Genomic DNA, 72,089 nt, shown 5'->3' on the forward strand with positions numbered 1-72,089 from the left:
CCCATTTGATGGGTTTCAGGGGGTGCACCGTCTTTAACAGTGTATTCGGCCAGGCCTTGTAAGAAAGGCTGGGCCGAACCCATGTGGCTGATGTGTAGATCAATGCTTGGGTCCCATGCCATACAAGGAAGCCCAACTGGGCAGCAGTTAAGAGGGTTAAGTGAGCACATAAGCTTAATGGGCCTAAAGCCCAATTCGAACTAGGTTGTTTATTGAATTAATAAAGGGGCGAATTCTGAAGTGGATCAGCTAATAGGATTGGGCTTAGACCCTATCCACTTAGAGAGTCCAAGATCTAAATAAGATTTAGATCTGAAACCTCCTAATCAGATTAGGAGATGGCTGATCTGATCTCCAGATAAGATATGGATTATCCCTTATCACTTAAAGGGACTTCTAACCCAAATATGATTTGGATTAGCAACTCCTAATCTGATTAGGAGCTGATCCCTTTAAGATTATAAAAGAAGAAGGGGGCGGCAGCCTAAAAGATATATACACACAGATCATCAGATTTTCTTCAGTGCTGAAATCACAAGAAGAGAGAATTCTGCACCCTGCGAATACTCTCTTGCCGCCTCCCTGCTCTTGCCGCCCTATTTGCCAATTGAATCTCCAGTTGTGGGAGAAGTCAAGATTGGATCTTGACATCAGTTCTTTGAGAAAGGATTGAAAGGAAGCTGTGCTCACGTACTATCTTGCTGTTTCTTGCAAAGGACAGAGTTCTTGGAGAAGAACACTGCTGATTTGGCTCCATCCTGCACTGCGCCATCTTCAGTGGGAGCAGTCTTTGGATCCTTCCTTGGGCGTGAACACCTTCGTTGGGGGATATTATTTCTCCGTGGTAGGTATAATCCTCCCCTACTCCTTTTGGTTCAGATCTGGTTCAGTTTAAGGTTCAAGAATGATCCTTGAAAATATGATTTTCTAAATAGGGAATACGATTCCCAGTTGAAGGGAGAGAAAAATTTTTGAAATTCGCCCCTTATTCCGCAATCTTTGGGCGTCCATAGGATGGATCTCTCATCCCTTCATTTGAGGCCCGGATGTGGTGACTGGTAATAAGTTCGCCTATGCTCGGGTAGAACACAGGATGAGTTCTTTTTAATGAAAAGAATAGAGGAGAAGATGTCAAGGTCGAGAGGAAGGTTGTAGTAATGGAAAAGGGAGATGGTTCCTACTACATTACTGATGGAGTTCGGGTGCAACTGGTCTATGGTTATGCTGAACAACTTGATGACTTCCACTATCATGGGGTGAAGTGGAAGTCGAAGACCAGCTACGTGTTGTTCCTCGAAGATCACGATCTCGTTGTGGCCGAGCTCCCAAGGGAAATTACCTAAGGGGATAGTGTACACAAGATTATTGGGAAATTTGTACCGGGCTACTAAGGATAGGAGCCTGTCTGCCGTCATCGTCAATGGGCCAAAGTTATCTAGCACCGGACCTTGATGTGAGGTGGAAGCCAGGTCACTAGAGGCCTCTCGCTGCCCCCGAGGTGAGTCCACCTCGGGAGGACCGCAGACATCATTCTGACCCGAAGTAACCTCCTTGGCAGGACGAAGACCTACGACCTAAGCCGAAGTACCTACACCAGCTCCAACGGATTCACCACTCCCGTCTAAAAGACTATCGAAGCTAAAGCTAGACATAATCAAAGACGCGGAATCGAAAAAGAGAGCTAGGGGAGACTCACCAAAATATATACCGAACAGAAGAAAGGAAGACGAACTCAAGAAGACACCGAACTAAAGGACTCGAGTGCGATTTCAGAATGCGAATTATCAGACTTGTGGCGAAGAAAATGAGTTCCTTGCCCTTTATTTATAGCCGCTGTGTCCGGGAATCGACGGTCGAGATCGTCATGATCCAACAGCTCCTAGTGTTGGAAAGTTTTGTATGCCCTTAGCTTCAATCAGAATGATGTACTTTATGAGTTTATTGTAAATGAATAAAAGTGCATATTTGATTCATGTTCCCTTGGTATGTTTCTATGTAATACCCTTAAACTGAACACTTAATGAGACTCGTGTTAATTTAGAATGTTCACTGCCGGTGGACCGGTCTGGGCAGACCTATCCTGACAAGGCTGACACTGTGGTGCCACCAAGTCGGTTGGGGTGGCCTGTCTCAGCTGCCAGGGTGAGACCCTAGGCACATACAGTGTAGGATTAATTGAATCTCTGAACTGGACCAGATTTCTAGTATTGCCCTAGACCTTGGAGATTGATGGGCAAAACTGGAAAGTTACACCCGACCCCTAGACTCGATTATGATACTGCACTAGGTGTCAGATTGGGTTGTCTTTGATGTACCAATCGATGAGATCCTTAGCGGGGGTCAAAACTTGGGTATGTTGGGACAGTCCGAGAATTCATCTGAGTGGGTGATCATAGTGACAGGATCAGCCCCTTTGTCGGACAAAGGTAATAATCGGGGATGCACTCTCACTGATGGAAACCAAGACTGCCGGCAGCCGATTTCAACCGTTGAGATTTGTTTTGCAAAGTATATTTTATATGAGATATAAAAGTATATATTATGGTTTCTCAAATGTTTGCAAGAAGGTATTAATTTCCGGGATCCATATAAGTAGAGAGTTTCACACTGTTCCTTGCAGCTGAGGGAGAGGTCCTCTCTTGTCGAGCAGTGTATGATCATTATGGGCTGAGAGGTTAAATGTAAGACCATTGAGGATAATACCTGATGGGCTAATCTTGCATCTGCCCACAGTCCCTGGGTATTACAGGGTGGCTTGGCCCAGGGACCACTTAGGGTAAGTGTTGGGCCCATAGAGCCCATTTGATGGGTTTCAGGGGGTGCACTGTCCTTTACAGGGTGGCTGATTTGTAGATCAATACAAGGAAGCCCAACTAGACAGCAGTTAGGAATGTTAAGTGAGTACATAAGCTTAATGGGCCTAAATCCCACTTCCAACTGGGCTATTTATTTAGTTAATAATGGGGCAAATTCTGAGATGGATTAGTAGATAGGATAGGATCTTGACCCTATCCACTCAGAGAGTCCAGATCTGAATGTGATTCAGATCTAGAAACCTCCTAATGAGATTAGGGGAAAGTTAATCTGATCTGCAGATAAGATAAGGGTTTATCCTTATCACCTGAAGAGAAGGCTGATCAAAATACGATTTGGATAAGCAGCTCCTAATGGGATTAGGAGCTGATCTTTTAGGTTAACAAAAGAAGAAGGGGGCAGCAGCCTTTAGAAGACACACATCAGATTTTCTTCAGTGCTGAAATCACAAGAAGAGAGAATTCTGCACCCTGCGAATACTCTCTTGCCGCCTCCCTGCTCTTGCCGCCCTATTTGCCAATTCAATCTCCAGTTGTGGGAGAAGTCAAGATTGGATCTTGACATCAGTTCTTTGAGAAAGGATTGAAAGGAAGCTGTGCTCACGTACTATCTTGCTGTTTCTTGCAAAGGACAGAGTTCTTGGAGAAGAACACTGCTGATTTGGCTCCATCCTGCACTGCGCCATCTTCAGTGGGAGCAGTCTTTGGATCCTTCCTTGGGCGTGAACACCTTCGTTGGGAGATATTACTTCTCCGTATCAGGTATAATCCTTCCCACTCCTTTTTGGTTCAGATCTGGTTCAGTTTATGGTTCAAGATTGATCCTTGGAAATATGATTTTCTAAATAGGGAATACGATTCCCAGTTGAAGGGAGAGAAAAATTTTTGAAATTCGCCCCTTATTCCGCAATCTTTGGGCGTCCATAGGATGGATCTCTCATCCCTTCATTTGAGGCCCGGATGTGGTGACTGGTAATAAGTTCGCCTATGCTCGGGTAGAACACAGGATGAGTTCTTTTTAATGAAAAGAATAGAGGAAAAGATGTCAAGGTCGAGAGGAAGGTTGTAGTAATGGAAAAGGGAGATGGTTCCTACTACATTACTGATGGAGTTCGGGTGCAACTGGTCTATGGTTATGCTGAACAACTTGATGACTTCCACTATCATGGGGTGAAGTGGAAGTCGAAGACCAGCTACGTGTTGTTCCTCGAAGATCACGATCTCGTTGTGGCCGAGCTCCCAAGGGAAATTACCTAAGGGGATAGTGTACACAAGATTATTGGGAAATTTGTACCGGGCTACTAAGGATAGGAGCCTGTCTGCCGTCATCGTCAATGGGCCAAAGTTATCTAGCACCGGACCTTGATGTGAGGTGGAAGCCAGGTCACTAGAGGCCTCTCGCTGCCCCCGAGGTGAGTCCACCTCGGGAGGACCGCAGACATCATTCTGACCCGAAGTAACCTCCTTGGCAGGACGAAGACCTACGACCTAAGCCGAAGTACCTACACCAGCTCCAACGGATTCACCACTCCCGTCTAAAAGACTATCGAAGCTAAAGCTAGACATAATCAAAGACGCGGAATCGAAAAAGAGAGCTAGGGGAGACTCACCAAAATATATACCGAACAGAAGAAAGGAAGACGAACTCAAGAAGACACCGAACTAAAGGACTCGAGTGCGATTTCAGAATGCGAATTATCAGACTTGTGGCGAAGAAAATGAGTTCCTTGCCCTTTATTTATAGCCGCTGTGTCCGGGAATCGACGGTCGAGATCGTCATGATCCAACAGCTCCTAGTGTTGGAAAGTTTTGTATGCCCTTAGCTTCAATCAGAATGATGTACTTTATGAGTTTATTGTAAATGAATAAAAGTGCATATTTGATTCATGTTCCCTTGGTATGTTTCTATGTAATACCCTTAAACTGAACACTTAATGAGACTCGTGTTAATTTAGAATGTTCACTGCCGGTGGACCGGTCTGGGCAGACCTATCCTGACAAGGCTGACACTGTGGTGCCACCAAGTCGGTTGGGGTGGCCTGTCTCAGCTGCCAGGGTGAGACCCTAGGCACATACAGTGTAGGATTAATTGAATCTCTGAACTGGACCAGATTTCTAGTATTGCCCTAGACCTTGGAGATTGATGGGCAAAACTGGAAAGTTACACCCGACCCCTAGACTCGATTATGATACTGCACTAGGTGTCAGATTGGGTTGTCTTTGATGTACCAATCGATGAGATCCTTAGCGGGGGTCAAAACTTGGGTATGTTGGGACAGTCCGAGAATTCATCTGAGTGGGTGATCATAGTGACAGGATCAGCCCCTTTGTCGGACAAAGGTAATAATCGGGGATGCACTCTCACTGATGGAAACCAAGACTGCCGGCAGCCGATTTCAACCGTTGAGATTTGTTTTGCAAAGTATATTTTATATGAGATATAAAAGTATATATTATGGTTTCTCAAATGTTTGCAAGAAGGTATTAATTTCCGGGATCCATATAAGTAGAGAGTTTCACACTGTTCCTTGCAGCTGAGGGAGAGGTCCTCTCTTGTCGAGCAGTGTATGATCATTATGGGCTGAGAGGTTAAATGTAAGACCATTGAGGATAATACCTGATGGGCTAATCTTGCATCTGCCCACAGTCCCTGGGTATTACAGGGTGGCTTGGCCCAGGGACCACTTAGGGTAAGTGTTGGGCCCATAGAGCCCATTTGATGGGTTTCAGGGGGTGCACTGTCCTTTACAGGGTGGCTGATTTGTAGATCAATACAAGGAAGCCCAACTAGACAGCAGTTAGGAATGTTAAGTGAGTACATAAGCTTAATGGGCCTAAATCCCACTTCCAACTGGGCTATTTATTTAGTTAATAATGGGGCAAATTCTGAGATGGATTAGTAGATAGGATAGGATCTTGACCCTATCCACTCAGAGAGTCCAGATCTGAATGTGATTCAGATCTAGAAACCTCCTAATGAGATTAGGGGAAAGTTAATCTGATCTGCAGATAAGATAAGGGTTTATCCTTATCACCTGAAGAGAAGGCTGATCAAAATACGATTTGGATAAGCAGCTCCTAATGGGATTAGGAGCTGATCTTTTAGGTTAACAAAAGAAGAAGGGGGCAGCAGCCTTTAGAAGACACACATCAGATTTTCTTCAGTGCTGAAATCACAAGAAGAGAGAATTCTGCACCCTGCGAATACTCTCTTGCCGCCTCCCTGCTCTTGCCGCCCTATTTGCCAATTCAATCTCCAGTTGTGGGAGAAGTCAAGATTGGATCTTGACATCAGTTCTTTGAGAAAGGATTGAAAGGAAGCTGTGCTCACGTACTATCTTGCTGTTTCTTGCAAAGGACAGAGTTCTTGGAGAAGAACACTGCTGATTTGGCTCCATCCTGCACTGCGCCATCTTCAGTGGGAGCAGTCTTTGGATCCTTCCTTGGGCGTGAACACCTTCGTTGGGGGATATTATTTCTCCGTGGTAGGTATAATCCTCCCCTACTCCTTTTGGTTCAGATCTGGTTCAGTTTAAGGTTCAAGAATGATCCTTGAAAATATGATTTTCTAAATAGGGAATACGATTCCCAGTTGAAGGGAGAGAAAAATTTTTGAAATTCGCCCCTTATTCCGCAATCTTTGGGCGTCCATAGGATGGATCTCTCATCCCTTCATTTGAGGCCCGGATGTGGTGACTGGTAATAAGTTCGCCTATGCTCGGGTAGAACACAGGATGAGTTCTTTTTAATGAAAAGAATAGAGGAAAAGATGTCAAGGTCGAGAGGAAGGTTGTAGTAATGGAAAAGGGAGATGGTTCCTACTACATTACTGATGGAGTTCGGGTGCAACTGGTCTATGGTTATGCTGAACAACTTGATGACTTCCACTATCATGGGGTGAAGTGGAAGTCGAAGACCAGCTACGTGTTGTTCCTCGAAGATCACGATCTCGTTGTGGCCGAGCTCCCAAGGGAAATTACCTAAGGGGATAGTGTACACAAGATTATTGGGAAATTTGTACCGGGCTACTAAGGATAGGAGCCTGTCTGCCGTCATCGTCAATGGGCCAAAGTTATCTAGCACCGGACCTTGATGTGAGGTGGAAGCCAGGTCACTAGAGGCCTCTCGCTGCCCCCGAGGTGAGTCCACCTCGGGAGGACCGCAGACATCATTCTGACCCGAAGTAACCTCCTTGGCAGGACGAAGACCTACGACCTAAGCCGAAGTACCTACACCAGCTCCAACGGATTCACCACTCCCGTCTAAAAGACTATCGAAGCTAAAGCTAGACATAATCAAAGACGCGGAATCGAAAAAGAGAGCTAGGGGAGACTCACCAAAATATATACCGAACAGAAGAAAGGAAGACGAACTCAAGAAGACACCGAACTAAAGGACTCGAGTGCGATTTCAGAATGCGAATTATCAGACTTGTGGCGAAGAAAATGAGTTCCTTGCCCTTTATTTATAGCCGCTGTGTCCGGGAATCGACGGTCGAGATCGTCATGATCCAACAGCTCCTAGTGTTGGAAAGTTTTGTATGCCCTTAGCTTCAATCAGAATGATGTACTTTATGAGTTTATTGTAAATGAATAAAAGTGCATATTTGATTCATGTTCCCTTGGTATGTTTCTATGTAATACCCTTAAACTGAACACTTAATGAGACTCGTGTTAATTTAGAATGTTCACTGCCGGTGGACCGGTCTGGGCAGACCTATCCTGACAAGGCTGACACTGTGGTGCCACCAAGTCGGTTGGGGTGGCCTGTCTCAGCTGCCAGGGTGAGACCCTAGGCACATACAGTGTAGGATTAATTGAATCTCTGAACTGGACCAGATTTCTAGTATTGCCCTAGACCTTGGAGATTGATGGGCAAAACTGGAAAGTTACACCCGACCCCTAGACTCGATTATGATACTGCACTAGGTGTCAGATTGGGTTGTCTTTGATGTACCAATCGATGAGATCCTTAGCGGGGGTCAAAACTTGGGTATGTTGGGACAGTCCGAGAATTCATCTGAGTGGGTGATCATAGTGACAGGATCAGCCCCTTTGTCGGACAAAGGTAATAATCGGGGATGCACTCTCACTGATGGAAACCAAGACTGCCGGCAGCCGATTTCAACCGTTGAGATTTGTTTTGCAAAGTATATTTTATATGAGATATAAAAGTATATATTATGGTTTCTCAAATGTTTGCAAGAAGGTATTAATTTCCGGGATCCATATAAGTAGAGAGTTTCACACTGTTCCTTGCAGCTGAGGGAGAGGTCCTCTCTTGTCGAGCAGTGTATGATCATTATGGGCTGAGAGGTTAAATGTAAGACCATTGAGGATAATACCTGATGGGCTAATCTTGCATCTGCCCACAGTCCCTGGGTATTACAGGGTGGCTTGGCCCAGGGACCACTTAGGGTAAGTGTTGGGCCCATAGAGCCCATTTGATGGGTTTCAGGGGGTGCACTGTCCTTTACAGGGTGGCTGATTTGTAGATCAATACAAGGAAGCCCAACTAGACAGCAGTTAGGAATGTTAAGTGAGTACATAAGCTTAATGGGCCTAAATCCCACTTCCAACTGGGCTATTTATTTAGTTAATAATGGGGCAAATTCTGAGATGGATTAGTAGATAGGATAGGATCTTGACCCTATCCACTCAGAGAGTCCAGATCTGAATGTGATTCAGATCTAGAAACCTCCTAATGAGATTAGGGGAAAGTTAATCTGATCTGCAGATAAGATAAGGGTTTATCCTTATCACCTGAAGAGAAGGCTGATCAAAATACGATTTGGATAAGTAGCTCCTAATGGGATTAGGAGCTGATCTTTTAGGTTAACAAAAGAAGAAGGGGGCAGCAGCCTTTAGAAGACACACATCAGATTTTCTTCAGTGCTGAAATCACAAGAAGAGAGAATTCTGCACCCTGCGAATACTCTCTTGCCGCCTCCCTGCTCTTGCCGCCCTATTTGCCAATTCAATCTCCAGTTGTGGGAGAAGTCAAGATTGGATCTTGACATCAGTTCTTTGAGAAAGGATTGAAAGGAAGCTGTGCTCACGTACTATCTTGCTGTTTCTTGCAAAGGACAGAGTTCTTGGAGAAGAACACTGCTGATTTGGCTCCATCCTGCACTGCGCCATCTTCAGTGGGAGCAGTCTTTGGATCCTTCCTTGGGCGTGAACACCTTCGTTGGGGGATATTATTTCTCCGTGGTAGGTATAATCCTCCCCTACTCCTTTTGGTTCAGATCTGGTTCAGTTTAAGGTTCAAGAATGATCCTTGAAAATATGATTTTCTAAAATAGGGAATGCGATTCCCAGTTGAAGGGAGAGAAAAATTTTTGAAATTTGCCCCCTTATTCCGCAATCTTTGGGCATCCGTATGGTGGATCTCTCATCCCTTCACTGGTATCAGAGCCCAGGTTCAAATCTTGAACTAGTTTTTTTCAGATCTGAACCTGCGCAAATGGGCAGAAGGTGTTCTACCCGATTTGCGCAGATATGGGTTTTGGGAAATTTGTTCCCAAAATTTATGGGCGAATAATCTGAAATTAATTTTTTATAAATCTGATTATTACTTAGAACTGTTTTTTATGATTTTCTTTATTTATGGGTTGTTTGTACAAGAGGAGATCGAATTCTTGGTTTGCCCAGGAAACCTGCAAGATTTTCAGTTTCTTGATTTATTCACTACATTTGGTCTGTAAATAATTTTTTTTTATTTCCTAGACTCAATGTATTAGATATTTGATCTGATGTAATCATTAATAGAAATAGGATTTCTATTTATTTTATTTTGGATCGAAGATGGCGGCGCAGAAAAGGAGATTTCACAGAGAAGGAGATTTCGCAGATGGGAGAACTACAATATGCGAGTTGCAGTTTATAAAACTGCAAACTGTGATCTAACCTCGATTTTGCAGGATGAATTGTGCGAACAGCAAGGATTGACTGATTCTTGATTTTCTTTTATCAGTATTTGATTTCAGATTATTTTCTTGAATTAAAGATTTAATTAAAGATCAAACCCTAGACCCATTCGAACCAAGATTGGTTCAAATTGCTTGGACCGAATCTAGGGCTTAATCAAGGTTGAAAGTCAGCCCTAATTTTCCAACAAATGGTCCTAAGGATTGATGTTTAATTAAATGGTTAATTCGGCCCAACCTGTAAAGGCCCAGTTTTAAAAGGTTAAAACTGCTAAAAGCCCACTTAACATTTACAGCTATATGGGTTGAACCATTAGGCCCATGTTCCAAGATAATATTAATGGTTAATATTATGGATTTAAAATGGGCATCAAATGGGCCTTACAGATGGTCAATTGATTGGATCAATTTATCCCTGCATGTGATGTATGGGTGTGTGATGTGCTACGTACATGGGCCATAAGTACTTGGCCCATGCTCAATCGACAGTGGCTCTTGCGCACACCATGGCTGAATGCACATCATTGCCATGGTGTCCCTTTTGGTCATTGGATGACCTCCCTCAGTGGTGGGCCCCACACCTCATCGAAAGATCATGTGCGGAACCCTAGCCGATTTAGGCCCACCGAAATCTGGCTTTATGAATGTCAGTGGGAGCCACTTTGGTTTGACCTAAAATTAGAACTAGGGCGTAATTAACTGTTCCCTCCAGCTAATATGAGTGCATGTGATAGGGAGATTCATATGATGAACTCTCTAAAGGCCTTCCATCATTAGCATGAGGATGAGTCCTTCAGTAATGAGGAAATGCACTAGAAAATGGGCTATCCATTTGCTGTTGGGCTAGTCTAAGTGTTTCACAAGATGATAGGGGCGTCATAGACTATTGTGGGAGGGGCTTCACTAGAAAATGGGAACTCTCACACGGTACTTTGGCGTTTACAAATATGATGGGTAAGCACTCACTGGACAGAAAGGTTTACCTAAAAATGGCTCTGAACCTTGTCTGACAGAGGTCAAAGGGAATACTCATATGATGAGTGGATATGATCCTTCACAGAAAGGTGGTGGGGTTTTGCAACTGAAATAGTTGGTTCCATGCACCCTATGTGATTTCCCACATTTCCAGAGACGACTCATAGTCTCTGTCACTAAGAAAGGAGGAAAATCTCAGGGATGCATAAATGGAAATGGAACGTAGATTAAAATCCATATCTATGAATTGAACATGAATCAAATTAGGTTGTGGATTGATGTTTGCTCTTTTATCAGAAAATGGCAAACGGATCATTTGCAAAATTGCTTGATGACAACAAGTTGAAGGGCCCAAACTATGCCGACTGGTACAGAAACCTTATGCTGGTCCTAGCTTCTGAAAAGCTAGACAAAGTGGCAAAGAATCCTGCCCCGGAGCGTCCGGGTGATAGGGCTTCTGAGGACCGAAGGAGAGACTATCAGGAATGGGAGGAGAAAAACTCCCTTGCCCGGTGTTACATCATTGCCTCCTTGGACAACCCAATATAGAGGCAGTTCGATCAGATCGAATTTGCAAAGGACATATTGGACAGTCTCAGGACAATGTATGAAGAGTAGAATCGTTCTATTCGACAAAAGGTCTTGAAACAGTTCATGACCGCACAAATGTCCAAGGGCCAACAAGTTAACGACCATTGTCTTCGGATGATGGGATACATCAATGAACTGGAGGCTCTTGGATCCAAGCTGGACCTTGCAACCCAAATAGATGCTATCCTTAATTCTTTGCCACCTTCCTTCAATCCGTTCATCATGAACTATAACATGAACAAGCTGAATGTTAGCTTGCAAGAGCTCAGCAATATGTTGCAAAGAGCCGAAGAACTGATTAGAAAGGATGAGCCTGTAGCTATGCTTGTTGAAGCTGGCAAGACAGGCAAGAGAAAGAGGAAGACAAAGAAGCCTTAGAAGAAAGCCACTAAGGGCAAGAAGCAGAAGAAAGACAAATCATCGGATGCCTGTCACTTCTGCAAGAAGACCAGCCACTGGAAAAGGAATTTTCCTGACTACTTGGAATCCAAGAAAGGTAATTTCAAAACATGTGTTATAGAAACCAATTTATTGGTAGCTTCTGCGTCCTGGTGTATTGACTCTGGGGCTTCAACTCATGCGCGTAACTCACTGCAGGGGTTCAAGGTAAGCAGAAAGCTGAGTGAAGGAGAAGTCACACTCTACTTGGGGACTAATGCAACTGTTGCAGCCGTGGCCATAGGAACCGTGGAGTTATGTTTTAGAGAAGAAACAATTGTACTGAAAGATTGTCTTTATGTACAAAATTTAAGGAGAAATTTGATTTTTGTTTCAAAATTGTGTGTAGATGGTTATTCTGTCTTCTTTAGTTACACGATTACTATTAAAAGAAACAACAGATTCATCGCATATGGGGAACTAGAGAACAGTCTCTATGTTCTACATCATTCTCTAGAAACTAACATAACCGAAACTACATCGGCTGAAATCCTTAAGAAGAGAGCCCGTGAGACAGTCAATCCCACGTGTCTGTGGCATTACCAATTTGGCCACATCGGTGTTGACCGAATCACAAGGTTGGTCGTTTGGATTTTCTAACTGTAGAAGATCTTCCCACTAGTGAGCCTTGCCTATAAGGTAAGATGACGAAACGGCCATTTAATGGTAAGCTTGAAAGATGTACAGGCACACTTAACCTAATACATACTGATATATGTGGTCCCCTGAGTGTTAGAACACGGAACCAACATGTGTATTTCATGACCTTCATAGATGATTTTTCACGATATGGTTACGTGTACCTAATGAGACACAAGTCTGAATTCTTTGAAAAGTTCAAAGAGTTTATACAAGAGGTCGAGAAACAGTTAGGGAGAGAAATTAAAGCCCTTCGATCAGATCGAGGTGGCGAGTTTCTCTCTAAAGACATCAGGGACTAATTAAAGGACAATGGGATAGTATCACAGTTAGCTCCTCCTGCTACACCACAACTTGACGGCGTTTCAGAGAGGAGGAATAGGACCTTATTGGATATGGTCTAGTCACTTCTCATACACTCAGAGTTACCCACATCCTTTTGGGGTTACACATTAGACTGCGATCTACGTGCCAAATCGAGTTCCAACCAAATCGGTTCCGAATACTCCATATGAACTTTGGGCTAGAAAGAAACCAAGTGTTAGACACTTGAAGATTTGGGGTTGTCTAGCACACGTTAGAAGAATGAGTGCAGACAAGTTGGAATCCAAGACCAGCCGTTGCCTATTTGTAGGCTACCCAAAAGGTTCTGTAGGTTTCCTATTCTATGACTCAAGTGAGCAGAAAGTGTTCTGCAGTCGAAATGCACAATTCTTGGAAACTGATTATATCCTGGACACCCATCGTCAGGAAGTTGTTCTTGATGAGGAGAGTTCAGGAGCAGTGGGAGATGTCCCACAAGTTCCAAGTAGTGACCAACCTAGAATATCCACTCGGGTATCCAGGCCACCAGTCCGTTATGGTTATGACCAGGATAGTTACCTGGTGGAAACCTTGACTTGTGAGGAGGATCCCGTGACTTACGCGGAAGCTATGTTGGACATAGATTCCCAGAAGTGGGTGGAGGCCATGAAAGCAGAGATGGACTCAATGGAGACCAATGAAGTCTGGACTCTAGTAGATCCGCCCTCTGGGGTAAAAGCAATAGGTTGCAAATGAATTTACAAGAGGAAGAAGGGCCCCGATGGTTAGGTTGAGACCTTCAAAGCTCATCTGGTGGTGAAAGGGTACACTCAGAAAGAGGGCATCGATTATGAGGAAACTGATGTGTGGCTCATTGTGACACTAGCAAGTGCACTAGTCATTCAAGTAATAAAGTAGTGAGTGAAATATTGTTCCCACGAGGATTTAGGAAACAAGTATCAATACTAAATTAAGCATTCTTATCTGATTAACAAATAAATCAAAACTTTAATGAAAGCTAAAAATCCTAAATTAAAATATATCTAAATCATTGGTCCAATTGCCTTCAAATTAGGTTAGAAGAGTAAGCAGTAAATGTCAATCTCAGAATTCAGCAATCTATCAATTTGGATCATTCGAATAAATCATGATTGAGCCTTGGTTTGGTCAGACCCCAAGCTCATGAACAGCCTCTTTCGAGTGCATGTTCAATCTGTGCATGAGTGATGATCCCCATATCTCTATCAAGGATCTAATCCTCATGCATGCATTTCTACAAACACATACAAGGTATCAATTCAAAACTGAATTGATCACCAACTGAATTATGCAAGTTATCTCTAATCTTGCATCCAATTCAGTTCTTGAATAGTAGATCTGAATTCCTAGAGTCTCTCTCAAGCACTCTAGGAATTCCAAGCTTTAGATCCATTCGGCCAATCTGAAAATTGCAGATCTGAATTATATTTCAAGCAATTCAGATCTTGCAATCTTAGATCTGAGTTTTGAAGGTTAGTTGGCCGAATTAATCTACAATAACACCCTTATTCAAGAAACTTAAAATACAATTCATGACCATTCAAATGAATCAAAAACAATTAGATTGCTGAACTGAAATTTTACAAGCTGAAATACATCAAGGAAGAATGGAAGACGGAGAAAGAAGAAAGAAAATATAACAAAGAAATAGAATTCAAATTAAAGGAGAATGAAACTACAATTGAGTTATTACAAAGGATCTTTGAATCACAAACCCCCAATTTCGAACTCACCTTCTCTTCTAGCTTGCTTGTCTTGAACTTCCTTCAGCCCTTCTTCTTCTTCTTCTTTGCGCCTAGCCTTTTCTCTTCTCTTCTCTCAAGGTGGCCGAACCTCTAAGAGTGGGAGAGCCTTCCTCTCAAGCAATTGAACACCTCTCCCCCCTCCTAGAGGCCTCCTTATATAGTTTTTCAAGCGGGCTCTTGCCCCTTCTTGAAGCCTCTAGAATGGGGTGTATTACACCCCTTTCTTGAACTTTCTAGAGCTCTCTTGAAAGCCTCCTAAGGGCTGCTACTTGGGCTACACTTAGGCTCTCTCTTAGCACATGATAGCTATACATTGAGCTGCTCTTTTGGGCTGAGAATGGGCCTTCCTTGCTGGGCCGAATTCTACTCTTAGCTAGGCTTTCTTTTCTTGGGTTTTCTCAAGGAATCCACTTGCTCTTCTTGGGCCGAAGTGCCCTCTCTTGCTTCCACAACCGGGCTGGGCTGAATTTGGCCTTTTTGAACATTCTTTTCTTGCCTTTTCCTTCATTTTCTTGGATTAATTACCCCTGAAACTTATTCTTAGCATTAAGCTAAATTAAGGCAAAAATTAATAAAACCGGCATAAAAATCGATGCTAAAGTCCTCAAAAATTATAGATAAATTGTAGGTTCATCAAATACCCCCACACTTAAGCTTTTGCTTGTCCTCAAGCAAAGACATCAGCCATAAACTGAACATTCCCCCCTTCTGTTCTCACCATTTACCTGGTGAACTTTTTAAGAGAAATGCATTGAGTAGTCGGGGAACTTTTGTAAGTGCTCAACTCTTATTCTTGTAAATTACCATTTAAGATATGTATAAGATCCAAGGAAAGGAGAATATGAATTTCATCATAGTCTAGCCTTCACTCCTAATTCATATATAAATCAGCTCCTTAATTGTCAAGGTTAATAATCAAATTTCACTAAGTTTCACATCTATAACTAAATCTTAATGAGAGTTCAACTTTAGAGTGCCCCTTTGAACCTCAGCTATCACCACAATTTCTTAATTCTAGGGGTGAGTGCATCTTATGCTCCATCTCACCCTTTTCTTCTATTTTTTTTTTCGGTGTGAGTGCATTTTATGCTCCATCTCACACACTTTTCTCTCTCTTTTTCTCTTCTTTTTTTTTTTTTTTTTTTTTTTGCTGTGAGTGCATCCTATGCTCCATCTCACTCTAGTCACTTGCTTGAGGTAGGTAAATAGGACTCATGTTTTGAGCTGCTAGTTTTACTATTCAGCTCAAAATAGCGGAGTCAATTTGGTCTTTTGTCCTTCTTTGCAATTATTGAACCTCAAGAATCAGCACTTCAGATGTGCACTAGCTTTCTTGACCATTAACAATGAAATCAAGGGCTTCCATACACATGAAGGTAGTTAGGGCTAGTCATGCTGAAAGGCATATTCAGCGCCCCTTCTCTCATGCATATATCAAACTGGGTTATTCACAAGAATAAAAACTTAACAAGTACATCAGTCTCCCTCAACTTATTGAATTCCTTCTTAAAAATCATCAAATAAATAGTAATGAACTTGAGGAGTTCCAGTCTTTTTTGGTTATGTCATTGCCTGCATATGTGTGTTGGGGTGAATGAGGTGCATGGTTTCAGCCCCCATACCCTAGCCTCAGGCTCACTCCCCCACACTTAAGATGAACATTGTCCTCAATGTCCGTAGTGTTAGGGAATCACACTTGCTAGAGCAAACTGAAGAAAAGAAAAGGATGAACTGAGTCCTTAAAGAATTGGAATTTTGAGAAAAAGATCTTTATTTTACTAACTAATATTCTAAAAAGATAAATGACAAAAAGATGGCTTAACCTGTTCATGAGCAAGCATAAAAGATTATTGGTTATCAAAATAAACAGTGGATGGAAGGGGTACAGTACCGCCCATTAAATATGGTTTCAGGCACTGACCATTTACTTTAAACGTGCCCTGAACCGGGTGGGTGAGTTCTATAGCCCGATGGGGAAAAACCTGTGAAATGGTAAAGGGTCCAGACCACCTGGATCTCAGCTTACCTGGAAACAAGCGGAGATGGGAATTATATAACAATACATGTTGGCCTACATAAAAGTCCCGTCTCAGCAAGTTCTTATCATGCTAGTTTTTGATTCTTTCTTTATAAACTTTGGCATTCTCATAGGCGGCAAGTCTGAATTCATCCAATTCATTCAATTGCAACCGCCTTTTAGCCCCTATGGCCTGAATGTCAGAATTTAAGAATTTAAGAGCCCAATAGGCCTTGTGTTCTAATTCAACTGGTAAATGGCATGCTTTACCAAAGACCAATCTGTAGGGGGACATGCCAATGGGTGTCTTAAATGCAGTTCTGTATGCCCATAATGCATCATCTAATTTAATGGACCAATCTTTTCCGGCAGATGCTACGGTCTTTTCTAGAATTCTTTTGAGTTCCCTGTTAGCCAACTCCACTTAGCCACTAGTTTGAGGGTGATAAGGGGTAGCTAATTTATGTGTAATTCCATATTTCTGCATTAACCTCTCAAATTGGCTATTGCAGAAGTGAGTTCCCCTATCACTGATTATAGCTCGCGGAGTGCCAAATCGGGAGAGTAGCTTCTTTAGGAAGTGTACCACCCTTCTTGAGTCATTTGTGGGTAAAGCCATGGCTTCTACCCATTTGGATACATAGTCAACTGCAACAAGGATGTACTTATTCCCAAAAGAATTCAGGAAAGGTCCCTTGAAATCTATACCCCAAACATGAAAGATTTCACATATCAAAATATTGGAAAGGGGCATTTCATTCCGTCGGGAAATGTTTCCCAATCTTTGGCATTTGTCACATGTGGACACATACCTATGGGCATCTTTGAAAAGTGTGGGCCAATAAAAACCTGATTGCAAAACCTTGGCTGCAGTGCGACTAGCTCCAAAATGACCTCCTGCTTCTTTATCATTTCAAAATTGGAGTACCGACTCCATCTCCTCCACGAGGACACATCTCCTTATGATCTGATCTGCACACAATTTATACAAAAAGGGTTCCTCCCACAGATAGTATTTTACATCAGAAAGGAATTTCTTTTTCTGTTGATATGAAAGGTTAGGAGGAAGGACTTGCACAGCTAGATAATTAGCAAAATCAGCATACCATGGATATGAGTATTTTTGTATTGAGTACAGCTGCTCATCCGGAAATTCTTCTCAAATGTTGTTGGTTATCTCCTCTTTTGAGCTTACCTTGTCCAACTGGGAGAGATGGTCAGCAGCCAGGTTTGCAACACCCTTTATGTCTCTAATCTCAATGTCAAACTCTTGCAATAAAAGGATCCACCTGATCAGTCTTGGTTTTGAGTTTTGCTTGGTAAGCAAGTGCCTTAATGCCGAGTGATCTGTGTAGACAACAACCTTGGATAATATCAGATATGAACGAAACTTGTCAAGTGCAAATATTACTGCTAGCAGCTCCTTTTCTGTGGTGGTGTAATTGAGTTGGGGTCCAGTCAAGGTTCTACTAGCATAGTAAATTGGCTGAAAATGTTTGTTCATTCTTTGTCCTAAAACAGCTCCTATAGCAGAATCACTTGCATCACACATTAATTCAAATGGGAGAGTCCAATCTAGTGCTACCATGATAGGTGCATGGATCAATTTGTCTTTCAAGATGTTGAAAGCATGAAGGCATTCAGTTGAAAATTCAAAAGTCACTTCTTTCTAAAGCAAGGTAGATAATGGCTTGGCAATTTTTCAGAAATCCTTAATAAACCTCCTATAGAATCCGACATGTCCTAAGAAACTTCTCAAAGAGCGAACAGATGTTGGGGGTGGCAATTTTTCAATTGCCTCCACCTTGGCCTTGTCGACTTCTATACCTCTTTAAGAGATCTTGTGTCCAAGCACTATGCCTTCTTGCACCATAAAATGACATTTCTCCCAATTCAACACAAGATGTGTTTCTTTGCATCTAGTAAGCACCTGTTCCAGATTATTCAAACATGCATCAAACAAAGAGCCAAAAACTGAAAAATCATCCATAAAGATCTCAATAAATTTTTCAACCATATCAGAAAATATAGACATCATACATCGCTGAAAGGTTGCTGGGGCATTGCATAACCCAAAGGGCATCCTTCGGTATGCAAAGGTTCCATATGGGCAAGTAAAAGTGGTCTTTTCTTGATCTTCTGGTGCAATTGGTGTCTGGTTATACCCTGAATATCCATCCAAGAAACAATAATACTCATGCCCGGCTAGCCTCTCCAACATTTGGTCCATAAATGGGAGAGGGAAATGGTCCTTCCGGGTGGCTTCATTTAATTTTCTATAGTCAATACACACACGCCATCCGGTGACGGTTTTAGTAGGGATGAGTTCATTTTTCTCATTTGGAACAACAGTCATACCCCCTTTCTTGGGCACAACTTGCACAGGGCTTACCCAAGAACTATCAGAAATAGGATAAATGATCCCAGCATCTAACAACTTAATTATTTCAGCCTTTACCACTTCTTTCATGTTGGGGTTCAGGCGCCTTTGGGGCTGAACGGAAGGCTTGCTGTCCTCTTCCATCAAAATTCTGTGAGTGCAGATTGATGGATTAATGCCTTTGATATCTTTTACCTTCCAAGCTATAGCATTTTTGTGTTCCCGCAGCACTCTTAATAATTTTTCTCTTTGTAAGGGATTCAGTGCTATGGAAATTATCACGGGGAGATCTGATGGTTCCTCAAGGAAAGCATACTCTAAATGGGATGGTAATTGCTTCAGTTCAAGGGTGGGGGGTTCTTGGGGTGATGGCTTACCTGATGGTCCAGGAAATTTTCCTAAGTTCTCTAATTTAAGAAACCCCTTCCCATGAATTGAGGCTTATCATTCAGGTATGATATCATGAGGTTTATTTCTTCATTTTCTCCTTCTTGAAGTTCTCCCTGCTGGAGGCAGAGTTCAAGAGGATCAGTTATTCTACTAACCTAGAAGCATTCATCAATTGTCAACTCAATGGCATCAATCATAAAACAAGAATCGTCACTAGAGGGTGCATGTTTCATAGCATCAGACATTTTAAAAATTATCTCCTCATCTTGTATCCTAAGGCTGAGTTGTCCTTGTTGGACATCAATCATTGCTTTCCCGGTAGCTAGGAAAGGTCTCCCTAGGATAAGCGGGACCTCCACATCTTCTTGCATGTCTAACACAATGAACTCAACCGGAAAAATGAATTTGTCAACTTTAGCTGACACATCTTCTATGATCCCCCTAGGATGTCTAATGGATCTATCAGCCAATTGTAATGCCACTCTAGTGGGTTGGGGTTCATTCAACCCCAGTTTCATGAAGATAGAATATGGCATTAAATTGATGCTAGCTCCCAGGTCACATAAAGCTTTTTCAATTTTTAAATTGCCAATGGTACAAGGAATAGTGAAACTCCCTGGATCTTTGAGTTTCTGAGGCAGCTTGTTCAGAAGGATAGCAGAACATTCCTCATTTAAAGCAACTGTAGCCACATCTCCCAGTTTCCCTTTGTTTGCCAATAATTCCTTCAAAAACCTTGCATAGTGTGGCATCTGGGCTAAAGCATCAGCAAAAGGAATATTAATATGTAAACTTTTAAATATTTCAAGAAACTTACCAAATTCCTTCTCCAATTTCTGTTGCTTCAGCCTGTTAGGGAATGGAACTTGTGGCTGCTGGTGCATCCCTTGTTGTGCTTCTGGTTGTTCCGTCTTCTGTTGTCCGGTCCCAAGGCTTGTTTCTGCCTTGGGTTCAACCCAATTCTTCTTTTCTACCTCGGGCAACTCTTTTCCACTCCTTAAGGTAATAGCTTGCACCTGCTCTCGTGGATTCACTTCAGTGTTGCTTGGAAGAGTTCCCGGCAGTCTGGAAGAGATTAATTGTGCCAATTGCCCCACTTGGTTTTCCAGGTTTTTGATTGAGGCTTCCTGGTTCTGGAACCTGGTTTCTGCACCTGCTATAAATTTTGTCATCAGTTCCTCCAAATTGGACTTTGGTTTAGGCTGATGATAAGTCTAGTGGAACGGCTTGGAAGTATGCTGATTTGGCCAGGACTGGTTTGAATGTCCCCTCCATCTTGGATGAAAAGTATGGTGACTCTGGTAACCTTGCTGTCTTGACGAATTTCTGACATAGTCAACTTGTTCAGTAGATGGCCTGAACTGATTGCCAACTTGGCAGTCAGTACTGATGTGGCCTCCCCCACACAATTCACAATTAAGAGGCTGCACATGCATGGTAGCTATCTGCATTTCATCTATTTTCTTACCGAGTGCTCCTATTTGTGTAGATAGTGCCGTATAAGTATCAACATTATGCAAGCCTTGCTGCTTCCTAGTTTGAGTTCTTTCAGAATGCCATTGATAGTTGTTGGCTGCCATTTCCTCAATAAGTGCATGAGCAACCTCAGGAGTTTTATTATTTATGGACTCTCCGGCTGCAACATCTAATATGGTCTTATTTGAGTCAGTAAGACCATTATAGAAAGTCTGCACTTGCAGCCAAATGGGGAGGCCATGGTGAGGAACTCTCCTTAATAGCTCCTTGTATCATTCCCATGACTCATATAAAGATTCCCCCTCTTGCTGGAAAAAAGTAGTGATGTCATTCCTCATTTTAGCAGTTTTAGAAGGGGGAAAATATTTAGAGAGAAAACGGCTGGCCATTTCATCCCACGTAGCTATTGATCCTGCCGGTAATGAATTCAGCCATGCTTTGGCTTTATCCTTCAAAGAAAATGGGAATAACCTCAACCTAATGGCATCATCACTTACCCCATTGTGTTTGAAGGTATCACAAATTTCTAAAAAGTTAGAAATGTGTGCATTGGGATCTTCGTGGGCCAATCCACAGAATTGCATCGTGTTTTGAATCATTTGTATGATGGCAGGTTTGATCTCAAAGTTGTTAGCAGCAATATTGGGCCTGATAATGCTGGAGGCAGCTCTAGTGAGAGTGGGTTTGGCATAGTCCATCATTGTCCTCTGCTCAACCATTTCTTGAGCTTCTCGAGCTTCTTGTGCTTCTTGTCTGACTTGCCTAGCAGCTCTCAAACGGACATGGAGAGTCCATTCAATCTCCGGGTCGTAAAGGATCTCTTCCAGTTTAGGTCTGCTTGTCATAAACTGTTAAGGTCAAAGCAATAAAAAGGGCAATATTCACAAAAGAAAATAAATAACCAATCCTATCACAACTGAAAATGTAAAGTGAATTATTGGAATACAAAAACCTACATCCTATCATGAATAAATGAAGCCGATTATAGTAAAAGCAGATTTAAACCAACATCTTATTCAAGGTTCCTTTGTCTACATCCATCGATTACAACATCTGAATTCAGATCCAATTTAGTTGAGTTCAGATCTGAAAATCTTTGGTATTGTTAGTCCAGAGAAATTAACAAATAATAATTCAAATCTGAGCTGTATATCTCATACACACTCATTGGTATACACTGCAATATACATCCATTAAGGTTGGAATCAAATCTATGATGCTTTAGGGCTGATATCAGATCTGATCTGAAAAATATATTAAGAGGACCTGAAATAAACTAAAACCAGTCCTGAGTTAGGCTTGGTTTAAGGATTTTAAGCTCTACAATTGAAAACCAAACCTGTATAGCTTATGCATATCAAACACTTGCTAAGACCTGAAAATCGGGTCTGCAATGTTTGGTATTGTTAATTGCTGCAATTCAGATCTGATGTTAGCAGTTTTACAGAACAAAACTCAGTCCAAAGATATTTCAGATCAGATCTCTAATGCGTATCCCCAAAAGGATGTGGGTAATTCTGAGCGTACGAGAAGTGACCGGACCATGTCTAATAAGGTCCTATTTCTCCTCTCTGAAACACCGTTGAGTTGAGGTGTAGTAGGAGGAGCTAGTTGTGACACTATCCCATTGGCCTTTAAGTAGTCCCTGAATTCGTCAGAGAGATACTCGCCACCTCGATCTGATCGAAGGGCCTTAATTTCTCTCCCTAACTGTTTCTCGACTTCCTGTCTGAACTCTTTGAACTTTTCAAATGATTCAGACTTATGTCTCATTAGGTACACATAACCATATCGTGAAAAATCATCAGTAAAGGTGATGAAGTACACGTGTTGATTCCGTGTCCTAACACTCAGGGGACCACATACATTAGTATGTATTAGGTCAAGTGTGCCTGCACATCTTTCAGGCTTACCGTCAAATGGCCGCTTAGTCATCTTACCTTGGAGGCAAGGTTCACAAGTGGGAAGATTTTCTACGGTTAGAAAATCCAAAGGACCATCCTTTACCAGTCTTGTGATTCGGTCGACACCGATGTGGCCAAGTCGGTAATGCCAGAGGCATGTGAGATTTACTGTATCACGAGTCCTTTTCTTGGGATTTTCGACCGACGTAGTTTCGGTTAAGTTAGTTTCCAAAGAAGGATGCAGAACATAGAGACCGTTCTCTAGCTCCCCGCATGCGATGAATTTATTATTCCGTTTAACAGTAATCATATTACTAAAGTAAACAGTATATCCATCAGCACACAATTTTGAAACAGAAATTAAATTCCTTCTCAAGTTCTGTACATAAAGACAATCTTTAAGTACAATGACTCCTTCTTTAAAAACTAATTCTACGGTTCCTATTGCCGCAGCTGCAACACTTGCAGTTGTTCCCAAGAACAGTGTCACTTCACCTTCACTCAACCTTCTGCTAACTTTGAACCCCTGCAGTGAGTTACACGCATGAGTTGAAGCCCCGGAGTCAACACACCAGGACACAGAATTAACTAACATATTAGTTTCTATGACACAAGTTTCGATATTACCTTTCTTAGATTCCAGGTAGGTAGGACAGTTCCTCTTCCAGTGGCCGGTCTGCTTACAAAAGTGACAGACATCAGATGCCTTGTTCTTCTTCTGCTTCTTGGGTTTGGTAGTCTTCTTCTGAGGCTTCTTTGCCTTTCTCTTTCTCTTGCCCGATTTGTTAGCTTCAGCAAGCATAACCACAGGCTCATCCTTCTTGAGTAAATCCTCGGCCCTCTGCAACATATTGCTGAGTTCCTGGACGCTGACATTCAGCTTATTCATATTGTAGTTCATAGTGAACGCATTGAAGGAAGAGGGCAAAGAATTTAGGATGGCATCCACTTGCGTGCCAAGATCAAGCCCGGATCCAAGAGCTTCAAGTTCGTTGATGTATCCCATCATCCGAAGACAATGGTCATGAACTTTCTGCCCTTTGGTCATCTGCGCGGTCATGAACAATTTCAGGACCTTCTGTCGAGTAGAACGGTTCTGCTCCTCATACATTGTCCTTATACTGTCCAATATGTCCTTGGCAAGTTCGATCTGATCGAACTGCCTCTGTATTGAGTTGTCTAATGAGGCAATGACAAAGCAGCGGGCTAGGGAGTTCTTATCCTCCCAATCTTGGTAGTCCCTCCTACGGGCCTCAGAAGCCCTATCACCCGGACGTTCCGGGGTAGGATTTTTCACTACCTTGTCTAACTTTTCAGAAGTTAGGACCAGCATAAGATTTCTGTACCAGTCGGCATAGTTTGGGCCCTTAAGCTTGTTATCGTCTAGAAGCTTTGCAAATTGACCGTTTGCCATTTCTGATAAAACAGCAAAATCATTAGTCCACAACCTTAGTTTGATTCATGTTTACCTACATAGATATGGCTTTTAATCTATGTTCCATTCCCATTTGTTCATCTCTGAGATTTCCCTCCTATCTCAGTGACGGAGACGACGAAATGTCTCTGGAAATGTGGGAAGTCACATGGGGTGCGTGAAGCCAACTGTTTCAGCTGCATAACCCCACCACCTTTCTGTGACGGATCATATCCACTCATCAAATGAGTTTCCCTTTGGCCTCTGTCAGACAAGGTTCAGAGCCGTTTTCAGGTAAACCCTTCTGTCAGTGAGTGCACACCCATCATATTCAGGTTACGCCAAGGTACCGTGAGAGAGTTCCCATTTTCTGGTGAAGCCCCTCCCACATCGGTCTATGACGCCCCTATCATCTTATGAAACACTCTAGCAGATCCAACAGCTAATGGATAGCCCAATTTTATGGTGCGTTTCCTCATTACTGATGGACCCATCATTGTGCTAATGACGGAAGGCCTTTAGAGAGTCCATCATATGGATCTCCCTATCACTTGCATTCATATTTGCTGGAGGGAACAAAATCACGGCCTAGTTCTAATTTAGGTCAAACCAAAGTGGCTCCCACTGACTTTAATAAAGTCAGATTTCTGGTGGGCCTTAATCGGCTAGGGGTTCCGTACGCATCCCTTTTCAGGGTTGTGGGGCCCACCAGGCAAAGAGGGGGGTCATCCAATGACCTTCAGGGACACCATGGCAATGATGTGCATTCAGCCATGGTGTGCGCAAGAGCCACTAACGAGTCATCACGGGCCAAGTACTTATGGCCCATGGTCGCAGCACATCAAACATCCAAACATCACATGTAAAGGAGGAATTGATCCAATCAATTAATTGCTGTAAAGCCCATTCAACGGCCCATTTAAAAACCAAGTCATTAACGATTAATGTCCACTAGGTGTATGGGCTGAATCGCAGATAGCAGTTCGGCCCATACAGCTTATCTCACAATAATGGGCTTTTGCAGTTTTAACCCTTTAAAACTGGGCTTTACAGGTGGGCCGAATTAATCCCTGTAATTGAACATCAGATTTGGAACAAAAGTGTGAGACAATTGGACTGAGAACAGCCCCTTTCGAAACCCAGATTCGGTCCAAACAGTTTTGGTCCAATCTAGTCCGAAATGGTCCAAAACTGATTTTCAATTCAAGAATTAATTATTGAATGATCTGAAATTAATAGTTTTGATTTCTAGCAAACACAAAACAATTATGGACTGTTCGCACCACCTGCAAAACAGAGGTTAATCACAAGGGTTGCAGTTTCATAAACTGCAAATCGCAGAAAACGATTTCTCCATCTGCAAATCTCCAGCGCCGCCATCTTCTTCCATCTTCTTTAATCAAGAAAAATAACAGAAATCCTATTTCTATTAATTACATTCTTGATCAAATCCTATACATTCAGTCTAAAAATAAAAAAAATTATTTACAGACCGAATTGAATGAAATAAATAAATAGAAAAGAAAAAGGGTGCGCAGACCATCTGCGCTAAAACTGCACTGCGATCTCCAGGTTTGAACGGTCCATTAAATCAAAATAAATAAAGAACAATTCCAAATAAATTTTGGATTTAATAGAAATTAATTTCAGATCAATCGCCCTTAACAAGAAATAGTTTCTTGAAAAAAAAGAAAACAATCTGCGCAAATCTTGAAAGAACACCTTCTATCCATCTGCGCAGGGTCAGATCTGATTTTCTTTTGGTTCAAGATTCGAACCTGTGGCTCTGATACCACTGAAAGAATGGTAGGATCCATCTAATGGACGCCATAAAGGTTGCGGAATGGGTGGGGCGAATTTCAAAAATTTCCTACCTTCTCCCAACTGGGAATCATATTCCCTGAATTTAGAATACAATATTCAAGGATCTACTTGAACCCTAATCAAACCAGATCTGTACCAAAAGATAAATGGGAGGATTATACCTGATCCGGAGAAGCAGTATCTCCCAAAGTTGGTGTTCACGCCCAAAGAATGCTCCAAGATCTGTCCCTGCTGAAGATGACACAGCTGTGGATGGAACAGAACCAGCAGGGTGCGTCCTACACACTGGATCCTTCACAAGAACCCCCTGGATGTACTAAACACTGAATTCTTTCAGTCTTTCTTGCAAGACTGATGTCAAGAACTGGTTTCTTGACTTTCTTTTCTGCAAAGATCAAATCTTGCAACAATGCAGATGGCGGCGGCAGGAGGAGATTTCCAGAAACGAAAAGGCTGAACTGTTTTCTTTTCTGGAGAGAATGAGATCTAATCTCAATTCGCAGGAACCTTTCTTGCTTACCAGAACCTCTTGGATCGAAATCTGATTTCCCTGTCTTGGTTCATTCGAAAATCTCCTCCCTTTTCTTCTTGATTAAGAAATCTCCTAATTAGGAGTTATCCCAATCCAAATCAGTATTTGGATAGGGGATAATCTTAATCCCTTTCCCAGATGGAGTTAGCTTACTCCTGATCTTATCAGGAGGTTACCAGATTCAAATCTGATTTGAATTTGGTCTCTAAGAGTGGATAAGGCTAAGAGCCCAATCCTTTTTGCTAACTTCAATCTCAAATTCGCCCCATTGATGGGTGATCATATCAGCCCACTTCGAAATGGGCTTTTGGCCCATTAAGTATTCAGTGTTTAATTAGTTTCCAATCTGCTGCCCAGTTGGGCTTCTTTGTATGGCGTGGGACCCAAGCATTGATCTACACACCAGCCACATGGGTTCGGCCCAGCCTTTAATACAAGGCCCAGCCAAATTCACTGAAAATCTCAATGAACCCCTTGAGTCCATCGTATGAACCCTATGGGCCCAACACTTACATTAAGTGGTCCCTGGGCCAAGCCATCTTATAAAAACCCAGGGACTGTGGGCAGGTGCAAGATTAGCCCATCAGGTATTATCCTAAATGGTCTTACACTTAACCTCTCAGCCCCTAATGATCAAGCACTGCCCGACAAGAGAGGACCTCTCCCCCGGCTGCAAGGAACAGTGCCGCACTCTCCTCTCACATGGATCCCGGGAATTAAAACCATTTGCAAACATTTTGAAACCGTACATATATATGTAAATATATTAATTTTGCAAAAACAAAATTCCAACGATTGAAATCAACTGCCGGCAGTTTGGTTTCCATCAGAGAGAGTGCATTCCCGATCATTACCCTTTGTCCGACAAAGTGGCCGATTCTGTCACTATGACCACCCACTCAGATGAATTCTCAAACTGCCCCAACATACCCAGGTTTTGATCCCCACTAAGGATCTCACTGATTGGCATATCAAAGGCAGCCGGATCCAGCACCTAGTGAAGTGTCATAATCGAGTCTAGGGGTCAGGTGTAACTTTCCAGTTTTGCCCATCTATCTCCAAGGTCCAGGGCAAGACTGGAAATCTGGTCCGGTTCAAGGATTCAAGTAATCCCATGCTGTATGTGCCTCGGGTCTTACCCTGATGGCTGAGACAGGCCATCCCAACACTTGGTGGCACACCAGTATCAGCCTTGGCAGGATAAATCTCCCCAGACTTATCCAACGGCTGTGAACATTTAAAACTAACATGAGTCTCTACAAATGTCCAGTTTTAGGGTTTTACACAGAATTAAACCAAACAACATGAATCAAACATGCACTTTATTTATTTCCACTAAATAACAAAAGTACATCAAAATGATTGAAGCTAAGGGCATACAAAACTGTCTAACAGCTCCCACTTGCACTTAGGTCCAATCTGGTACAAGCCGGAGTCCCATACTTTCCACGTGTTTCTCAAACACCTTCTGTGTCAGTGGCTTGGTCAATGGGTCTGCCACATTATCCGCTGATGCTACCTTTTGAATTAGGACGTCCCCTCTACCAACGATCTCCCGCAGTACATGGTACTTCCTCTCGATGTGCTTTGACTTCGAGTGGGCCCGAGGCTCTTTAGCCTAGGCGATCGCTCCATTGTTGTCACACAACAACGGGATGGGTGATGTGCTGGATGGAATCGCTCCCAAGTCGTGTATGAATTTCTTCATCCACACGGCTTCCTTGGCAGCTTCACTTGCGGCAATGTACTCGGCCTCGGTTGTGGAGTCTGCAGTGGACCCCTGTTTGCTGCTTTTCCAGCAAACAGCACACGATCCTATCGTGAAAACATACCCAGATGTAGACTTTCTATCATCTGGATCTGACTGGAAATCGGCATCGGTATACCCTAGAACTTGCAGTGAACTACCATCGAATACCAGACAAAACTCTTTCATCCTTCGAAGGTATTTGAGTATGTTCTTCACAGCAGTCCAATGCTCCTGTCCTGGGTTTGCCTGGAATCTGCTTACCACACTCACCGCCTGAGCTATGTCCGGGCGAGTGCACAACATGGCATACATGATGCTCCCCACAGCTGAGGCATAGGGAACGTCTCTCATGCTCTCAATCTCCTCAGAAGTCTTGGGAGACGTCTTCTTGGAGAGAGTGACTCCGTGCCTGAAAGGAACGTTTCCTTTCTTGGAGTTTTCCATGCTGTATCTTTTGACAATTTTGTCAATGTAAGCAGCCTGGGATAATCCAATTATCCTCTTCGATCTATCTCTATAGAGTCGAAGACCCAGTATGTATGAAGCTTCTCCAAGATCGTTCATGGAGAACTGCTGTGATAGCCATACCTTGACCGAAGTCAACATTCCTACATCATTCCCAATGAGTAGGATATCGTCCACATACAAGACTAAAAAGGTGATCTTATCCCCACTGGATTTCCTGTAAACACAGGGCTCATCCGGATTCTGCTCAAAGTCAAACGTTTTGACTGCAGAATCAAAACGGATGTTCCAACTCCTAGAAGCCTGCTTAAGTCCATATATGGATCTATTAAGTTTACATACCATGTGTTCCTGACCAGCAGCAATGAAGCCTTGCGGCTGCTGCATGTAGATATCTTCACTAAGATCTCCATTCAGGAACGCTGTTTTGACATCCATTTGCCAAATCTCGTAATCATGGTACGCTGCTACAGCTAGCAGGATCCTAATGGATTTAAGCATGGCCACCGGTGAAAAGGTTTCCTCATAGTCGATGCCTTCTTTCTGAGTATACCCTTTCGCCACCAAACGAGCTTTAAAGGTCTCAATCCTGCCATCGGGGCCCTTCTTCCTCTTGTAGATCCATTTGCAACCAATTGCTTTTACCCCGGAGGGCGGATCCACTAGAGTCCAGACTCCATTGGTCTCCATTGAGTCCATCTCGGCTCTCATGGCCTCCACCCACTTCTGGGAGTCTATGTCTAACATAGCTTCCACGTAAGACACGGGATCCTCTTCACTAGTCAAGGCTTCCACCAGGTAACTATCCTGGTCATAACCATATCGGACTGGTGGTCTGGATACCCGGGTGGACCTTCTAGGTTGGTCATTACCTGGAACTTGTGGGTCATCTCCCACTGCTCCTGAGCTCTCCTCATCAAGAACTATTTCCTGACGATGGGTGTCCAGGATGTAATCGGATTCTAAGAATCGGGCGTTTCGACTGCAGAACACTTTCTGCTCACTTGGGTCATAGAATAGATAACCCACCGAATCCTTTGGGTAGCCTATAAAGAGGCAACGGCTGGTTTTAGATTCCAACTTGTCCGCACTTGTTCTTTTAACGTGTGCAGGACAACCCCAAATCTTCAAGTGTCTCACACTTGGCTTCCTTCTGGTCCAAAGCTCATATGGAGTTTTCGGAACTGATTTGGTTGGAACCCTATTCAGCACGTAGATAGCAGTCTCTAATGCGTATCCCCAAAAGGATGTGGGTAATTCTGAGCGTACGAGAAGTGACCGGACCATGTCTAATAAGGTCCTATTTTTCCTCTCTGAAACACCGTTGAGTTGAGGTGTAGCAGGAGGAGCTAGTTGTGACACTATCCCATTGGCCTTTAAGTAGTCCCTGAATTCGTCAGAGAGATACTCGCCACCTCGATCTGATCGAAGGGCCTTAATTTCTCTCCCTAACTGTTTCTCGACTTCCTGTCTGAACTCTTTGAACTTTTCAAATGATTCAGACTTATGTCTCATTAGGTACACATAACCATATCGTGAAAAATCATCAGTAAAGGTGATGAAGTACACGTGTTGATTCCGTGTCCTAACACTCAGGGGACCACATACATTAGTATGTATTAGGTCAAGTGTGCCTGCACATCTTTCAGGCTTACCGTCAAATGGCCGCTTAGTCATCTTACCTTGGAGGCAAGGTTCACAAGTGGGAAGATTTTCTACGGTTAGAAAATCCAAAGGACCATCCTTTACCAGTCTTGTGATTCGGTCGACACCGATGTGGCCAAGTCGGTAATGCCAGAGGCATGTGAGATTTACTGTATCACGAGTCCTTTTCTTGGGATTTTCGACCGACGTAGTTTCGGTTAAGTTAGTTTCCAAAGAAGGATGCAGAACATAGAGACCGTTCTCTAGCTCCCCGCATGCGATGAATTTATTATTCCGTTTAACAGTAATCATATTACTAAAGTAAACAGTATATCCATCAGCACACAATTTTGAAACAGAAATTAAATTCCTTCTCAAGTTCTGTACATAAAGACAATCTTTAAGTACAATGACTCCTTCTTTAAAAACTAATTCTACGGTTCCTATTGCCGCAGCTGCAACACTTGCAGTTGTTCCCAAGAACAGTGTCACTTCACCTTCACTCAACCTTCTGCTAACTTTGAACCCCTGCAGTGAGTTACACGCATGAGTTGAAGCCCCGGAGTCAACACACCAGGACACAGAATTAACTAACATATTAGTTTCTATGACACAAGTTTCGATATTACCTTTCTTAGATTCCAGGTAGGTAGGACAGTTCCTCTTCCAGTGGCCGGTCTGCTTACAGAAGTGACAGACATCAGATGCCTTGTTCTTCTTCTGCTTCTTGGGTTTGGTAGTCTTCTTCTGAGGCTTCTTTGCCTTTCTCTTTCTCTTGCCCGATTTGTTAGCTTCAGCAAGCATAACCACAGGCTCATCCTTCTTGAGTAAATCCTCGGCCCTCTGCAACATATTGCTGAGTTCCTGGACGCTGACATTCAGCTTATTCATATTGTAGTTCATAGTGAACGCATTGAAGGAAGAGGGCAAAGAATTTAGGATGGCATCCACTTGCGTGCCAAGATCAAGCCCGGATCCAAGAGCTTCAAGTTCGTTGATGTATCCCATCATCCGAAGACAATGGTCATGAACTTTCTGCCCTTTGGTCATCTGCGCGGTCATGAACAATTTCAGGACCTTCTGTCGAGTAGAACGGTTCTGCTCCTCATACATTGTCCTTATACTGTCCAATATGTCCTTGGCAAGTTCGATCTGATCGAACTGCCTCTGTATTGAGTTGTCTAATGAGGCAATGACAAAGCAGCGGGCTAGGGAGTTCTTATCCTCCCAATCTTGGTAGTCCCTCCTACGGGCCTCAGAAGCCCTATCACCCGGACGTTCCGGGGTAGGATTTTTCACTACCTTGTCTAACTTTTCAGAAGTTAGGACCAGCATAAGATTTCTGTACCAGTCGGCATAGTTTGGGCCCTTAAGCTTGTTATCGTCTAGAAGCTTTGCAAATTGACCGTTTGCCATTTCTGATAAAACAGCAAAATCATTAGTCCACAACCTTAGTTTGATTCATGTTTACCTACATAGATATGGCTTTTAATCTATGTTCCATTCCCATTTGTTCATCTCTGAGATTTCCCTCCTATCTCAGTGACGGAGACGACGAAATGTCTCTGGAAATGTGGGAAGTCACATGGGGTGCGTGAAGCCAACTGTTTCAGCTGCATAACCCCACCACCTTTCTGTGACGGATCATATCCACTCATCAAATGAGTTTCCCTTTGGCCTCTGTCAGACAAGGTTCAGAGCCGTTTTCAGGTAAACCCTTCTGTCAGTGAGTGCACACCCATCATATTCAGGTTACGCCAAGGTACCGTGAGAGAGTTCCCATTTTCTGGTGAAGCCCCTCCCACATCGGTCTATGACGCCCCTATCATCTTATGAAACACTCTAGCAGATCCAACAGCTAATGGATAGCCCAATTTTATGGTGCGTTTCCTCATTACTGATGGACCCATCATTGTGCTAATGACGGAAGGCCTTTAGAGAGTCCATCATATGGATCTCCCTATCACTTGCATTCATATTTGCTGGAGGGAACAAAATCACGGCCTAGTTCTAATTTAGGTCAAACCAAAGTGGCTCCCACTGACTTTCATAAAGTCAGATTTCTGGTGGGCCTTAATCGGCTAGGGGTTCCGTACGCATCCCTTTTCAGGGTTGTGGGGCCCACCAGGCAAAGAGGGGGGTCATCCAATGACCTTCAGGGACACCATGGCAATGATGTGCATTCAGCCATGGTGTGCGCAAGAGCCACTAACGAGTCATCACGGGCCAAGTACTTATGGCCCATGGTCGCAGCACATCAAACATCCAAACATCACATGTAAAGGAGGAATTGATCCAATCAATTAATTGCTGTAAAGCCCATTCAACGGCCCATTTAAAAACCAAGTCATTAACGATTAATGTCCACTAGGTGTATGGGCTGAATCGCAGATAGCAGTTCGGCCCATACAGCTTATCTCACAATAATGGGCTTTTGCAGTTTTAACCCTTTAAAACTGGGCTTTACAGGTGGGCCGAATTAATCCCTGTAATTGAACATCAGATTTGGAACAAAAGTGTGAGACAATTGGACTGAGAACAGCCCCTTTCGAAACCCAGATTCGGTCCAAACAGTTTTGGTCCAATCTAGTCCGAAATGGTCCAAAACTGATTTTCAATTCAAGAATTAATTATTGAATGATCTGAAATTAATAGTTTTGATTTCTAGCAAACACAAAACAATTATGGACTGTTCGCACCACCTGCAAAACAGAGGTTAATCACAAGGGTTGCAGTTTCATAAACTGCAAATCGCAGAAAACGATTTCTCCATCTGCAAATCTCCAGCGCCGCCATCTTCTTCCATCTTCTTTAATCAAGAAAAATAACAGAAATCCTATTTCTATTAATTACATTCTTGATCAAATCCTATACATTCAGTCTAAAAATAAAAAAAATTATTTACAGACCGAATTGAATGAAATAAATAAATAGAAAAGAAAAAGGGTGCGCAGACCATCTGCGCTAAAACTGCACTGCGATCTCCAGGTTTGAACGGTCCATTAAATCAAAATAAATAAAGAACAATTCCAAATAAATTTTGGATTTAATAGAAATTAATTTCAGATCAATCGCCCTTAACAAGAAATAGTTTCTTGAAAAAAAAGAAAACAATCTGCGCAAATCTTGAAAGAACACCTTCTATCCATCTGCGCAGGGTCAGATCTGATTTTCTTTTGGTTCAAGATTCGAACCTGTGGCTCTGATACCACTGAAAGAATGGTAGGATCCATCTAATGGACGCCATAAAGGTTGCGGAATGGGTGGGGCGAATTTCAAAAATTTCCTACCTTCTCCCAACTGGGAATCATATTCCCTGAATTTAGAATACAATATTCAAGGATCTACTTGAACCCTAATCAAACCAGATCTGTACCAAAAGATAAATGGGAGGATTATACCTGATCCGGAGAAGCAGTATCTCCCAAAGTTGGTGTTCACGCCCAAAGAATGCTCCAAGATCTGTCCCTGCTGAAGATGACACAGCTGTGGATGGAACAGAACCAGCAGGGTGCGTCCTACACACTGGATCCTTCACAAGAACCCCCTGGATGTACTAAACACTGAATTCTTTCAGTCTTTCTTGCAAGACTGATGTCAAGAACTGGTTTCTTGACTTTCTTTTCTGCAAAGATCAAATCTTGCAACAATGCAGATGGCGGCGGCAGGAGGAGATTTCCAGAAACGAAAAGGCTGAACTGTTTTCTTTTCTGGAGAGAATGAGATCTAATCTCAATTCGCAGGAACCTTTCTTGCTTACCAGAACCTCTTGGATCGAAATCTGATTTCCCTGTCTTGGTTCATTCGAAAATCTCCTCCCTTTTCTTCTTGATTAAGAAATCTCCTAATTAGGAGTTATCCCAATCCAAATCAGTATTTGGATAGGGGATAATCTTAATCCCTTTCCCAGATGGAGTTAGCTTACTCCTGATCTTATCAGGAGGTTACCAGATTCAAATCTGATTTGAATTTGGTCTCTAAGAGTGGATAAGGCTAAGAGCCCAATCCTTTTTGCTAACTTCAATCTCAAATTCGCCCCATTGATGGGTGATCATATCAGCCCACTTCGAAATGGGCTTTTGGCCCATTAAGTATTCAGTGTTTAATTAGTTTCCAATCTGCTGCCCAGTTGGGCTTCTTTGTATGGCGTGGGACCCAAGCATTGATCTACACACCAGCCACATGGGTTCGGCCCAGCCTTTAATACAAGGCCCAGCCAAATTCACTGAAAATCTCAATGAACCCCTTGAGTCCATCGTATGAACCCTATGGGCCCAACACTTACATTAAGTGGTCCCTGGGCCAAGCCATCTTATAAAAACCCAGGGACTGTGGGCAGGTGCAAGATTAGCCCATCAGGTATTATCCTAAATGGTCTTACACTTAACCTCTCAGCCCCTAATGATCAAGCACTGCCCGACAAGAGAGGACCTCTCCCCCGGCTGCAAGGAACAGTGCCGCACTCTCCTCTCACATGGATCCCGGGAATTAAAACCATTTGCAAACATTTTGAAACCGTACATATATATGTAAATATATTAATTTTGCAAAAACAAAATTCCAACGATTGAAATCAACTGCCGGCAGTTTGGTTTCCATCAGAGAGAGTGCATTCCCGATCATTACCCTTTGTCCGACAAAGTGGCCGATTCTGTCACTATGACCACCCACTCAGATGAATTCTCAAACTGCCCCAACATACCCAGGTTTTGATCCCCACTAAGGATCTCACTGATTGGCATATCAAAGGCAGCCGGATCCAGCACCTAGTGAAGTGTCATAATCGAGTCTAGGGGTCAGGTGTAACTTTCCAGTTTTGCCCATCTATCTCCAAGGTCCAGGGCAAGACTGGAAATCTGGTCCGGTTCAAGGATTCAAGTAATCCCATGCTGTATGTGCCTCGGGTCTTACCCTGATGGCTGAGACAGGCCATCCCAACACTTGGTGGCACACCAGTATCAGCCTTGGCAGGATAAATCTCCCCAGACTTATCCAACGGCTGTGAACATTTAAAACTAACATGAGTCTCTACAAATGTCCAGTTTTAGGGTTTTACACAGAATTAAACCAAACAACATGAATCAAACATGCACTTTATTTATTTCCACTAAATAACAAAAGTACATCAAAATGATTGAAGCTAAGGGCATACAAAACTGTCTAACAGCTCCCACTTGCACTTAGGTCCAATCTGGTACAAGCCGGAGTCCCATACTTTCCACGTGTTTCTCAAACACCTTCTGTGTCAGTGGCTTGGTCAATGGGTCTGCCACATTATCCGCTGATGCTACCTTTTGAATTAGGACGTCCCCTCTACCAACGATCTCCCGCAGTACATGGTACTTCCTCTCGATGTGCTTTGACTTCGAGTGGGCCCGAGGCTCTTTAGCCTAGGCGATCGCTCCATTGTTGTCACACAACAACGGGATGGGTGATGTGCTGGATGGAATCGCTCCCAAGTCGTGTATGAATTTCTTCATCCACACGGCTTCCTTGGCAGCTTCACTTGCGGCAATGTACTCGGCCTCGGTTGTGGAGTCTGCAGTGGACCCCTGTTTGCTGCTTTTCCAGCAAACAGCACACGATCCTATCGTGAAAACATACCCAGATGTAGACTTTCTATCATCTGGATCTGACTGGAAATCGGCATCGGTATACCCTAGAACTTGCAGTGAACTACCATCGAATACCAGACAAAACTCTTTCATCCTTCGAAGGTATTTGAGTATGTTCTTCACAGCAGTCCAATGCTCCTGTCCTGGGTTTGCCTGGAATCTGCTTACCACACTCACCGCCTGAGCTATGTCCGGGCGAGTGCACAACATGGCATACATGATGCTCCCCACAGCTGAGGCATAGGGAACGTCTCTCATGCTCTCAATCTCCTCAGAAGTCTTGGGAGACGTCTTCTTGGAGAGAGTGACTCCGTGCCTGAAAGGAACGTTTCCTTTCTTGGAGTTTTCCATGCTGTATCTTTTGACAATTTTGTCAATGTAAGCAGCCTGGGATAATCCAATTATCCTCTTCGATCTATCTCTATAGAGTCGAAGACCCAGTATGTATGAAGCTTCTCCAAGATCGTTCATGGAGAACTGCTGTGATAGCCATACCTTGACCGAAGTCAACATTCCTACATCATTCCCAATGAGTAGGATATCGTCCACATACAAGACTAAAAAGGTGATCTTATCCCCACTGGATTTCCTGTAAACACAGGGCTCATCCGGATTCTGCTCAAAGTCAAACGTTTTGACTGCAGAATCAAAACGGATGTTCCAACTCCTAGAAGCCTGCTTAAGTCCATATATGGATCTATTAAGTTTACATACCATGTGTTCCTGACCAGCAGCAATGAAGCCTTGCGGCTGCTGCATGTAGATATCTTCACTAAGATCTCCATTCAGGAACGCTGTTTTGACATCCATTTGCCAAATCTCGTAATCATGGTACGCTGCTACAGCTAGCAGGATCCTAATGGATTTAAGCATGGCCACCGGTGAAAAGGTTTCCTCATAGTCGATGCCTTCTTTCTGAGTATACCCTTTCGCCACCAAACGAGCTTTAAAGGTCTCAATCCTGCCATCGGGGCCCTTCTTCCTCTTGTAGATCCATTTGCAACCAATTGCTTTTACCCCGGAGGGCGGATCCACTAGAGTCCAGACTCCATTGGTCTCCATTGAGTCCATCTCGGCTCTCATGGCCTCCACCCACTTCTGGGAGTCTATGTCTAACATAGCTTCCACGTAAGACACGGGATCCTCTTCACTAGTCAAGGCTTCCACCAGGTAACTATCCTGGTCATAACCATATCGGACTGGTGGTCTGGATACCCGGGTGGACCTTCTAGGTTGGTCATTACCTGGAACTTGTGGGTCATCTCCCACTGCTCCTGAGCTCTCCTCATCAAGAACTATTTCCTGACGATGGGTGTCCAGGATGTAATCGGATTCTAAGAATCGGGCGTTTCGACTGCAGAACACTTTCTGCTCACTTGGGTCATAGAATAGATAACCCACCGAATCCTTTGGGTAGCCTATAAAGAGGCAACGGCTGGTTTTAGATTCCAACTTGTCCGCACTTGTTCTTTTAACGTGTGCAGGACAACCCCAAATCTTCAAGTGTCTCACACTTGGCTTCCTTCTGGTCCAAAGCTCATATGGAGTTTTCGGAACTGATTTGGTTGGAACCCTATTCAGCACGTAGATAGCAGTCTCTAATGCGTATCCCCAAAAGGATGTGGGTAATTCTGAGCGTACGAGAAGTGACCGGACCATGTCTAATAAGGTCCTATTTTTCCTCTCTGAAACACCGTTGAGTTGAGGTGTAGCAGGAGGAGCTAGTTGTGACACTATCCCATTGGCCTTTAAGTAGTCCCTGAATTCGTCAGAGAGATACTCGCCACCTCGATCTGATCGAAGGGCCTTAATTTCTCTCCCTAACTGTTTCTCGACTTCCTGTCTGAACTCTTTGAACTTTTCAAATGATTCAGACTTATGTCTCATTAGGTACACATAACCATATCGTGAAAAATCATCAGTAAAGGTGATGAAGTACACGTGTTGATTCCGTGTCCTAACACTCAGGGGACCACATACATTAGTATGTATTAGGTCAAGTGTGCCTGCACATCTTTCAGGCTTACCGTCAAATGGCCGCTTAGTCATCTTACCTTGGAGGCAAGGTTCACAAGTGGGAAGATTTTCTACGGTTAGAAAATCCAAAGGACCATCCTTTACCAGTCTTGTGATTCGGTCGACACCGATGTGGCCAAGTCGGTAATGCCAGAGGCATGTGAGATTTACTGTATCACGAGTCCTTTTCTTGGGATTTTCGACCGACGTAGTTTCGGTTAAGTTAGTTTCCAAAGAAGGATGCAGAACATAGAGACCGTTCTCTAGCTCCCCGCATGCGATGAATTTATTATTCCGTTTAACAGTAATCATATTACTAAAGTAAACAGTATATCCATCAGCACACAATTTTGAAACAGAAATTAAATTCCTTCTCAAGTTCTGTACATAAAGACAATCTTTAAGTACAATGACTCCTTCTTTAAAAACTAATTCTACGGTTCCTATTGCCGCAGCTGCAACACTTGCAGTTGTTCCCAAGAACAGTGTCACTTCACCTTCACTCAACCTTCTGCTAACTTTGAACCCCTGCAGTGAGTTACACGCATGAGTTGAAGCCCCGGAGTCAACACACCAGGACACAGAATTAACTAACATATTAGTTTCTATGACACAAGTTTCGATATTACCTTTCTTAGATTCCAGGTAGGTAGGACAGTTCCTCTTCCAGTGGCCGGTCTGCTTACAGAAGTGACAGACATCAGATGCCTTGTTCTTCTTCTGCTTCTTGGGTTTGGTAGTCTTCTTCTGAGGCTTCTTTGCCTTTCTCTTTCTCTTGCCCGATTTGTTAGCTTCAGCAAGCATAACCACAGGCTCATCCTTCTTGAGTAAATCCTCGGCCCTCTGCAACATATTGCTGAGTTCCTGGACGCTGACATTCAGCTTATTCATATTGTAGTTCATAGTGAACGCATTGAAGGAAGAGGGCAAAGAATTTAGGATGGCATCCACTTGCGTGCCAAGATCAAGCCCGGATCCAAGAGCTTCAAGTTCGTTGATGTATCCCATCATCCGAAGACAATGGTCATGAACTTTCTGCCCTTTGGTCATCTGCGCGGTCATGAACAATTTCAGGACCTTCTGTCGAGTAGAACGGTTCTGCTCCTCATACATTGTCCTTATACTGTCCAATATGTCCTTGGCAAGTTCGATCTGATCGAACTGCCTCTGTATTGAGTTGTCTAATGAGGCAATGACAAAGCAGCGGGCTAGGGAGTTCTTATCCTCCCAATCTTGGTAGTCCCTCCTACGGGCCTCAGAAGCCCTATCACCCGGACGTTCCGGGGTAGGATTTTTCACTACCTTGTCTAACTTTTCAGAAGTTAGGACCAGCATAAGATTTCTGTACCAGTCGGCATAGTTTGGGCCCTTAAGCTTGTTATCGTCTAGAAGCTTTGCAAATTGACCGTTTGCCATTTCTGATAAAACAGCAAAATCATTAGTCCACAACCTTAGTTTGATTCATGTTTACCTACATAGATATGGCTTTTAATCTATGTTCCATTCCCATTTGTTCATCTCTGAGATTTCCCTCCTATCTCAGTGACGGAGACGACGAAATGTCTCTGGAAATGTGGGAAGTCACATGGGGTGCGTGAAGCCAACTGTTTCAGCTGCATAACCCCACCACCTTTCTGTGACGGATCATATCCACTCATCAAATGAGTTTCCCTTTGGCCTCTGTCAGACAAGGTTCAGAGCCGTTTTCAGGTAAACCCTTCTGTCAGTGAGTGCACACCCATCATATTCAGGTTACGCCAAGGTACCGTGAGAGAGTTCCCATTTTCTGGTGAAGCCCCTCCCACATCGGTCTATGACGCCCCTATCATCTTATGAAACACTCTAGCAGATCCAACAGCTAATGGATAGCCCAATTTTATGGTGCGTTTCCTCATTACTGATGGACCCATCATTGTGCTAATGACGGAAGGCCTTTAGAGAGTCCATCATATGGATCTCCCTATCACTTGCATTCATATTTGCTGGAGGGAACAAAATCACGGCCTAGTTCTAATTTAGGTCAAACCAAAGTGGCTCCCACTGACTTTCATAAAGTCAGATTTCTGGTGGGCCTTAATCGGCTAGGGGTTCCGTACGCATCCCTTTTCAGGGTTGTGGGGCCCACCAGGCAAAGAGGGGGGTCATCCAATGACCTTCAGGGACACCATGGCAATGATGTGCATTCAGCCATGGTGTGCGCAAGAGCCACTAACGAGTCATCACGGGCCAAGTACTTATGGCCCATGGTCGCAGCACATCAAACATCCAAACATCACATGTAAAGGAGGAATTGATCCAATCAATTAATTGCTGTAAAGCCCATTCAACGGCCCATTTAAAAACCAAGTCATTAACGATTAATGTCCACTAGGTGTATGGGCTGAATCGCAGATAGCAGTTCGGCCCATACAGCTTATCTCACAATAATGGGCTTTTGCAGTTTTAACCCTTTAAAACTGGGCTTTACAGGTGGGCCGAATTAATCCCTGTAATTGAACATCAGATTTGGAACAAAAGTGTGAGACAATTGGACTGAGAACAGCCCCTTTCGAAACCCAGATTCGGTCCAAACAGTTTTGGTCCAATCTAGTCCGAAATGGTCCAAAACTGATTTTCAATTCAAGAATTAATTATTGAATGATCTGAAATTAATAGTTTTGATTTCTAGCAAACACAAAACAATTATGGACTGTTCGCACCACCTGCAAAACAGAGGTTAATCACAAGGGTTGCAGTTTCATAAACTGCAAATCGCAGAAAATGATTTCTCCATCTGCAAATCTCCAGCGCCGCCATCTTCTTCCATCTTCTTTAATCAAGAAAAATAACAGAAATCCTATTTCTATTAATTACATTCTTGATCAAATCCTATACATTCAGTCTAAAAATAAAAAAAATTATTTACAGACCGAATTGAATGAAATAAATAAATAGAAAAGAAAAAGGGTGCGCAGACCATCTGCGCTAAAACTGCACTGCGATCTCCAGGTTTGAACGGTCCATTAAATCAAAATAAATAAAGAACAATTCCAAATAAATTTTGGATTTAATAGAAATTAATTTCAGATCAATCGCCCTTAACAAGAAATAGTTTCTTGAAAAAAAAGAAAACAATCTGCGCAAATCTTGAAAGAACACCTTCTATCCATCTGCGCAGGGTCAGATCTGATTTTCTTTTGGTTCAAGATTCGAACCTGTGGCTCTGATACCACTGAAAGAATGGTAGGATCCATCTAATGGACGCCATAAAGGTTGCGGAATGGGTGGGGCGAATTTCAAAAATTTCCTACCTTCTCCCAACTGGGAATCATATTCCCTGAATTTAGAATACAATATTCAAGGATCTACTTGAACCCTAATCAAACCAGATCTGTACCAAAAGATAAATGGGAGGATTATACCTGATCCGGAGAAGCAGTATCTCCCAAAGTTGGTGTTCACGCCCAAAGAATGCTCCAAGATCTGTCCCTGCTGAAGATGACACAGCTGTGGATGGAACAGAACCAGCAGGGTGCGTCCTACACACTGGATCCTTCACAAGAACCCCCTGGATGTACTAAACACTGAATTCTTTCAGTCTTTCTTGCAAGACTGATGTCAAGAACTGGTTTCTTGACTTTCTTTTCTGCAAAGATCAAATCTTGCAACAATGCAGATGGCGGCGGCAGGAGGAGATTTCCAGAAACGAAAAGGCTGAACTGTTTTCTTTTCTGGAGAGAATGAGATCTAATCTCAATTCGCAGGAACCTTTCTTGCTTACCAGAACCTCTTGGATCGAAATCTGATTTCCCTGTCTTGGTTCATTCGAAAATCTCCTCCCTTTTCTTCTTGATTAAGAAATCTCCTAATTAGGAGTTATCCCAATCCAAATCAGTATTTGGATAGGGGATAATCTTAATCCCTTTCCCAGATGGAGTTAGCTTACTCCTGATCTTATCAGGAGGTTACCAGATTCAAATCTGATTTGAATTTGGTCTCTAAGAGTGGATAAGGCTAAGAGCCCAATCCTTTTTGCTAACTTCAATCTCAAATTCGCCCCATTGATGGGTGATCATATCAGCCCACTTCGAAATGGGCTTTTGGCCCATTAAGTATTCAGTGTTTAATTAGTTTCCAATCTGCTGCCCAGTTGGGCTTCTTTGTATGGCGTGGGACCCAAGCATTGATCTACACACCAGCCACATGGGTTCGGCCCAGCCTTTAATACAAGGCCCAGCCAAATTCACTGAAAATCTCAATGAACCCCTTGAGTCCATCGTATGAACCCTATGGGCCCAACACTTACATTAAGTGGTCCCTGGGCCAAGCCATCTTATAAAAACCCAGGGACTGTGGGCAGGTGCAAGATTAGCCCATCAGGTATTATCCTAAATGGTCTTACACTTAACCTCTCAGCCCCTAATGATCAAGCACTGCCCGACAAGAGAGGACCTCTCCCCCGGCTGCAAGGAACAGTGCCGCACTCTCCTCTCACATGGATCCCGGGAATTAAAACCATTTGCAAACATTTTGAAACCGTACATATATATGTAAATATATTAATTTTGCAAAAACAAAATTCCAACGATTGAAATCAACTGCCGGCAGTTTGGTTTCCATCAGAGAGAGTGCATTCCCGATCATTACCCTTTGTCCGACAAAGTGGCCGATTCTGTCACTATGACCACCCACTCAGATGAATTCTCAAACTGCCCCAACATACCCAGGTTTTGATCCCCACTAAGGATCTCACTGATTGGCATATCAAAGGCAGCCGGATCCAGCACCTAGTGAAGTGTCATAATCGAGTCTAGGGGTCAGGTGTAACTTTCCAGTTTTGCCCATCTATCTCCAAGGTCCAGGGCAAGACTGTAAATCTGGTCCGGTTCAAGGATTCAAGTAATCCCATGCTGTATGTGCCTCGGGTCTTACCCTGATGGCTGAGACAGGCCATCCCAACACTTGGTGGCACACCAGTATCAGCCTTGGCAGGATAAATCTCCCCAGACTTATCCAACGGCTGTGAACATTTAAAACTAACATGAGTCTCTACAAATGTCCAGTTTTAGGGTTTTACACAGAATTAAACCAAACAACATGAATCAAACATGCACTTTATTTATTTCCACTAAATAACAAAAGTACATCAAAATGATTGAAGCTAAGGGCATACAAAACTGTCTAACAGTTACTACCCGAATTCACATCAGAATAGAGTGGGTTCAGGTCTGAGTTCAGATCTGAACCCAAATGCATTCAGTCCTGCAACCAGCTGAGCTCAGATCTGAGCTCAAATCTGAGGTTCAGATCTGAAGGCTCACATGTCATTCTTTCAAATATTTTTCATTCCTTGCTACCCTTTGATCCTTGAAGCAAATCTGATATCTCACATTGTGAATGGGGTGCCAAATTCACATCAGAATTGAGTAGGTTGAGGTCTGAGTTCATCTGAACTCAGATCTGAACCTAGCAGATTTGCAACCAACTGAACTCAGATCTGACCCCGAGTCTGAGTTCACATCAAATTTCTTTCATTCTTTACTACATTTTCAGCCATGAGACAAGTCTGATGTATCAATATATCAGTCATAATTGAGTAGGTTCAGATCTGAGTTCATCTGAACTCAGATCTGAACCTAGCAGAATGCAGACCTGCAATTGGCCGAACTCAGATCTGAACTTCAAATTTGAGTTTCAGATTTGAAAGTCAGATTTGAAGTTCAGATCTGAAAGCTCTCATGCTATTCTTTCATTGTTTTTTTTTTTTCTTTTCTTTTTCTATATTTTTTTTCTTCTTTAGAAAGGAAGAAAGCTAAAACAAAATACAGCAATGCAACCAAAATCTTTTTGGATGAGTGTAGCTCTGATTGCTGAATGCAATTCAGATCTGAACTCATTTTGAGATTTATAATTATTTTTCTTTTTGGAGGTAATAGAATCACAAAAAAGAGAAATCAGATCTACTTCAGCTACACTAAAACTAAAACAAAGGATGGAACAATCAAATATCACTAGAAGAACCATGGCTCCATCTGTTAGACAGTTTTGTATGCCCTTAGCTTCAATCAGAATGATGTACTTTATGAGTTTATTGTAAATGAATAAAGATACATATTTGATTCATGTTCCCTTGGTATGTTTCTGTATAATACCCTTAAACTGGACACTTAATGAGACTCGTGTTAGTTTAGAATGTTCACAGCCAGTGGGTCGGTCTGGGGAGACCTATCCTGACAAGGTTGACACTGTGGTGCCACCAAGTCGGTTGGGGTGGCCTGTCTCACCTGCCAGGGTGAGACCCTAGGCACATACAGTGTAGGATTAATTGAATCTTTGAACTGGACCAGATTTCCAGTATTGCCCTGGACCTTGGAGATTGATGGGCAAAACTGGAAAGTTACACCCGACCCCTAGACTCGATTATGATACTGCACTAGGTGTCGGATTGTGCTATCTTTGATGTACCAATCAATGAGATCCTTAGCGGGGGTCAAAACCTGGGTATGTTGGGACAGTCCGAGAATTCATCTGAGTGGGTGATCATAGTGACAGGATCAGCCCCTTTGTCGGACAAAGGTAATGATCGGGGATGCACTCTCACTGATGGAAACCAAGACTGCCGGCAGCCGATTTCAACCGTTGGGATTTGTTTTGCAAAATATATTTTATATAAGATATAAAAGAATATATATGGTTTCTAAAATGTTTGCAAGAAGGTTTTAATTCCCGGGATCCATATAAGTGGAGAGTGCAACACTGTTCCTTGCAGCCGAGGGAGAGGTCCTCTCTTGTCGGGCAGTGTATGATCATTATGGGCTGAGAGGTTAAGTGTAAGACCGTTGAGGATAACACCTGATGGGCTAATCTTGCATCTGCCCACAGTCCCTGGGTGTTACAAGGTGGCTTGGCCCAGGGACCACTTAGTGTAAGTGTTGGGCCCATAGAGCCCATTTGATGGGTTTCAGGGGATACACTGTCTTCAGCAGTGCATTCGGCTAGGCCTTGTAACAAAGGCTGGGCTGAACCCATGTGGCTGATGTGTAGATCAATGCTTGGGTCCCACGCCATACAAGGAAGCCCAACTGGGCAGCAATTTGGAAGGTTTTTGAGTACAAAACCTTAAATGGGCCTTAAGCCCATTTCGAACTGGGCTGATTTGATCAGTCATCTAAAGGGGGCGAATTCTGAAGTGGGTCAGCTAAAAGGATTGGGCTTAGACCCTATCCACTCAGAGAGTCCAAGATCTAAATAAGATTTAGATCTAGAAACCTCCTAATTAGATTAGGAGACAGCTGATCTGATCTGTAGATAAGATAAGGATCATCCCTTATCACTAAGGGACTTCTAACCCAAATATGATTTGGATTAGCAACTCCTAATCTGATTAGGAGCTGATCCCTTTAAGATTATAAAAGGGGAAGGGGGGCTGCAGCCTTGAGAGACAACAATAACATCAATAGCATTCTTCTCTTTAAGAAAGAGAGATTAAGAGATTTCCTGCATACTGCGAATTCTCTTCAGCCGCCACCTTCCTGCCATTGCCATTCCTTCAGTTCGATCTCCAGTTCTTGGGAGCAATCAAGATTGGATCTTGATTTCAATCTTTTGGGAAAAGATTGATTGAAGCTGTACTCACAAGCCGTCCAGTTGATTCTTGCGAAGGGTCAAGTTCTTTTGAAGAACATTGCTGATTCTGCTCCATCCTTCACTGTGCCATCTTCAGTGGGAGCAGATTTTGGATCCTTCCTTGGGCGTGAACACCTCCATTGGGAGATAGTATTTCTCCGTATCAGGTACAATCCTCTCCCACTCCTTTTGGTTCAGATCTGGTTCAGTTTATGGTTCAAGATTGATCCTTGAAAATATGATTTTCTAAATAGGGAATACGATTCCCAGTTGAAGGGAGAGAAAAATTTTGGAAATTCGCCCCTTATTCCGCAATCTTTGAGCGTCCATAGGATGGATCTCTCATCCCCTCACCATCAATGCAGCCCTTGCATTCAAGGCTGAAATGTAAGATGAAAATTTGAAAACCAGCCATGAATGCAATGCTAAAAACCAGATTAAGAATGATCAATGCAATGCTAAAAACCAGATTAAGAATGATCAATGCTAAAAACCAGCCATCAATGCAATGCTAAAAACCATCCTTCTATAAATCCCCGGCAACGGCACCAAAAACATGATGTGTGGCTCATTGTGAAACTAGCAAGTGCACTAGCCGTTCAAGTAATAAAGTAGAGAGTGAAATATCGTTCCCACGAGGATTTAGGAAACAAGTATCAATACTAAATTGAGCATTCTTATCTGATTAACAAATAAATCAAAACTTTAATGAAAGCTAAAAATCCTAAATTAAAATCTATCTAAATCATTGGTCCAATTGCCTTCAAATTAGGTTAGAAGAGTAAGCAGTAAATGTCAATCTCAGAATTCAGCAATCTATCAATTTGGATCATTCGAATAAATCATGATTGAGCCTTGGTTTGGTCAGACCCCAAGCTCATGAACAGCCTCTTTCGAGTGCATGTTCAATCTGTGCATGAGTGATGATCCCCATATCTCTATCAAGGATCTAATCCTCATGCATACATTTCTACAAACACATACAAGGTATCAATTCAAAATAGAATTGATCACCAACTGAATTGTTTAAGTTACCTCTAATCTTGCATCCAATTCAGTTCTCGAATAGTAGATCTGAATTCCTAGAGTCTCTCTCAAGCACTCTAGGAATTCCAAGCTTTAGATCCATTCGGCCAATCTGAAAATTGCAGATCTGAATTCTATTTCAAGCAATTCAGATCTTGCAATCTCAGATCTGAGAATTCAGATCTGAGTTTTGAAGGTTAGTTGGCCGAATTAATCTACAATCACACCCTTATTCAAAAAACTTAAAGTACAATTCATGACCATTCGAATGAATCAAAAACAATTAGATTGCTAAACTGAAATTTTACAAGCTGAAATACATCAAGGAAGAATGGAAGACGGAGAAAGAAGAAAGAAAATATAACAAAGAAGCAGAATTCAAATTAAAGGAGAATGAAACTACAATTGAGTTATTACAAAGGATCTTTGAATCACAAACCCCCAATTTCGAACTCACCTTCTCTTCTAGCTTGCTTGTCTTGAACTTCCTTCAGCCCTTCTTCTTCTTCTTCTTTGCGCCTAGCCTTTTCTCTTCTCTTCTCTCAAGGTGGCCGAACCTCTAAGAGTGGGAGAGCCTTCCTCTCAAGCAATTGAACACCTCTCCCCCCTCCTAGAGGCCTCCTTATATAGTTTTTCAAGCGGGCTCTTGCCCCTTCTTGAAGCCTCTAGAATGGGGTGTATTACACCCCTTTCTTGAACTTTCTAGAGCTCTCTTGAAAGCCTCCTAAGGGCTGCTACTTGGGCTACACTTAGGCTCTCTCTTAACACATGATAGCTATACATTGAGCTGCTCTTTTGGGCTGAGAATGGGCCTTCCTTGCTGGGCCGAATTCTACTCTTAGCTAGGCTTTCTTTTCTTGGGTTTTCTCAAGGAATCCACTTGCTCTTCTTGGGCCGAAGTGCTCTCTCTTGCTTCCACAACCGGGCTGGGCTGAATTTGGTCTTTTTGAACATTCTTTTCTTGCCTTTTCCTTCATTTTCTTGGATTAATTACCCCTGAAACTTATTCTTAGCATTAAGCTAAATTAAGGCAAAAATTAATAAAACCGGCATAAAAATCGATGCTAAAGTCCTCAAAAATTATAGATAAATTGTAGGTTCATCAAATACCCCCACACTTAAGCTTTTGCTTGTCCTCAAGCAAAGACATCAGCCATAAACTGAACATTCCCCCCTTCTGTTCTCACCATTTACCTGGTGAACTTTTTAAGAGAAATGCATTGAGTAGTCGGGGAACTTTTGTAAGTGCTCAACTCTTATTCTTGTAAATTACCATTTAAGATATGTATAAGATCCAAGGAAAGGAGAATATGAATTTCATCATAGTCTAGCCTTCACTCCTAATTCATATATAAATCAGCTCCTTAATTGTCAAGGTTAATAATCAAATTTCACTAAGTTTCACATCTATAACTAAATCTTAATGAGAGTTCAACTTTAGAGTGCCTCTTTGAACCTCAGCTATCACCACAATTTCTTAATTCTAGGGGTGAGTGCATCTTATGCTCCATCTCACCCTTTTCTTCTATTTTTTTTTTCGGTGTGAGTGCATTTTATGCTCCATCTCACACACTTTTCTCTCTCTTTTTCTCTTCTTTTTTTTTTTTTTTTTTTTTTTTGCTGTGAGTGCATCCTATGCTCCATCTCACTCTAGTCACTTGCTTGAGGTAGGTAAATAGGACTTATGTTTTGAGCTGCTAGTTTTACTATTCAGCTCAAAATAGCGGAGTCAATTTGGTCTTTTGTCCTTCTTTGCAATTATTGAACCTCAAGAATCAGCACTTCAGATGTGCACTAGCTTTCTTGACCATTAACAATGAAATCAAGGGCTTCCATACACATGAAGGTAGTTAGGGCTAGTCATGCTGAAAGGCATATTCAGCACCCCTTCTCTCATGCATATATCAAACTGGGTTATTCACAAGAATAAAAACTTAACAAGTACATCAGTCTCCCTCAACTTATTGAATTCCTTCTTAAAAATCATCAAATAAATAGTAATGAACTTGAGGAGTTCCAGTCTTTTTTGGTTATGTCATTGCCTGCATATGTGTGTTGGGGTGAATGAGGTGCATGGTTTCAGCCCCCATACCCTAGCCTCAGGCTCACTCCCCCACACTTAAGATGAACATTGTCCTCAATGTCCGTAGTGTTAGGGAATCACACTCGCTAGAGCAAACTGAAGAAAAGAAAAGGATGAACTCAGTCCTTAAAGAATTGGAATTTTGAGAAAAAGATCTTTATTTTACTAACTAATATTCTAAAAAGATAAATGACAAAAAGATGCCTTAACCTGTTCATGAGCAAGCATAAAAGATTATTGGCTATCAAAATAAACAGTGGATGGAAGGGGTACAGTACCGCCCATTAAATATGGTTTCAGGCACTGACCATTTACTTTAAACGTGCCCTGAACCGGGTGGGTGAGTTCTATAGCCCGATGGGGAAAAACCTGTGAAATGGTAAAGGGTCCAGACCACCTGGATCTCAGCTTACCTGGAAACAAGCGGAGATGGGAATTATATAACAATACATGTTGGCCTACATAAAAGTCCCGTCTCAGCAAGTTCTTATCATGCTAGTTTTTGATTCTTTCTTTATAAACTTTGGCATTCTCATAGGCGGCAAGTCTGAATTCATCCAATTCATTCAATTGCAACCGCCTTTTAGCCCCTATGGCCTGAATGTCCGAATTTAAGAATTTAAGAGCCCAATAGGCCTTGTGTTCTAATTCAACTGGTAAATGGCATGCTTTACCAAAGACCAATCTGTAGGGGGACATGCCAATGGGTGTCTTAAATGCAGTTCAGTATGCCCATAATGCATCATCTAATTTGATGGACCAATCTTTTCCGGCAGATGCTACGGTCTTTTCTAGAATTCTTTTGAGTTCCCTGTTAGCCAACTCCACTTAGCCACTAGTTTGAGGGTGATAAGGGGTAGCTAATTTATGTGTAATTCCATATTTCTGCATTAACCTCTCAAATTGGCTATTGCAGAAGTGAGTTCCCCTATCACTGATTATAGCTCGCGGAGTGCCAAATCGGGAGAATAGCTTCTTTAGGAAGTGTACCACCCTTCTTGAGTCATTTGTGGGTAAAGCCATGGCTTCTACCCATTTGGATACAAAGTCAACTGCAACAAGGATGTACTTATTCCCAAAAGAATTCAGGAAAGGTCCCTTGAAATCTATACCCCAAACATGAAAGATTTCACATATCAAAATATTGGAAAGGGGCATTTCATTCCGTCGGGAAATGTTTCCCAATCTTTGGCATTTGTCACATGTGGACACATACCTATGGGCATCTTTGAAAAGTGTGGGCCAATAAAAACCTGATTGCAAAACCTTGGCTGCAGTGCGATTTCAACCGTTGAGATTTGTTTTGCAAAGTATATTTTATTTGAGATATAAAAGTATATATATTATGGTTTCTCAAATGTTTACAAGAAGGTTTTAAATCCCGGGATCCATATAAGTAGAGAGTGCAACACTGTTCCTTGCAGCCGAGTGAGAGGTCCTCTCTTGTCGGGCAGTGTATGATCATTATGGGCTGAGAGGTTAAGTGTAAGACCATTGACGATAATACCTGATGGGCTAATCTTGCATCTGCCCACAATCCCTGGGTGTTACAGGGTGGTTTGGCCCTGGGACCACTTAGGGTAAGCGTTGGGCCCATATTGTTAGACAGTTTTGTATGCCCTTAGCTTCAATCAGAATGATGTACTTTATGAGTTTATTGTAAATGAATAAAGATACATATTTGATTCATGTCCCCTCGGTATGTTTCTGTGTAATACCCTTAAACTGGACACTTAATGAGACTCGTGTTAGTTTAGAATGTTCACAGCCAGTGGGTCGGTCTGGGGAGACCTATCCTGACAAGGCTGACACTGTAGTGCCACCAAGTCAGTTGGGGTGGTCTGTCTCAGCTGCCAGGGTGAGACCTTAGGCACATACAGTGTAGGAGCAATTGAATCTTTGAACTGGACCAGATTTCCAATATTGCCCTGGACCTTGGATATTGATGGGCAAAACTAGAAAGTTACACCCGACCCCTAGACTCGATTATGATACTGCACTAGGTGTCGGATTGGGCAATCTTTGATGTACCAATCAGTGAAATCCTTAGCGGGGGTCAAAACCTGGGTATGTTGGGACAGTCCAAGAATTCATCTGAGTGGGTGATCATAGTGACAGGATATGCCCCTTTGTCGGACAAAGGTAATGATCAGGGATGCACTCTCACTGATGGAAACCAAGACTGCCGGCAGCCGATTTCAACCGTTGAGATTTTTTTTGCAAAATATATTTTATATAAGATACGAAAGTATATATATGGTTTCTAAAATGTTTGAAAGAAGGTTTTAATTCCCGGGATCCATATGAGTGGAGAGTGCAACAGTGTTCCTTGCAGCCAAGGGAGAGGTCCTCTCTTGTCGGGCAGTGTATGATCATTATGGGCTAAGAGGTTAAGTGTAAGATCATTGAGGATAATACTTGAGGGGCCAATCTTGCATCTGCCCACAGTCCCTGGGTGTTACAAGGTGGCTTGGCCCAGGGACCTCTTAGGGTAAGTGTTGGGCCCATACAGCCCATTTGATGGGTTTCAGGGGGTGCACTGTCTGTAACAGTGTATTCGGCCAAGCCTTGTAACAAAGGTTGGGCTGAACCCATGTGGCTGATGTGTAGATCAATGCTTGGGTCCCACGCCATACAAGGAAGCCCATCTGGGCAGCAGTTAAGAGGGTTAAGTGAGCACATAAGCTTAGTGGCCCTAAAGCCCACTTCGAACTGGGCTGTTTATTTAGTTAATAAAGGGGCGAAATTTGAAGTGGATCAGCTGATAGGATTGGGCTTAGACCCTATCCACTTAGAGAGTCCAAGATCTAAATAAGATTTAGATCTGCAAAACCTCCTAATCAAATTAGGAGATGGCTGATCTGATCTCCAGATAAGATAAGGATTATCCCTTATCACTTAAAGGGACTTCTAACCCAAATGTGATTTGGATTAGCAACTCCTAATCTGATTAGAAGCTGATCCCTTTAAGATTATAAAAGAAGAAGGGGGCGGCAGCCTAAAACACACACAGATCATCAGGTTTTCTTTACTGCTGAAATAAAGAAGAGAGAATTCTGCTCCCTGCAAATACTCTCTTGCCGCCTCCCTGTTCTTGTTGCCTTGTTTGCCAGTTCGATCTCCACTTGTGGGAGAAGTCAAGATTGGATCTTGACATCAGTCCTTTGAGAAAGGATTGAAAGGAAGCTGTGCTCATGTACCATCTTGCTGATTCTTGCGAAGGACAAAGTTCTTGGAGAAGAACACTGCTGATTCTGTTCCACCTGCACTGCGCCATCTTCAGTGGGAGCAGTCTTTGGATCGTTCCTTGGGCGTGAACACCTTCGTTGGGAGATATTACTTCTCTGTATCAGGTATAATCCTTCCCACTCCTTTTTGGTTCAGATCTGGTTCAGTTTATGGTTCAGAATTGATCCTTGAAAATATGATTTTCTAAATGGGGAATACGATTCCCAATTGAAGGGAGAGAAAAATTTTTGAAATTCGCCCCTTATTCCGCAATCTTTTGGGCGTCCATAGGATGGATCTCTCATCCCTTCAGTGGTATCAGATCCATGGTTCAAATCTTGAACCATCTAGTTTCAGATCTGAACCTGCGCAAATGGGCAGAAGGTGTTCTACCCGATTTGCGCATATATGGGTTTTGGGAAATTTTGTTCCCAAAATTAATGGGCGAATAATCTGAAATTAATTTTATATAAATCTGATTATTATTTAGAATTATTCTTTATGATTTTCTTGATTTATGGGCTGTTCGTACAAGAGGAGATCGAAATATTGGTTTGCGCAGGGAACCTGCAAGATTTGTAGTTTCTTGATTTATTTATTACATTTGGTCTATAAATAATTTTTTTTATTTTCTAGACTCAATGTATAGGTATTCGATCTGATGAAATTATTAATAGAAATAGGATTTCTATTTATTTTAATTATGGATCGAAGATGGCGGCACAGAAAGGGAGATTTCGCAGAGAAGAAGATTTCGTAGATGGGAGAATTGCCATCTGCGATTTGCAGTTTGTGAAACTGCATTCTGTGATCTAACCTCTGTTTTGCAAGATGGATTGTGCGAACAGCCCTGATTTACTAATTGTTGTTTTTCTTTTATCAGTAATTAATTTCAGATTATTTTCTTGAATTAAAGATTTAATTAAAGATCAAACCCTAGACCCATTTGGACCAAGATTGGTTCAAACTGTTTGGACCGAATCTAGGGTTTAATCAAGGCTGAAAGTCAGCCCTAATTTCCCACTAATGGGCCCAAGGATTGATATTTAATTAAATGGTTAATTCGGCCCAACCTGTAAAGGCCCAGTTTTAAACAGTTAAAACTACTAAAAGCCCACCTAACCCTTAAAAGCTATATGGGTTGAACCATTTGGTCCATATACCAAGATAATATTAATGGTTAATATTTAAAATGGGCTTTACAGATAATTAATTGATTGGATCAATTTATCCCAGCATGTGATGTATGGATGTGTGATGTGCTACGTACATGGGCCATAAGTACTTGGCCCATGCTCAATCGACAGTGGCTCTTTCACACACCATGGCTGAATGCACATCCTTGCCATGGTGTCCCTTTTGGTCATTGGATGACCTCCCTCAGTGGTGGGCCCCACACCTCATCATGAGGTCTCGTGCGGAACCCTTGCCGATTTAGGCCCACCAAAATCTGGCTTTATGAAAGTCAGTGGGAGCCACTTTGGTTTGACCTAAACATAGAACTAGGGCGTAATTATCTGTTCCCTCCAGATAATATGAGTGCATGTGATAGGGAGATTCATATGATGAACTCTCTAAAGGCCTTCCATCGTTAGCACGAGGATGGGTCCTTCAGTAATGAGGAAACGCACTAGAAAATGGGCTATCCATTTGCTGTTGGGCTTGTCTAAGTGTTTCATAAGATGATAGGGGCGTCATAGACCGATGTGGGAGGGGCTTCACCAGAAAATGGGAACTCTCTCACGGTACCTTGGCGTTCACGAATATGATGGGTAAGCACTCACTGGACAGAAAGGTTTACCTGAAAATGGCTCTGAACCTTGTCTGACAGAAGCCAAAGGGAAAACTCATATGATGAGTGGATATGATCCTTCACAGAAAGGTGGTGGGGTTATGCAGCTGAAACAGTTGGCTTCATGCACCCTATGTGATTTCCCACATTTCCAGAGACAACCCGTGGTCTCCGTCACTGAGAAAGGAAGGAAATCTCAGAGACGAATAAATGGAAATGGATCATAGATTAAAATCCATATCTATGAAATGATCATGAATCAAATTAGGTCGTGGACTGATGTTTGCTCTTTTATCAGAAAATGGCAAACAGATCCTTTGCAAAGCTACTTGATGACAACAAGTTGAAGGGCCCAAACTATGCTGACTGATATAGAAACCTTATGCTGGTCCATGCTTCTGAAAAACTTGACAAAGTGGCAAAGAATCCTGCCCCAGAGCGTCCGGGAGATAGGGCTTCTAAGGCCCGAAGGAGAGACTATCAAGAATGGGAGGAGAAAAACTCCCTTGCCCGGTGTTACATCATTTCCTCCTTGGACAATCCGATATAGAGGCAGTTCGATCAGATCGAACTTGCCAAAGACATATTGGACAGTCTCAGGACAATGTATGAAGAGCAGAATTGTTCTACTCGACAAAAGGTCTTGAAACAGTTCATGACCACACAAATGTCCAAGGGTCAACAAGTTCACGACCATTGTCTTCGGATGATGGGATACATCAATGAACTAGAGGCTCTTGGATCCGGGCTGGACCTTGCAACCCAGATAGATGCTATCCTTAACTCTTTGCCTCCTTTCTTTAATCCGTTCATCATGAACTATAACATGAACAAGCTGAATGTCAGCTTACAAGAGCTCAGCAATATGTTGCAAAGAGCTGAAGAACTGATTAAAAAGGATGAGCCTGTAGCCATGCTTGTTGAAGCTGGAAAGACAGGCAAGAGAAAAAGGAAGGCAAAGAAGCCTCAGAAGAAAGCCACTAAAAGCAAGAAGCAGAAGAAAGACAAAGCATCGGATGTCCGTCACTTCTACAAGACGACCGGCCACTGGAAAAGGAACTGTCCTGCCTAACTGGAATCCAAGAAAGGTAACTTCGAAACTTGTGTTATAGAAACCAATTTGTTTGTAGCTTTTGCGTCCTGGTGTATTGACTCCGGGGCTTCAACTCATGCGTGTAACTCACTGCAGGGGTTCAAGGTAAGCAGAAGGCTAAGTGAAGGAGAAGTCACACTCTACTTGGGGACTACTGCAACTGTTGCAGCCGCGGCCATAGGAACCGTGGAATTATATTTTAGAGAAGGAATAATTGTACTGAAAGATTCTCTTTATGTACAAAATTTAAGAAGAAATTTGATTTCTGTCTCAAAACTGTGTGCAGATGGTTATTCTGTCTTCTTTAGTAATACGATTACTATTAAAAGAAACAACAGATTCATCGCATACGGGGAACTGGAGAACGGTCTCTATGTTCTACATCCTTCTCTAGAAACTAACATTACCGAAACTATGTCGGCTGAAATCCCCAAGAAGAGAGCCCGTGATATAGTTAATCCCACGTGTTTGTGGCATTACCGACTTGGCCACATCGGTGTTGACCGAATCACAAGGTTGGTAAAGGATGGTCCTTTGGATTTTCTAGCTGTAGAAGATCTTCCCACCTGTGAGCCTTGCTTACAAGGCAAGATGACGAAATGGCCATTTAACGGTAAGCTTGAAAGATGTACAAGCACACTTGACCTAATATATACTGATGTATGTGGTCCCCTGAGTGTTAGGACACGAAATCAACACGTGTATTTCATCACCTTCACAGATGATTTTTCACAATATGGTTACGTGTACCTATTGAGACACAAGTCTGAATCCTTTGAAAAGTTCAAAGAGTTTAGACAAGAGGTCGAGAAACAGTTAGGGAGAGAAATTAAAGCCCTTCGATCAGATCGAGGTGGCGAATATCGCTCTGACGAATTCAGGGACTACTTGAAGGACAATGGGATAGTATCACAATTAGCTCCTCCTGCTACACCACAACTTAACGGTGTTTCAGAAAGGAGGAATAGGACCTTATTAGATATGGTCTAGTCGCTTCTCATACACTCAGAGTTACCCACATCCTTTCGGGGTTACGCATTAGAGACTGCGATTTACATGCTGAATCGGGTTCCAACCAAATCGGTTCCGAATACTCCATATGAACTTTGGACCGGAAAGAAACCAAGTGTCAGACACTTGAAGATTTGGGGTTGTCCAGCACACGTTAAAAGAACAAGTGCAGACAAGTTGGAATCTAAGACCAGCCGTTGCCTATTTGTAAGCTACCCAAAAGGCTCTATAGGTTACCTTTTCTATGACCCAAGTGAGCAGAAAGTGTTCTGCAGTCAAAATGCACAATTCTTGGAAACTGACTATTCCTGGACACCCATCGTCAGGAAGTTGTTCTTGATGAGGAGAACTCAGGAGCAGTAGGAGATGTCCCACAAGTTCTAGGTAGTGACCAACTTAGAAGATCCACTCGGGCATCCAGACCACCAGTCCGTTATGGTTATGATCAGGATAGTTACCTGGTGGAAACCTTGACTAGTGAGGAGGATCCCGTGACTTACGCGGAAGCTATGTTGGACATAGATTCCCAAAAGTGGGTGGAGGCCATGAGAGCAGAGATGGACTCAATGGAGGCCAATGGAGTCTGGACTCTAGTACATCCACCCTCCGGGGTAAAAGCAATCGGTTGCAAATGGATTTACAAGAGGAAGAAGGGCCCCGATGGCAGGATTGAGACCTTCAAAGCTCGTCTTGTGGCGAAAGGGTACACTCAGAAAGAAGGCATCGATTCTGTGGAAACCTTTTCGCCTGTGGCCATGCTTAAATCCATTAGGATCCTGCTAGCTGTAGCAGCATACCATGATTATGAGATTTGGCAGATGGAAGTCAAAACTGCATTCCTGAATGGAGATCTTACTGAAGATATCTATATGTAGCAGCCGCAAGGCTTCATTGCTGCAGGTCAAGAAAACATGGTATGTAAACTTAATAGATCCATTTATGGACTTAAGCAAGCTTCTAGAAGTTGGAACATCCATTTTGACTCTGCTGTCAAATCGTTTGACTTTGAGCAAAATCCGGATGAACCCTGTGTCTACAAGAAGTTCAGTGGAGATAAGGTTACCTTCTTGGTTCTATATGTAGATGACATTCTACTCATTGGGAATGATGTAGGAATGCTAACTACAGTGAAAGTATGGGTTTCACAGCAATTCTCTATGAAAGATCTTGGAGAAGCCTCCTATATACTGGGTCTTCGACTCTACAGAGATAGATCGAATCGGATAATAGGATTATCCCAATTTGCTTACTTTGATAAAATTGTCAAAAGATACAGCATGGAAAGCTCCAAGAAAGGAATTGTTCCTTTCAGGCACGGAGTCACTGTCTCCAAGAAGATGTCTCCCAAGAAGATGTCTCCCAAGACTTCTGAGGAGATTGATGGCATGAAAGACGTTCCCTATGCCTCTGCCGTAGGGAGCATCATGTATGCCATGCTGTGCACTCATCCAGACATTGCTCAGGCAGTGAGTGTAGTAAGCAGATTTCAGGCCAACCCAGGGCAGGAGCATTGGACTGCTGTGAAAAACATACTTAAGCACCTTCGAAGGACAAAAGAGTTTTGTCTGGTGTTCGACGGTAGCTCACTACAGATCCAAGAGTTTACAGATGCCGATTTCCAGTCAGACCCAGATGATAGAAAGTCTACATCTAGATATGTTTTCACGATAGGATCGTGTGTTGTTTGCTGGAAAAGCAGCAAACAGGGGTCCACTACAGACTCCACGACCGAGGCCGAATACATTGCCGCAAGTAGGGCTGCCAAAGAAGCTGTGTGGATGAAGAAGTTAGGAGTTCTTCCGTCCAGCACATCACCTATCCCATTGTTGTGTGACAACAATGGAGCCATTGCTCAGACTAAGGAGCCACGAGCCCACTCGAAGTCGAAGCACATCGAGAGGAAGTACCACGTACTGCGGAAGATTGTTGGTAGAGGGGACGTCCTGATTTAGAAGGTAGCGTCAGTGGAAAATGTAGCAGACCCATTGACAAAGCCAGTATCACAGAAAGTGTTTGAGAAACACGTGGAAAGCATGGGACTCCGGCTAGTACCTGATTTGACCTAAGTGCAAATGGGAGCTGTTAGACAGTTTTGTATGCCCTTAGCTTCAATCAGAATGATGTACTTTATGAGTTTACTGTAAATGAATAAAGATACATATTTGATTCATGTCCCCTTGGTATGTTTCTGTGTAATACCCTTAAACTGGACACTTAATGAGACTCATGTTAGTTTAGAATGTTCACAACCAATGGGTCGGTCTAGGGAGACCTATCCTGACAAGGCTGACACTGTAGTGCCACCAAGTCGGTTGGAGTGGCCTGTCTCAGCTGCCAGGGTGAGACCCTAGGCGCATACAGTGTAGGATCAATTGAATCTTTGAACTGGACCAGATTTCCAATATTGCCCTGGACCTTGGAGATTGATGGGCAAAACTGGAAAGTTACACCCGACCCCTAGACTCGATTATGATACTGCACTAGGTGTCGGATTGGGCTATCTTTGATGTACCAATCAGTGAGATCCTTAGCGGGGGTCAAAACCTGGGTATGTTAGGACAGTCCGAGAATTCATCTGAGTGGGTGATCATAGTGACAGGATCAGCCCCTTTGTCGGACAAAGGTAATGATCAGGGATGCACTCTCACTGATGGAAACCAAGACTGCCGGCAGCCGATTTCAACCGTTGAGATTTGTTTTGCAAAATATATTTTATATAAGATATAAAAGTATATATATATGGTTTCTAAAATGTTTGCAAGAAGGTTTTAATTCCCGGGATCCATATGAGTGGAGAGTGCAACACTGTTCCTTGCAGCCGAGGGAGAGGTCCTCTCTTGTCGGGCAGTGTATGATTATTATGGGCTGAGAGGTTAAGTATAAGACCATTGAGGATAATACCTGATGGGCTAATCTTGCATCTGCCCACAGTCCCTAGGTGTTACAAGGTGGGTTGGCCCAGGGACCTCTTAGGGTAAGTGTTGGGCCCGTAGAGCCCATTTGATGGGTTTCAGGGGGTGCACTGTCTTTAACAGTGTATTCGGCCAGGCCTTGTAACAAAGGCTGGGCCGAGCCCATGTGGCTGATGTGTAGATCAATGCTTGGGTCCCACGCCATACAAGGAAGCCCAACTGGGCAGCAGTTAAGAGGGTTAAGTGAGCACATAAGCTTAATGGGCCTAAAGCCCATTTCGAACGGGGCTGTTTATTTCGTTAATAAAGGGGCGAAATCTGAAGTGGATCAGCTGATAGGATTGGGCTTAGACACTATCCACTTAGAGAGTCCAAGATCTAAATAAGATTTAGATCTGGAAACCTCCTAATCAGATTAGGAGATGGCTGATCTGATCTCCAGATAAGATAAGGATTATCCCTTATCACTTAAAGAGACTTCTAACCCAAATGTGATTTGGATTAGCAACTCCTAATCTGATTAGGAGCTGATCCCTTTAAGATTATAAAAGAAGAAGGGGGCGGCAGCCTAAAACACACACAGATCATCAGGTTTTCTTTAGTGCTGAAATCAAGAAGAGAGAATTCTGCTACCTGCAAATCCTCTCTTGCCGCCTCCCTGTTCTTGCCGCCTTGTTTGCTAGTTCGATCTCCACTTGTGGGAGAAGTCAAGATTGGATCTTGACATCAGTCCTTTAAGAAAGGATTGAAAGGAAGCTGTGCTCACGTACCATCTTGCTAATTCTTGCGAAGGACAGAGTTCTTGGAGAAGAACACTGCTGATTCTGCTCCACCTGCACTGCGCCATCTTCAGTGGGAGCAGTCTTTGGATCCTTCCTTGGGCGTGAACACCTTCGTTGGGAAATATTTCTTCTCTGTATCAGGTATAATCCTTCCCACTCCTTTTTGGTTCAGATCTGGTTCAGTTTATGGTTCAAAATTGATCCATGAAAATATGATTTTCTAAATGGGGAATACGATTCCCAGTTGAAGAGAGAGAAAAATTTTTGAAATTCGCCCCTTATTCTGCAATCTTTTGGGCGTCCATAGGATGGATCTCTCCACCCTTCACATATAGCCAATTTGATGGGTTTCAGGGGGTGCACTGTCCTTATTAGTATATTCGGCCAGGCCTTGTAACAAAGGTTGGGCCGAACCCATGTGGCTGATGTGTAGATCAATGCTTGGGTCCCACGCCATATAAGGAAGCCCAATTGGGCAGCCGTTAGGAAGGTTTAGTGAGTACATAAGCTTAATGGGCCTAAAGCCTATTTCAAACTGGGCTATTTATTTAGTTAATAATGGGGAAAATTCTGAGATGGATTAGTAGATAGGATAGGGTCTTGACCCTATCCATTCAGAGAGTCCAGATCTGAATGTGATTCAGATCTAAAAACCTCCTAATGAGATTTGGAGAAAGCTAATCTGATCTGCAGATAAGATAAGGGTTTATCCTTATCACCTGAAGAGAAGGCTGATCCAAATACGATTTGGATAAGCCACTCCTAATGGGATTAGGAGCTGATCTTTTAGGTTAACCAAAGAAGAATGGGGCGGCAGCCTTTAGAAGACACACATCAGATTTTCTTCAGTGCTGAAATCACAAGAAGATAGAACTTTGCACCCTGCGAATACTCTCTTGCCGCCTCCCTGCTCTTGCCGCCCTGTTTGCCAGTTCAATCTCCAATTGTGGGAGAAGTCAAGATTGGATCTTGACATCAGTTCTTTGAGAAAAGATTGAAAGGAAGTTGTGCTCACATACCATCCTGCTATTTCTTGCGAAGGACAGAGTTCTTGGAGAAGAACATTGCTGATTTTGCTCCATCCTGCACTGCGCCATTTTCAGTGGGAGTAGTCTTTGGATCCTTCCTTGGGCGTGAACACCTTCGTTGGGGGATATTATTTCTCTGTATCAGGTATAATCCTACCCTACTCCTTTTGGTTCAGATCTGGTTCAGTTTAAGGTTCAAGAATAATCCTTGAAAATATGATTTTCTAAAATAGGGAATGCGATTCCCAGTTGAAGGGAGGGAAAAATTTTTGAAATTTTCCCCCTTATTCCGCAATCTTTGGGCATCCATACGATGGATCTCTCATCCCTTCACCTAGGAAACCGGTTGCATGACCCTTGAGGTTGAAATCGGTTTAGCGCGCGTTTTGACGTCCGCGTATACACCTGACGCGACCTAGGTTATTCCTGGTTGAGCCAAGCAGTCGAGCTGATCCAACCAACAATTCGCCCGTCAAACCATCTACACCTCGTGCCAAATCCACCTGGACTTGTCATGAACTCCCCACACCGGGATGAGACCCCTGGCTCGGGGAGTAGGGGCAATTGATGAAGGGTGATTTGGCCCGACCTAGCGAAAAGGGACACATGGACACGACTTGACCAAGATATGACAACTCAGCCTGGCAAGTTTAGTTCGCAACAATTGAGCTCGGGTATTCAGTCACCTCGGCATAAGGCTCACCTCGGTGCAGGGCCTCCTCGGCACAAGGCTCACCTTGGCATCGAGGCACCGCGGTATTCAATACAGCTCTGAACTAAAAGACCGAAGTACCAGCTCGGCACCAACAACTCGAATCGCCACGCAACTGACTCCCGCATAACCAACTCCATGAAAGAATGGTAGGATCCATCTAATGGACGCCATAAACATTGCGGAATGGGTGGGCGAATTTCAAAAATTTTCCTACCTTCTCCCAACTAGGATTCACATTCCCTAAATTTAGAATACAATATTCAAGGATCCTACTTGAACCATAATCGAACCAGATCTGAACCAAAAGCCAAAGGGTGGAATATACCTGATCCGGAGAAGCAGTATCTCCCAAAGTTGGTGTTCACGCCCAAAGAAGAAACCAAGATCCACTCCTGTTGAAGATGACACAGCTGTGGGTGGAACGGAACCAGCAGAGCACGTCCTACACACTGGATCCTTCGCAAGAATCCTCTGGAAACTCTGAACACCGAATCCTCTTCAGTCTTTTCTGCAAGACTGATGTCAAGAAATGGTTTCTTGACTTCTTTCTTCTACAAAGATCGAATCTTGTGAGAAGCAATGACGGTGGCGGCTGGAGGAGAACTCCAAGGATGAAGACAGAATAATTGGTTCTCTTCTCTCTAGAGTATGAATGAGATCTGATCTCTATTCGCAAGAAGCTTTCTTGCACTTCTAAAACCCTTGGTTCGAAATCTGATATGATTTCTCTCTTAGGGTTTCTCCTCTTTTCCTCTTGATTAAGAAACCTCCTAATTAGGAGTTATCCCAATCCAAATCAGTATTTGGATAGGGGATTATCTTAATCCAATTTGTAGATTAAGTTAGCTTACTCCTGATCTTATCAGGAGGTTACCAGATTCAAATATGATTTGAATTTGGTCTCCCAGAGTGGATAAGGTTAAAGGCCCAATCCTTTTACTAACATTCGATTTGCCCCATAGAAGGGTGATCAAAACAGCCTAGCTCGTAATGGGCTTTTGGCCCATTTAGTGTTCAGTGTTTAATTAGTGTCCAATCTGCTGCCCAGTTGGGCTTCTTTGTATGGCATGGGACCCAAGCATTGATCTACACACCAGCCACATGGGTTTGGCTCAGCCTTTATTACAAGGCCCAGCCGAATTCACTGAAAAACTCAGTGAACCCCTGAGCCCATCACATGGACACTATGGGCCCAACACTTACATTAAGTGGTCCCTGGGCCAAGCCATCTTATAAAAACCCAGGGACTGTGGGCAGGTGCAGGATTAGCCCATCAGGTACTATCCTAAATGGTCTTACACTTAACCTCTCAGCCCTTAATGATCAAGCACTGCCCGACAAGAGAGGATCTCTCCCTCGGCTGGAAGGAACAATGCCGCACTCTCTACTCACATGGATCCCGGGAATTAAAACCATTTGTAAACATTTTGAAACCGTACATATACATATATATATATATTAATTTTGCCAAACAAAATTCCAACGATTGAAATCAACTGCTGGCAGTTTGGTTTCCATCAGAGAGAGTGCCTTTCCCGATCATTACCCTTGTCCGACCAAGTGAAGTGTCATAATCGAGTCTAGGGGTCAGGTGTAACTTTCCAGTTTTGCCCATCTGTCTCCAAGGTCCAGCGCAATATTGGAAATCTGGTCCAGTTCAAGGATTTAAATAATCCCAAACTGCATGTGCCTTGGGTCTTACCTTGGTGGCCGAAACAAGCCATCCCAACACTTGGTGGTACACCAGTACCAGCCTTGGCCTTGGCAGGATAAATCTCCCCAGACTTATCCAATGGCTGTGAACACTTAAAACTGACACAAGTCTCAATTAGTGTCTAGTTTTAGGGTCTTACACAGAATTATACCAAACAACATGAATCAAACATGCACTTTAATTATTTCCACTAAATAACAAAAGTACATCAAATTGGATTGAAGCTAAGGGCATACAAAACTGTCTAACATCTCCCACTTGCACTTAGGTCCAATCTGGTACAAGTCGAAGTCCCATACTTTCCACGTGTTTATCAAACATCTTCTATGTGAGTGGCTTAGTCAATGGGTCTGCCACATTATCCACTGATGCTACCTTCTGAATCAGGACGTCCCCTCTACCAACGATCTCCTGCAGTACATGGTACTTCCTCTCGATGTGCTTTGACTTCGAGTGAGCCCGAGGCTCTTTAGCCTAGGCGATCGCTCCATTGTTGTCACACAACAATGGGATGGGTGATGTGCTGGACAAAATCACTCCCAATTCATGTATGAATTTCTTCATCCACACGGCTTCCTTGGTAGCTTCACTTGCGGCAATGTACTCGACCTCAGTTGTGGAGTCTGTGGTGGACCCCTGTTTGCTGCTTTCCTGCAAACAGCACACGATCCTATCGTGAAAACATACCCAGATGTAGACTTTCTATCATCTAGATCCGATTGGAAATCGGCATCGGTATACCCTAGAACTTGTAGTGAACTACCATTGAATACCAGAGAAAACTCTTTTGTCCTTCGAAGGTATTTAAGTATGTTCTTCACAGCAGTCCAATGCTCCTGCCCTAGGTTAGCCTGGAATCTGCTTACCACACTCACCGCCTGAGCTATGTCCGGGCGAGTGCAAAGCATGGCATACATGATGCTCCCTACGGCTAAGGCATAGGGAACGTCTCTCTTGCCCTAGGTTGCAGAGAGAAACTTCGTGCCTGAAAGGAACGTTTCCTTTCTTGGAGTTCTCCATCTTGTATCTTTTGACAATTTTGTCAATATAAGCAGCCTGGGATAATCCAATTATGTGCTTCGATCTATCTCTATAGAGTCGAAGACCTAGTATATATTAAGCTTCTCTAAGATCTTTCATGGAGAACTGCTGTGACAGCCATACTTTGACCAAAGTCAACATTCCTACATCATTCCCAATGAGTAGGATATCATCCACGTACAACACCAAAAAAGGTGATCTTATCCCCACTGAATTTCCTGTAAACATAGGGCTCATCCGGATTCTGCTCAAAGTCAAACATTTTGACTACAGAATCAAAATAGATGTTCCAACTCCTAGAAGCCTACTTAAGTCCATATATGGATCTATTAAGTTTACATACCATGTGTTCCTGACCAGCAGCAATGAAGCCTTGCGGTTACTGCATGAAGATATCTTCATTAAGATCTCCATTCAGGAATGCGGTTTTGACATCCATTTGCCAAATCTCATAATCATGGTATGTTGCTACAGCTAGCAGGATCTTAATGGATTTGAGCATGGCCACAGGCGAAAAGGTTTCCTCATAATCGATGCCTTCTTTCTGAGTATACCCTTTCGCCACCAAACGAGCTTTGTAGGTCTCAATCCTACCATCGGGGCCCTTCTTCCTCTCGTAGATCCATTTGTAACCAATTGCTTTTACCCCAGAGGGCGGATCTACTAGAGTCTAGACTCCATTGGTCTCCATCGAGTCCATCTCAGCTCTCATGGCCTCCACCCACTTCTGGGAATCTATGTCTAACATAGCTTCCACATAAGTTACGAGACCTTCCTCACTAGTCAAGGCTTCCACTAGGTAACTATCCTGGTCATAACCATATCGGACTAGTGGTCTGGATACCTGGGTGGACCTTCTAGGTTGGTCACTACCTGAGACTTGTGGGACATCTCCCACTACTCCTGAGCTCTCCCCATCAAGAACTATTTCCTAACGATGGGTGTCCAGGATGTATTCGGATTCTAAGAATTGGGCGTTTCGACTGCAGAACACTTTCTGCTCACCTAGGTCATAGAATAGATAACCCACCGAATCTTTTGGGTAGTCTATAAATAGGCAACGGCTGGTTTTGGACTCCAACTTGTCCGCACTTGTTCTTTTAACATGTGCAGGACAACCCCAAATCTTCAAGTTTCTTACACTTGGCTTCCTTCCGGTCCATAGTTCATATGGAGTTTTCGGAACTGATTTGGTTGGAACCCGGTTCAAAATGTAGATAGTAGTCTCTAATGCGTATCCCCAAAAGGATGTGGGTAATTCTGAGCGTACGAGAAGTGATTGGACCATGTCCAGCAAGGTCCTATTCCTCCTCTCTTAAACACCATTGAGTTGAGGTGTAGCAGGAGGAGCTAATTGTGACACTATTCCGTTGACCTTTAAGTAGTCCCTGAATTCGTCAGAGAGATACTCGCCACCTCGATCTGATCAAAGGGCCTTAATTTCTCTCCCTAACTATTTCTTGACTTCTTGTCTGAACTCTTTGAACTTTTCAAAGGATTCAGACTTATGTCTCATTAGGTACACGTAACCATATCGTGAAAAATCATCTGTAATGGTGATAAAATACATGTGTTGATTCCGTGTCCTAACACTCAGGGGACCACATTCATCAATATGTATTAGGTCAAGTGTGCCTCCAGATCTTTCAGGCTTACCGTCAAATGGCCTCTTAGTCATCTTACCTTGAAGGCAAGGCTCACAAGTGGGAAGATTTTCTACGGTTAGAAAATCCAAAGGACCGTCCTTTACCAGCCTTGTGATTCGGTCAATACCGATATGGCCAAGTCGGTAATGCCAGAGGCATGTGGGATTTATGATAGCTATAAATATATAATTCTTGCAAGTGCACTAGTTATCAAGTAGTATAATAATATCGTTCCCACGGGGATTTAACAAAATAAGTATTAGAATCACAGTCTTCCCTAATTATTTGGACAGTCGAAATTTAGATTTGAGGAAACAAGAACTACTGAAAATAAAGACTGGAACAAAGAAAATAAAAACAAAGATGATCACTAACCGAATATGCAATGATGAAATGGCTAGGACTTTTGGTCCACCTAACCAATGTAATGAATATTGATGGGTCCAATTATCCAAGACTAATTGTTATTCCCATAAGCTGAGATTTTCACAAATTTATTTAATATTCTCTCTCGAGATATACTAAACCTATGCCCATCAGGTAACCCTTCGATCTCTCGAGTAGAGCTCTCAAGATGGAAGTGCATTAAGTCCAAGAAAACCATTAAATTTAGATGAATCATGTATATATATCTCTATATACCATTCAATTCACACTATGAATTATTCTATCAATTATGTGAATTCCTCTCTCAATTCATTCACATAACCCAAATCAATTAAGAGGTGGCCAAGCTCTTAATTGCATTAAGCACAATAATTCATAGACTATATGGAAATCACAATCTTGGATAAATCAAGAAGATAAAAATATATTCATTAACATGGTTAGGCTTTCCACAGCCCTAGCAAGAAACAAATCAGTTCATAATAGAAGAATTAAAACAAAGAAAGGGGAAGAAAGAACTCTTGAATTCGCCCATGGTGCTGAGATCTCCTCTTCTTGAAGTTTATTGAATTCTTGAACCTTTCTTGAACCCTTCTTAACTGATTGCTCCTTACTTCTTGATTCAGATCAGAAGTTGAATGATTGAATAATCAGTGATCAAGTGATCAAGTCATGCCTAAAGCTGGTCTGCCCCCTCCTTTATATAGATTAAAGGGGAGGGGGTGGTCTCCTACTTTCTCTTGAAGTTGATCTTTACAAGAAATAGAAAGTCATATCCTAATTCTAATCCTATCTCTTTATCTCTTGAACTCAATCCTTTTATCACTCTAAGATTACATCAAGAATTTAAATATAGAAGGATTCTTCTTAGTTTCTTGTTCTTGGATTCGTAATAGACCTCCTCTACGAATTGGGCTTCAGCCAGGCTTTTCTGTGAGTTGGGCTTCAGCTGCAGATTAGGCCTTCCTACAAAATTGCCCTGACTTCGGACCTGGATTTTACTTCGATGCAGGCCGAATATATGAAAGCCCAAAACATGACAGTTGTGGCTTTTTCTCTTATCTTTCCAGTGGATCTTGAATCAGCCCATTCAGAGTTCAGAGACGCGAGTTAGGCCCAGATCACTGAACGATGTCGAAACTGTGAAAAATCATCCGATTTGTCTTTCTTTGCTCTTGTTGCCTTCTTTCATACCCTAGACCAAAATATAAGAGATATGAGTCCAATTAGATGTTAATTTAGTATAAAAGACAGAATAATTTGGGATAAAAATATGATAAATTCTACTCTCATCAATTTACTGTATCACGATTCCTTTTCTTGGGATTTTTGATCGACGTAGTTTCGGTTAAGTTAGTTTCCAGAGAAGGATGTAGAACATAGAGACCGTTCTCCAGTTCCCCGCATGCGATGAATTTGTTATTCTATTTAACAGAAATCATATTACTAAAATAAACAGTATATCCATCAGCACACAGTTTAGAAACAGAAATTAAATTTCTTCTCAAGTTCTATACATAAAGACAATCATTAAGTACAAGGACTCCTTCTCCAAAAACTAATTCTACGGTTCCTTCGCCTTCATTCAATCTTCTACTAACTTTGAACCCCTGCAGTGAGTTACATGCATGAGTTGAAGCCCCGGAGTCAACACACCAGGACACAGAAGTAACTAACATATTAGTTTCTATGACACAAGTTTCGATGTTACCTTTCTTAGATTCCAGGTAGGCATGACAGTTCCTCTTCCAGTGGCCGGTCTGCTTGTAGAAGTGACAGACATCAGATGCCTTGTTCTTCTTCTGCTTCTTGGGTTTGGCACCTTTCTTCTGGGGCTTCTTTGCCTTTCTCTTTTTCTTACCTGATTTGTTAGCTTCAGCAAGCATAACCACAGGCTCATCCTTCTTGAGTAGATCCTCGGCCCTCTGCAACATATTGCTGAGTTCCTGGACGCTGACATTCAGCTTATTCATATTGTAGTTGATTGTGAATGCATTGAAGGAAGAGGGAAAAGAATTCAGGATGGCATCCACTTGCGTGCCAAGATCTAGCCCAGATCCAAGAGCTTCGAGTTCGTTAATGTATCCCATCATCCGAAGACAATGGTCATGAACTTTCTACCCTTTGGACATTTGCCTAGTCATGAACAGTTTCAGGACCTTCTGTCGGGTAGAACGGTTCTGCTCTTCATACATTGTCTTTAGATGTCCAATATGTCCTTGGTTAGTTCGATCTGATCGAACTGCCTTTGTATTGAGTTGTCTAATGAGGCAATGACAAAGCAGCGGGCTACGGAGTTCTTATCCTCCCAATCTTGGTAGTCCCTCCTACGGGCCTCTGAAGCCCTATCACCTGGACGCTCCGGGGCAGGATTTTTCACCACCTTGTCTAACTTTTCGGAAGTTAGGACCAGCATAAGATTTTTGTACCAGTCAGCATAGTTTGGGCCCTTAAGCTTGTTATCGTCTAGAAGCTTTGCGAATTGACTGTTTGCCATTTTCTGATAAAACAGCAAAGACGTTAGTCCACAACCTTAGTTTGATTCATATTACCTACATAGATATGGTTTTTAACCTATGTTCCATTCCCATTTGTTTATCTCTGAGATTTCCCTCATTTCTCAGTGACGGAGATGATGAAATGTCTCTAGAAATGTGAGAAATCACATGGGGTGCATGAAGCCAACTGTTTCAGCTGCAAAACCCCACCACCTTTCTGTGATAGATCATATCCACTCATCAAATGAGTTTCCCCTTGGCCTCTGTCAGACAAGGTTCAGAGCCGTTTTCAGGTAAACCTTTCTGTCCAGTGAGTGCTCACCCATTATATTCAGGTTACGCCAAGGTACCGTGAGAGAGTTCCCATTTTCTAGTGAAGCCCCTCCCACATTGGTCTATGACGCCCCTATCATCTTATGAAACATTCTAATAGATCCAACAGCAAATGGATAGCCCAATTTTATGATGAGTTTCCTCATTACTGAAGGACCCATCATTGTGCTAATGATGGAAGGCCTTTAGAGAGTCCATCATATGGATCTCCCTATCACATGCACTCATATTTGCTGGAGGGAACGAAATTATGCTTAATTCTAATTTAGGTCAAACCAGAGTGGCTCCCACTGACTTTCATAAAGTCTGATTTCTGGTGGGCCTTAATCGGCTAGGGGTTCCGTACGCATCCCTTTTCAGGGTTGTGGGGCCCAGCAAGCAAGGAGAGGTCATCCAATGATCTTAAGGGACACCATGGCAATGATGTGCATTCAGCCATGGTGTGCGCAAGAGCCACTAACGAGTCATCATGGGCCAAGTGCTTATGGCCCACGGTCGCAACACATCAAACATCCAAACATCACATGTAAAGGAGGAATTGATCCAATCAATTAACTGCTGTAAAACCCATCGAATAGCCCATTTAAAATCCATATAATTAATAATTAATGTCTACTAGGTGTATGGGCTGAATCGCAGTTAGCAGTTCGGCCCATACAGCTTTTCTCACAATAGTGGGCTTTTGCAGTTTTAACCATTTAAAACTGGGCTTTACTGGTGGGCCGAATTAATGCCTGCAATTGAACATCAGATTTGGAGCAGCAAGTGTGAGAAATATGGACTGAAAAACAGCCCCCTTCGAACCCTAGATTCGGTCCAAACAGTTTTGGTCCAATCTAGTCCGAAATGGTCCGGAACTGATTTTCAATTCAAGAATTAATTCATGAAAGATCTGAAATTAATAATCTTGATTTTAAACAAACACAAATCAATTATGGACTGTTGACACCACCTGAAAAACAGAGGTTAATCACTAATGTTGCAGTTTCATAAACTGTAAATCGCAGGAAGCGATTTCTCTATCTGCAAATCTCTAGTGCCGCCATCTTGTTCCTTCTTCTTTAATCAAGAAAATAAATAACAGAAGTCCTATTTCTATTAATTAATTACATTCTTGATCAAATCCTATACATTCAGTCTAGAAAATAAAAAAGAAATTATTTACAGACCGAATTGAATAAAATAAATGAAAAAGGCTGCGCAGACCATCTGCGCCAAAACTGCATTGCGATCTCCAGGTTCGAACAGTCCATTAAATCAAAATAAATAAAGAACAATTCTAAATAAATTTTGGATTTAACAAAAAATTAATTTCAGATCAATCGCCCTTAACAAGAAACCTTTTCTTGAAAAAAAGGAAAGCAATCTGCGCAAATCGTGGCAGAACATCTTTTGTCCATATGCGCAGGGTCATATCTGATTTTCTTTTGGTTCAAGAATTGAACCTGGCTCTGATACTATTGAAAGAATGGTAGGATCCATCTAATGGACACCATAAACGTTGCGGAATGGGTGGGCGAATTTCAAAAATTTTCCTACCTTCTCCCAACTGAGAATCACATTCCCTAAATTTAGAATACAATATTCAAGGATCCTACTTGAACCATAATCGAACCAGATCTGAACCAAAAGCAAAAGGGAGGAATATACCTGATCCGGAGAAGTAGTATCTCCCAAAGTTGGTGTTCACGCCCAAACAAGAAACCATGATCCGCTCCTGCTGAAGATGACACAGCTGTGGGTGGAACGGAACCAGCAGAGTACGTCCTACACACTGGATCCTTCGCAAGAATCCTCTGGAAACTCTGAACACCGAATCCTCTTCAGTCTTTTCTGCAAGACTGATGTCAAGAACTGGTTTCTTGACTTCCTTCTTCTACAAAGATCGAATCTTGTGAGAATCAATGGCGGCGGCGGCTGGAGGAGAACTCCAAGGATGAAGATAGAATAATTGGTTCTCTTCTCTCTAGAGTATGAATGAGATCTGATCTCTATTTGCAGGAAGCTTTCTTGCACTTCTAAAACCCTTGGTTCAAAATCTGATATGATTTCTCTCTTAGGGTTTCTCCTCTTTTCTTCTTGATTAAGAAACCTCTTAATTAGGAGTTATCCCAATCCAAATCAGTATTTGGATAGGGGATTATCTGAATCCTATCTGTAGATTAAGTTAGCTTACTCCTGATCTTATCAGGAGGTTACCAGATTCAAATCTGATTTGAATTTGGTCTCCTAGAGTGGATAAGCTTAAAGGCCCAATCCTTTTACTAACATTAATCTCAGATTCGCCCCATAGATGGGTGATCAAAACAGCCTAGCTCGTAATGGGCTTTTGGCCCATTTAGTGTTCAGTGTTTAATTAGTTTCCAATCTACTGCCCAGTTGGGCTTCTTTGTATGGCATGAGACCCAAGCATTGATCTACACACCAGCCACATGGGTTCAGCTCAGCCTTTATTACAAGGCCCAGCCGAATTCACTGAAAAACTCAGTGAACCCCTGAGCCCATCACATGGACCCTATGGGCCCAACACTTACATTAAGTGGTCCCTGGGACAAGCCATCTTATAAAAACCCAGGGACTGTGGGCCGGTGTAAGATTAGCCCATCAGGTATTATCCTAAATGGTCTTACACTTAACCTCTAAGCCCTTAATGATCAAGCACTGCCCGACAAGAGAGGACCTCTCCCTCGGCTGCAAGGAACAATGCCACACTCTTTACTCACATGGATCCCGGGAATTAATACCATTTGCAAACATTTCGAAACCGTACATATACATATATATATATATATTAATTTTTCAAAACATAATTCCAACGATTGAAATCAACTATCGGCAGTTTGGTTTCCATTAGAGAGAGTGCCTTTCCCGATCATTACCCTTGTCCGACAAAGGGGCTGATCCTGTCTCTATGATCACCCACTCAGATGAATTCTCGGACTGTCCCAACATACCTAGGTTTTGATCCCCGCTAAGGATCAAACTGATTGGCATATCAAAGACAGCCCGATCCGACACCTAGTGAAGTGTCATAATCGAGTCAAGGGGTCAGGTGTAATTTTCCAGTTTTGCCCGTCTGTCTCCAAGGTCCAGGGCAATACTAGAAATCTAGTCCGGTTCAAGGATTCAAGTAATCCCATACTGCATGTGCCTTGGGTCTTACCCTGGTGGCCGAGACAGGCCATCCCAACACTTGGTGGTAGACCAGTATCAGCCTTGGCAGGATAAATCTCTCCAACGGATTCCGAATCTCTCGAGATCATGATGAACTAACAAATCCTGACTCTTTCGAGATTA

General features: G+C 42.7%; 1 protein-coding gene and 1 non-coding gene across 3 annotated transcripts; one reads left to right on the plus strand and one right to left on the minus strand.

Annotated features, from left to right (window-relative positions):
* Positions 1-17,713: 17,713 nt before the first annotated feature.
* Positions 17,714-48,672, minus strand: LOC148803919 (uncharacterized). 2 transcript variants are annotated; one of them, XR_016080293.1, is made up of 2 exons: positions 18,316-22,178; positions 17,714-17,835 (listed from the first exon to the last, which is right to left on the minus strand). XR_016080293.1 is itself a non-coding variant. In XM_088894511.1 (2 exons), the coding sequence occupies exon 2, from the start codon at positions 20,428-20,430 to the stop codon at positions 19,414-19,416; it is 1,017 nt and encodes a 338-aa protein (XP_088750637.1). In that variant the 5' UTR covers positions 20,431-21,568; positions 46,987-48,672; the 3' UTR covers positions 18,152-19,413. The 2 variants fall into 2 exon arrangements, 1 of the variants encoding a protein (XP_088750637.1); XM_088894511.1 differs by lacking the exon at positions 17,714-17,835 and adding an exon at positions 46,987-48,672 and having other exon boundaries at positions 18,152-21,568.
* On the plus strand, positions 20,969-21,075 carry LOC148803920 (small nucleolar RNA R71). Its single transcript, XR_016081622.1, has one exon. It is a non-coding gene; the product is annotated as a small nucleolar RNA R71 (small nucleolar RNA).
* Positions 48,673-72,089: the final 23,417 nt, after the last annotated feature.

The sequence above is a fragment of the Nelumbo nucifera genome, chromosome 1 (genome assembly GCF_055504915.1).
Source record: "Nelumbo nucifera cultivar China Antique chromosome 1, China Antique-T2T, whole genome shotgun sequence".
NCBI lineage: Eukaryota > Viridiplantae > Streptophyta > Magnoliopsida > Proteales > Nelumbonaceae > Nelumbo > Nelumbo nucifera.

What these genes read in the sequence shown, in the direction of transcription:
- LOC148803919 (XM_088894511.1), bottom strand. Translation starts at nt 20,430, where the DNA reads ATGACAAAATTTATAGCAGGTGCAGAAACCAGGTTCCAGAACCAGGAA.